The 72,089-nt window shown below is 33.7% G+C and overlaps 1 non-coding gene across 1 annotated transcript; it reads left to right on the top strand.

Moving 5' to 3' along the window:
- Positions 1 to 35,492: 35,492 nt before the first annotated feature.
- On the top strand, positions 35,493 to 35,627 carry LOC130830662 (small nucleolar RNA SNORA1). Its single transcript, XR_009047834.1, has one exon. It is a non-coding gene; the product is annotated as a small nucleolar RNA SNORA1 (small nucleolar RNA).
- Positions 35,628 to 72,089: the final 36,462 nt, after the last annotated feature.

The raw sequence follows: 72,089 nt of genomic DNA, 5'->3' as shown, positions 1-72,089 counted from the left end.
ATAAACTGCAAGGAGAAACCAAGTCATATCTTCCACACTTCGCGTGGAACACTCCTCAGCTAAACATTGAACTTTATGGCTTACAAATTCTATTTTCCACCTGATACTAGAACACAATTTAGCCACATTTTTGCTACCTATTAACAAGGATCACTTTGCTTCAGTGTTTATGAACATGCTTCTCATTCCCATGGGAGCTCTCACCAGAGCACCTTTAACAGATATATTTCTACCAACATTCTGTCTCTGACGGTATGTGTATTCTTACAGATTAGAAGCATTCTTTACAACTCTCCTCATGTTTTTATGATCTCCCACCTGGATGACCTTTAACATCTGTGTTAAATAGTGCCTTCAAGGCAATCTACACATTTTTTGTCATGCACCTCAAAACTCTTCCCCATTACCTAATTCGAAAGTCACATATACAATTTACATATTTGTTATAACAGCACCCTAATTAGTGGCATCCAAATTTGTAGCAGGGTCCTCCAGAGAAACAGAATTAATAATATATAAATATATAGGCTTAGATCTGGACTTGGATTTAGATATGGATACGGAGGTATATATACATACACACACACACACACACACACACACACACACATACACACACACATATATACATATGCTCACAAAATTATGGCCACTGGCAAGTCTGAAACCTGTTGGGTAGGTTGGCAGTCTGAGAACACAGGCAGTAATTGATAGTATAGTTTTGAGGCAGAATGCCTTCTCTGCGAAACCTCATCACTTGATCTTAAGGCCTTCTACTGATTGGATGAAGCCTACTCACATTATGGAGCATAACCTCTTTTACTTAGAGTCAACTGATTGTAGATGTTAACCACACGTTTTGGGAAAAACTCAGTGTTCATCCTTTGTTTCTTTTTTACTCTCACACTATACCATACTCACAATACTTGTAGTACCAGATGTGTGGAGTTTTCCCCCACTAAGCCATTCTCTGCAATACCACCTGGTGTCTTACAATCTAACTCCATTGTGACACTATCTACCTGCAGATAGCATCAGGCCCCACAGGTTAAGAGCTTATTCCCACAAGGCTGCTCCCACCCCACTTCAGATGTCAATTGCTGATCTAGTTTATCATCTGTTCTTCTGCCCAATTGGCTAAAAATCTGAGCTTCCAATGAACTCCTCCTGAGGTTAGATTAGTTTGATAGAGAGGCTCATAGAACTCAGGTAAACACTTGTATTTGACTGCTGTTTAAAGCAAATGACAAAGGATAGAGATGAAGAGCCTGATGAAGTGATACGTGGGGTAAGGTCTGGGAGGATTCTGAGCTCAGAAGCTTCTGTCCCAGTGGAATTGGAGTGCATCACCCTGCTGGTATGTGGATGTGTTTACCAATCTGGAAGCTCCCAAACCCCATACTTTGGGGATTTTTATGGAGGCTTCATCACATAGGTGTGATTGATTATTAACTCCATTTCTACCCCTTCTTCTTTCTCAAGAGAATAGGGATAGAGTTTGAAGATTCCAAGCTCCAATCATGGTTTGGTCTTTCTGATGACCAGCCCTCATCCAGAAGGCCATCCAGAATCATCTCATTAGAATGAAGACACTCCTATCACCCAGGAAACTACAAGGATTTGGGAAGCCCTCTGTCAGGAACTGGGGTCAAAGGCCACCTATTAGAACAAGAGATGTTCTTTCCACTTTGGAAATTATAAGGATTTCAGGAGCTCTGTGCCAGAAGCAGGGGACAGAGCTCAATATATATTTTCTGTTATCTCACAGCACACCTACAAAATATCATTACAGCAATACTTAGGTCAGTAACTGAGTATTATAGTCTAGCTAGGTTGACACATAAAAGTAGCCATTCCACACAATTTAAAACTTTTGTTGTTTTTTAATATATAGATTCAGAATGGCCATTGTCAAAAATCTAGAAACAATAAATGCTGGAGAGACTGTGGAGAAAAGGGAACTCTCCTGCACTGTTGGTGGGAATGTGAATTCATACAGCCACTATGGAAGACAACATGGAGGTTCCTTAAAAAATTAAACATAGAACTCCCATATGATCCAGCAATCCCACTCCTGGGCATATATCCAGAGAAAATCACAACCCAAATAGAAACGTACCACAATGTTCATTGCAGCACTGTTTACAATAACCAGGACATGGAAGCAACCTAAATGTCCATCAACAGATGAATGGATAAAGAAGATATGGCACATACATACAATGGAGCATTACTCAGTCACATAACAGAACATAACTGAGTTATTTGTAGTGAGGTAGATGGACCTAGAGTCTGTCATACAGAGTGAAGTAAGTCAGATAGAGAAAAACAAATGGTGTATGCTAACACATATATATGAAATCTAGAAAAATAGTACAGATGAAGCTAGCTATAGGGCAGAAATAAAGATGCAGACATAGAGGACATGGGAGGGGGGAAGGGAAGGCTAGGGCATACTGAAAGAGTATATATGCTACCAAATGTAAACTAGATAGCGAGTGGGAAGCTGCTGCATAGCACAGGGAGATCAGCTTGGTGCTTTGTGAGAACTAGAGGGGGTGGGATGGGGAGGGTGAGAAGGAGGCTCAAGAGGCAGGGGATATATGTATAAATATAGCTGATTCACTTTGCTGTACAACAGAAACTAACATAACATTGTAAAGCAATTATACTACAATAAAAGTGTTAAAAACAAACAAAAAAAAACCTAAAAAAAATGTATGGTAAAACTGTTCCATGTTCAAATAAGTTTTTTAGAAAAATACGTTCTCACATGCCAATTATATTGAGACAAGTAAACATGTTATAAACTTAAAACCAACTACACAGAACATATTTCTTCACTATTATGTCTACGATTAAAGTAGTTTATAACACCACTTTTTTTAACCACCTAAACTACAACTTTGTGTATGTATATATATATATAGCTTTAAAAGTTAAACTAAGTATTTTATAAAGTGCATTTTGTATTTAACTTTTATATGGTTAACGGTCCCATTTTTTGTTTTTCTAATATAATCTTTTCTTTGTTTTAGGATTCTAGCAAGCCTTAAGTTATTTCAATTATTCTGGTTACAAAACAGGTTCATGATAGGCTTACATTCCATGACAAACATTGAAAGGCAGATGATGAGTTTTATAGTTACTTACTCTATAAACTTATTCTAACTATTCTCTATACATGCTCTGTGGGTAAAATAGAACAATATTTTCTGCATCTATCTAAAATTATGGAAGTTTTAATTTATAATTGAATTAGTTGACTACAAAAACATTTGGTAATAGGGAGATATTCTCTAACTATAGCCTCTCATTTCACAGATTTAAGCAAGCTCATTATTTTGTTTAATATATGTTCATTTGCAGATATATCTTACAAAAATAAACAGTTTAGCGTGACCAAGTTTATGAATGTATCCCAAAGGATATATTGTTTGAATCATTTTACAAAGTGCAAATGAGCACAGAGTAAATGGATTTTCTTTTGACCTTGCTGCTTTTCTAATTACTGTACCTGAATCTGTCAGCCAGGAAGTAAATGATAATAGTTTTGTAGGCCAGGTGCCTCCATGCATTACATGATCTGCTTACTGCTTGGCAAGTAAAAGAGATAGAGTGTGCAGGGAGAGTTTCTAGCAGCATAACTGGACAGGGCCATTACAATAGCACTATTGTTGTATTTTAAATCACATAATTGAAAAATAAACATAAACATAATAAATAAGCATAAGGAATCACTAGACCTCTGGACAAATATGAAAGAAGTCTCATTATTATTTTTGTTTCTTGTGAGTGGCTCTGATGGTATTATAATGCTTATATCAATATTTTTCTGTTAGTAACTTCCATATATTTATGTGATCTCCTCTTCGGAGGAACTAAAACACTCATAAACAGCAAGCATTTATGAAATCCTTTCTCATGTCTTTAAGATGCTGTTAACACTGATTACAGATATAGAAAAAAGCTCTTTTGTTAAGTGAGGTGGCAATACATCATAGAGGTTGTCTAGGTAGTCTCTAAGGAAAAAGAAACCGTAAAATGTCTGCTTCCACTGATAAGACCACTCTTACAATACTTTTCCTTTTGAGCAAGTTAATTCATTCTCCCAACTCAGTTTCCATGCTATACTCTGGGAATAATAATATTTACTTCTTAAGGCATAATATCAAAATAATTAATTCAGATAATATACATGAAACACTCATAATATAGCCTGGCATAAAATACTTATTAGATATTAGCTTCTAAATTTCAACATTCAGAAAGGTTTATATATAAATTTCAACATCCTTAAAGGTTTAAGGATGATGGAGTAATAGGTCTATTCCATCATCCTCAAACTTTTTCTTTAAAACACATCTTCCCATTCTTTTTCTCCTTGCCTATACTTTCCACAGTGCTTGCTAAGCTCTCTTTCTTTGTAAGCCAGAACCTCCAACACTCAACACTCAAAATGTTTCAGAGAACACCTAATAGCCTTAAATGAAACCTACTTACTGTCTAATGATACTGCTTCTATCTTAGTTATTATCCCCATTACCAAGGGGCCCATTGAGTTATTTTCCCTCAGAGTTAGATGAGTCTTTCCAGAGGGGGACAGGGGCTTTGTTTAGGCACTTTTTCTCCACTGTCATGGCTGAACCTTATTTTTCTACCATGCTCTAAGACAATTTGTTCCCTTTCTACTTACATCTAATACTGGACTGGTATTGGTGACATCAAATGATTTGACTACATTGGAGTCTTTGACTTACTCTTATTCCAAAAATCATCCTAAGTCACTTTAATATAATAAGCCAATCAATCCTGTAACTCATAAGTTTTTGTAGCTATCAAGTTGTAAGGACAAAAAGAGCAAGTAGAATTATCACAGCCCAAAGACTAAGTTTACTCAATGTATTCATTTCCTGACTTGGATATAACAGATTACTAAAAAATTTAGTGGCTTAAAATAATGTAAATTTATTCTTTTTACAGTTTTGGAACAAGAATTCTGAAATTGGTTTCATTAGGCCTAAATCAAGGTTATGGCAGTGACACGCTCTCTCCAGAGGCCTAGGGCAAAATTTATTTCTTTGTCTTTTCTAGCTTCTGATGCTGTATTCCTTGTATTTTATGCCTGGCAACCCCTTTCTTCATCTTAAAAGCTTCAGATAGCATCTTGCTTTCTTATCATGTTGTCTTCTTCTATAATGAAGTCTCCCTCTACTTTCCTCTTATAAGAACACTTATGATTACATTTATGGTCCATCCAAATATTCCAGGATAATCTCATCTCAAGATTATTTACTTAATTACATGTGAAAAGTCCTTATTTTTTTTGGACATGTAGCTAACAATCACAGATTCCAAGAATTAGAAATTCTTGGAAATTTTAATATTTCAGGTGGCTATTTTTCATCCTACAACAGTCTTCTCTTTGGCTCCCAAAGACTCACATGTAAAAAACACTCACTCTCTACTTCCCAAACACATCAACTCACTATAGCATCTTTTAAACCAAAATCTTATCTAAATACAATGAGTTCAAAAGTCCTAAATCTTGTATCTAAAGTCTTCTAAATTAGACATGGGAGATATTTTGAGTGTGATCTATCCTAGAGCAAAAGTTCTCTCCAGCTGTGAACTTATGAAACTAGAAAACAAATTCTCTGTTCCCCAAGTATAACAATGGCACAGACATAAGATAATAGTTATTGATATTTGCAATTTAAAATAGAGAAAATTAAAGGAAGAAAAAGTCACAGGTCCCACGCAATTTTGAAATCCAATTGAGCAGATTCCATTTGGTTTCAAGGCCTGGGAATAATCCTCTGTGGATCTTGACTCCATCCTCTAGGTCTGTAGCTCCAGTCACTGAGTCCAAATCTCTACCCCTTGGACCTGAGGCTCTGCTCTTGAGTCATCCCTCCTCTTTCTTAAGGAGTGAATATGTTTGTTGCAGCTGAGTTTTATAGTCTGTTTCTGGCCTGTAGAATTTTGAGAGTCTGATATTTTAGCCTAATTTTTGTCCTTTTCTTGTCACTTTTACAAGCATGAGCATTTCGGCTGATATAACATTCTCAAACAATGGCCCTCCTGTATATGTCATGGAAATTCACTCTATTAGACAGGAGTGTCTGCCCAGATATTTCTTGAATAATCCCATCTCTATTCCTGGTTTCTTCTGAGATGGTTGAAGTGATCCATGAATTATATGCTTAATATCTTCAAAAAGACCTCTGTGTGAATCACTATTCTAATCTTTGAGTCCTTGTGAAACACTAGCTAAAGGTTAAGCCACATTTTTGGATCTGTTTGGAGTATGCTTTTCTCATAGTGGATCTCCTAGTTTTAGTTCTTTTAAAATTTGGATAGGATCGTACTTTATCAAATCATTAAGTTCTGGTTTATTTTTGCTTAACAGTTATTCTTTCAATTTCTCTCTTTCCTCACATTTTTCTGTAAGTAGCAGAAGGAATTCAGGCCATACTTTCAATACTTTGCTTGGAAATATCAACTAAATATACAAATTCATCATTTACAAATTCTGCTTTTGATAGAATTTTAGGATGTAATTCTGCCAAACTTTCTACCAGTCAGATCTTTACCTTGATCATACCAACAGAATCTTTTCTGGCATGTGAGGTAAAATTTGTAGATTCCAAGTTATTGTTGGAGTCACTATGTATCCTTCACATCCAATGAAAGCTGAGTCCATGGTTGGGTTTAGGTAATAGCCACATAAAAGAGGTAATGTCTGACAGAGAAAACCACTATGATGGGAAAGAGAAACAAATAACCTAGTTTCTCTCTTCCTTCTAGCTTCCAAAGCCCCATTGGTTCCCCTCATGGAACAAACCCAGATGAAGCCAACTGGACTGGGAATCTGGAAAACAGAGCCTTCAGCGATTAGATCCCCAGTGATAAACTACAAAATAAAATAACATCAGATGAATTGATCTGAGGGTAAAAAGTTCTAGGACTGAGTCAGGGTGTAGAGTGAAGAGGTGAGTGTTGTCATTTTGAGTGGTCAGGAAAACGGCACTATTATAAGATAGCATTTAGGCAAAGGCATGAAGGAAGCAAAGAGGAAAGTCACATAATTATCTCAGGAAAGAGCATTCCAAGTAGCAGGGACAAAATGTAAAACACCTGAGGAAGAAGGTCAGATACTTTTGAGGAAAGTCAAGGGTCATGCATGGTTTGACTTTGAAGAGAGTATGGGAAAAAAATGAAGGGATACAAGATTGCCATGAATGGTTAAGAAGATTGTATCTGGCATCTCTTATGTTGCACATTACATAATTTATACAATGTCCATGAGAGCCTCGAGGCCAGAGTATGAAGCATGTGTATGACTATGTAAGTTATATAAGATTTTATAGATTTTTTAAAAATAATATGGATTTTCCTTTTAATAAATGGAAAGTTCTTGCTAGGTCTTGACCAGAGAAATGACAAAATATGACATTCATTATGAAAGAATTACTCTGATACCTTTTTGGAGAATAAACTCTAGTGTGGAAGCATAAAAAGACCAGTAAGGACATTAATGCAATAATTCAAGGGTGGGATTATAGTGATTTCAGCTAGAGAAGGAATAAGTACCAATTATACTATAGCTATATGTTGAGGGTAGGGCCAGGAGGATTTGCTGATGAGGTGTATAAACAATGTCAAAATAGCAGCAGGGTTAAAGATGACTTCAAAGTTTTAAGACGGCTACTTGGAAAATACTTTTTTTTCATTTGATGAGAAGGAGAAACTGTAGGGCAAGCAAGCTTTGGAAGAAATTTCAGAAGTTGAAATGGTTGATTTCTGAAGTAGAACATGTCAGCAAGTGATATTCAATATTCAATGGATATTCAATATTCATTGAGAGAGTGATTACATTGGATGTTGAATTTACTTACAAGGATGCTATAAGTAGTGTTAGACATTGTGTTATTAATAATGTATTAGACATTATTGTTAGAAGACAAAATAATTAATTATTGAGAGATTTTAGTGAGCAGGTAAAGAATAAAGTGAGGTGAGGGCAAATTGAGATGTAGCTAGATTCATGAATCTTGAAGGATATAGTTTTTTTTTCTTAAAATTATGGGGTCAATGGGGACATTTTAAGATATAGAAGTTGAAATGCCTCTAATTCTTGATTATCATAGGATATGAAATAAAAAGCAGTTTCAGTAGAAAGGGAGTGGGGAAAATTATATTAGTTGATTATGATAAGATTTCAATTAAGAAAGGGGAAGAAATTTTGTGAGATAGACCTGAGCCCATTGACAAATTTTCTAGTTTGGGGAAAGAGTAGAGGAGTGGGAAGTTGGGTTCAGGTGTGAAGGGTAATGAATCAGCAAGAGATAGAATAAAACTGCGATGTATCAGCTGTTAAGTTTAATTCTGAAATCTCCATTAGCAGGGCAGTTATTTCAAATAAAAAGAATTTAGTATGGCTTGGAATGATGGACTGGTAGATTAAGACAGGCATTCTATTTTCCCAAATTTTATATTCCCCAAATTCTGATAGCTGCCTTATTTGTAGTAGTGGCTGACTACCAAGATAATTGGAGAATGGGTCATAGAGTTCTTCATACCTAAATCTGTAACTGAGCCCTTATTATCAATGACAGAGAAATCTAATTGGGGGCCAATTAAGGCAAATGGCTAGTTGATACTGTATCTTTTCTGACAAAATGCTCTCTACACCTCTAACCTTTGTTTGGGGTAGTAATGTTCAGTGCTCTCTCCCTAGAAAGGACACTGTCTGAGGTTAAAGCTGAAAATGGGACTCCTTTTTCAGAGTTTCATATACTTATTTTGATATACTTTAATACTCTCCTGGTAGAGACATTTTAGATCATTTCTGCTTATTAACCTTGCTATAATATCATGTGAAGTATCTCTGTTGATTTCATATCAGAGAAATGTACCACTAATGACAATGCTAATGATTATAGTGATCTGGCCAGAAGTATCTATAGGCTGTCTGAGCCTATTTGATGGTTCCTGTAACAGGAGATTTTAGAAAATAACTATAAAACTCATGAAGTGGCTTCCTTCACCCCACCTCATTTATATCATCATTTCTGATCTTAACTTAAAGGTATGAATAGGGCTCAGGCAGATACACGCAGATATTTTCTGCTTTCCTATGTAGTTCATTTTAGAGCAGAAGTAAATTACCCCAGAGGGTATTGTTGACAGAAATGAATGCAATAATCCCCCTCCTTATATCTATACTGATGGATATTGTCCCCACCCACAATGCTCTGATGCATAGTCACGTGACTCGTTTTGGCCAATGGGGCATGCAAGTGTCATGCAAGCAGAGAGTTGAAAAGAACTAGCACATTGGTGTCTGCCCTCACTCACTGCTCTTTGCAACCATTAGGCCATGATATGAAAAAAATCCAAGGCTATTCTACTGTATGATAAGGGAGCACATAGTTCCAAAATGAGCCATCCCAGCTGAGATTCTTAGACCAACCCACCTACCAACTACTTGGCATGTGAGGACAATTACTCACATCATGCAACCACCAGCCAACATGGCAGCTGATCACAGGCACATGAGAGAAGCCAGTAAGACAAGACCCAGACCACTGCCCAGGCAACCCACAGAATCATAAGCTAAATAAAATGGTTGGTTTTTTAAGCCACTAAATTTGGATGGTTGGTTGTACAGCAAAATCCAGCTCATAAATAATACAGTATAGAACATTATGAAAATGGATATATTATATAGGTATAATTAACTGCTATTTATCTTTCCACATTCTCCATATCTTAAAAGTAAAATGTATTAAAAATCATTTAATTTATAATAAAAAAGACCTTTTAAAAAGGCACTTTAGTATAGGCCTTTTAGTACTATGAGTATTATTTCTTAAATGGACTGGAACATATGCCTTCTGTAGTAGTAAGAAAATGATAAAAACCAGATCTTACACTATTTTGTTTTTATTGCATTTGTTATAATGACATGTTGAAGTAAAAACAAAGCAATGCTTTGGATACTGTTCATCTTTCTAATATTAATTATGGGCAAAAATATTTATAACATTATTAGATACCAATGCAGCCATACTTGAAAGTAATCAATAATACAATTTGTTAAAAAAATTTTTTAAGTGATAATTTCTTCCATTTTACCCCCAGACTAAACAGTAAAAATGAGAGCTACCTTAGAGTCAAATAAATAAGAACGGTAAATAATTTATTTCTATTTGTCTTTTTTTCCCTGTGTTTAGCATCCCACATCTTTAGCGCTCATATACACAATTCATAACCAGATAACTTTGAGACAAGATAATTTAGTTTATTCCATGAAGAACAATGGTTCAGAGCTACCTCGAAGCAAACTACTGATACTATCATGCTTCTATTTTGTACCGGAACTTTTTGATCATTGAGTAATTATAAATATCTAAATCTTTTGGGAGTGAATGCAAAGAACACCTGCACCCATGCATAGAACAATCTGAAATTTTGTATTTTGGAGACAGAGTTTGCAAATGAATTGTCAGTCACTGGGAATATATTGTTCTTTGTATTCTGTTCTTCCTGGGAATTTGCCTAGACAGTTGTCTTATGAAGCTAGTCTACCACTAGCCTAAATTTGTGTTTTTGCTACTATTTCTTTCATTAATAATTAAAAGTAAAGTGGCAATCACATAGCAGACAATATTTTATTAAAAATAAAATCTGATTATGTCTATGCCTATAATACTTAAATGGTTTGCTATTGCTTTTAGGAAAAGGATAACTAAAAATGACACACTCATATATGGGTCATATACAATCCTGGTTCTTGCCCATTTCTCATGTTCTTTTGGACTCCTTCCCCTTCCATTTACAAGTAGATCTTAAGTGTGTATTTTTGTTTACATAGTTGCTTTCATCCTTTCTGTCTGAACTACAACTTCAATGGAGGTATTGCATTTAATCTAAGTCACTGCACTCTTTCCTGACTCATTCTGTGCCACAAATCCTTTCCCATTTCACTCCAGAAATCCTATTTCTCTAAGAAAATTTCTACTTCAATTATCACCTTTAATTTACCACAACTTATAGGATATTTGCTATGAATCAGATACATTTCTAAATGCTTTACTAATAATCTACCATTTAATCCTCATAGCTAGGTACTATTATCTCTATTTTCAGAAGTAGAAGCTGAGGTGATAGAGAGATTTAATGATCCCCCCAAACTCCCAGTCTCAAAATGATAGACCTGCAATTCAAAACAATCTTTTGATTCCAGTGTCTATGTGTTAATCACTGTGCTATTCTGCCTCTCAATGGCCTAGGAAATCCTTCTTTAAACATCCTTTCATGGATTGTATATGCTCCTTCTATATATTTTAAAAGCCTTCTGCATATTACCTTCATAAATATTATCATAATTTGAATCAAATTTTATCTGTGGTTATGTCCACCAATCATCCGTGAATTCCATGAATGAAGTTAATGTCATCACTACAAACAGGAGTTAAATTATTTTTTGAAAAATAATTTTTTAGTTTTTGATAATTTTAATGTTTATCCATTTTTCTATTATTAACAATTGATCTATTTTTCATCAAATCCCAAATTATATACTTCTTAAAATGCATACACTTGTCCTGGTATATCATTCTTCTCCGTGATACTTCTATTCCTAGGGCCACCTTTTATATTTATTTAAAAAATAACTTTAATATATGTTTGGTTGATTTACTGTACTATCCTTTTATAAAGTTTTGAGAAAGAGAATTGTCATGTACTGTGACATTGATGGGATACTAGTCTCAACCACAAATATTAACAATAGAATACTGCTCATCTAGAGAAACTATACTTGAAATAATAAGATAAAAAATATATTACACCATAAATTTTATTTACTATCTACCATTGATGCATAGGAAAAATGAGAAAGTTATGCTTACCTTTAGTACATGTACACAGAGATTAATCTAATCTTAGAACAAGGTTTTTCAGATTGAGTTATTTAAAAACATGGCAGATAAAACTTACCTATTAGGATAAATTGCAACTTTATGTTCAAAATGTGCTAACAGAATTTTTTTACATTGGGTCCTTCCTTACAATAATAACAAAATAACAAATCTAGAAAAGTTGCATGTAAAGTAAAAATAGTTCTTGAGTAAAATTTTCTCATTTTTTTCCTTCTGCAGTTGAATTGATGTAATGATGTTCTTTAAAATCTCCACACACCCACTCCTTTGTAATGATTCCAAAATCAAATATCGTCCATGCTTAACCTGTGTGTGCATGTGTGTCTGTATGTGTATGTATATGAGTCATTGGTAGCAATTTTTGTGGACTATATTTTTTGGTCAAAATACAGTCACTAGAAGCAAAAGAAATATTTCATTTCTTACTAAAATATGGATAATATAATAAATAATCAATATTAGAGAAGAAAAACTATGTAAACATTATAAGAATTAAAAATTATATTTAGACTAGTAGCTGTCCAACATTGGCAAGGAGAAGGGACAAAATAATGTGTAGAAGCAAGTGTACATTGTAATTATTACTTATGACTTACATGTCACATTCACTGAACTGTGCAAAGCATAAGTAAAACATAACTATAAACCTTCAGTAAAAAAGGGAGAAAAAAGTATAACAGGTGTGTAGAACAAAAGAGAAGACTGGTTCTTTGAAATTTTAAAATAAGAGAGAGATTGAGTCATTGTTCAACTCTTTGGCATATAAACAGATTTTCCCAAGGGCCAGATAAACCCAGTGTCATCAACCAGTTTTGTGTTCAAGGTACTAAGCCTCAGTTCCTCCTGATATGGAAATACATACTTTTGGAGTTAGTTGAATTTCTCTGGCATTCTTTCTCTATAAATATAGTAGTAAATTAACTTACAATGCTTTCTCTTAGACCAAGAGCTCACATTTCAACAAAATATTTTCAGAAAGCCCTAACAGTGCAGAAACACACACAAAAATTTTTATCTATACCTAACTCCAACATAGGAAGCCTGAATTTAGGTTCAAAGGAAGGTATGGGCAAAGTATGAATAGAGCAGATAACACATTGATACCTTCTTAATTTGAAAGTTTGTAAGAAGGATGATAGTGTGAAAAAGAGAAAGAAGTCACAGAAGAAAATTGAAGAGATTGTAAATAACATGGTAACAATCCCACATTATTTGATCACAGTATGCAATTGAAGTGACACATGATATAAAAGATTTTTTCTATTGTCAAAGGAGAATAATATAATTTTAAAACATTCCTAGTAAATTTTCTGATACTTTTAAATCCCATTAATATATTTTAATGATAAAATTCAGTACAAATAATTCTTGTCTTCATTTTTATAGGCAAAATAACCCTATTTAAGGAAACTTTTAAAATATATATTAAGCTTTTTTTAAGAGCTCATAATTTCAATTACAAGAATCTTTTAACATCTGATTTTGTTTAGAATTAACTTATTGAAAAATTTTCTTCTCTAAGGCAGCATAGTACATATTACCTTGCATTTCTAAGTGAAGGATTAAAAATCTTTGCACTATATATTGGAATACACTAGGGATTTGAAACAAGGTGATGATATTTCAACCAAAATATTCAGTAATTCTTATTTTAAGTCATTTTAATTCTTTAGTTCATTACATAAATAAATTTTTATTTAATTTTTCTTCTGTGGTAACAAATGTGTTCTGCATTTATATCATCAGGTTTTAATCCCCTCTGCCTTTCACTTGTTACATAAATCCTTAGAAAACAAATTATTCAGTAGGTTTGGTTAATGTAAAATTAAAATAACAGTAGGAGTAAAATAGACAATAAAAGTAATTTTTTTTCTTATCAGTCTTCTGGCGGGAAAGAGTAGTGCATATGTTTGTGTGTATGTGGTGTATACAGGTACTTTGTGAAGAGTTTTTATCACAATAATAATTTTATACATTTGTAAACCTTTTCACAAATGAAATAAATTCTATTGTAGGACTAACATGGTGTGCTGCCTGTTATCTGGTTTGATTCCTCTGTCCTGGGTATGCATTTTATATTATTCTTCCTCTGTATACCATTTCCTGTATAGACCCAAGGATGCTACCTGTTTTCATCTCCTTTGTAAGCCTGTCTCTTCCTGTACCTTTTCTTGAGGTTCCCATGTCTTCAAAATTTGCTACATTGTAGGACACAATTTCTCCCATGTCCTTAAAAAAAATGGAACAGTCCTTAAAAAAATCAAACAGAAGATTTCTCACTGATTAGTTTAAATAAATAGAGAAGTCAACAGCTAAATAAAGAATGCCTAAAAAAGTTAGATAGTGGACACCTGGTGTATGTGTGTGTGTGTTAGGGATTTTTTCTTTTGTTTTTTGGATCAAATATTTAAGTGCCTCTCCCTCATTCTTAAAACCTTGGTGGGATTGCCAGAATTGGGGCCCTAGACCCCTCTCTAATGACAGTGGAATTCAATGTAGTTGCTAAAATGAGGAGTAATTATTGAAGACACATGATTTATGTGACCATTAATATAATTATGTCTTCATTTATCTGCAATATCAATATATGAATAACTTAAAAATTAATTTGCAAACTGATTCATCTAATCTGTAATATTAAATTAAGTGATACTATTTAAAAATGTGTTTCCAATTGTGTAGACATTAAGAGCTTATTTTTGTGCCAGGAATATTTCTGCAAATTAATATAACTATAGGCATGAGAATGGTATAATGTAGGGAGAAGGAAAAGAAATGCATACACCTTTGAACTGGTCTCAGCATGAGAGTCATGTTTACTTCAAAGAAATTCCATGCTCAGATCAGCTCTTCAGGATATACAAGAACATAAGAGCAGCTGGTCACCCCCAAGGGCTGAAACTGATAACCAACTGTGCAACATACAACTCTGGCAAAAATCTAGGTGATATGCAAAGGAAATCCTGATTAAAATTCACTTTATAGTTTCAGAATGATTGCCAATATTGCTCCACAGGAAGGAAAAGAAATTCTAATTTTTCCAACTAGACTTTCAAAATAATTTCATAATTATACAGTTACTTACTGTACTAACATGATGGAAGTGTCATCGATAAAACATCAAAATATTTATACATTACCTAACAAATACAAAAATGCATTAAAAAAACAACAAGTTAGATACTTAGACATTTTGTCAAATTCTGGAGAGAAATTTTACCTTTTGATTCTTTATGTGGCTCTGGGGTTCTGGAGGTTTTCCAAAAGTTCTAACTTCAGCCATAAAAATCATTAAAATTTCTATCTTTTATCACTCAATAGATAACTAGCTGCATTTTTCTATCTTTATTACTCAAATTGTGATAAAACATCTTTTTGTCATATAGTTTTTCCATTCAAGTGAATGTGTTGATGTTGTAATACTTTTGCTAGCAAAGTGTATTGATCAAGGAACATGAGGACCTCTTTGAGCCTCCAATTCCTAACCAAGAGCCTTGTATAAAAGGTACTCTCAGTACCCATTTATTGGTGCAAGTGTGGTTGATCAAATCTGCATTTTCATGACATCAAAACAGCTCTATGCAAAGTATGAAATTGAATCAATTACATATGAATGATTTCCTGTAAATACCCATCATTTTAGAACTGAAGGTATACAGTAGAAGCTTAACTTTGTGCTTTGTAACCACCAAAAACTTTCAAGCACTCTTTGTACATTTGCAGAATCAACCACTTGAGTCTATGTCTTTCCAAGCAGAGGCCAAAAATGACTTTCTAGCCTTCCCTTGTAAGGAGATGATAGACATGTGACCTGACTCCTCTTATCAGGTCAGTAGGTGAATTTAGGTCAGAAATAAGAGTAGAATTCCTTATGGCAATGGTGAGGTCAGAGACATCCCTCGTTCAGGCAGCAGTGGCAGAGGCAGAAGTGGTGCCTTTTGATGCTTTCAGTAGCTGCAGCAAAGATGTCTTCATGGTTGCGATGGAGTATTATTCCTGGCTGGCCAGGCTTTAAGCCTGGTTTTCATGTCTTCATGAAGACAAGTCATGCTGCATAATACCCTTCAACAGGTTTATTTTTCTGTTCAACTAAATTAGGTCTTGTTTCTTGTAATGAAGGTCTTGACAGAGTAAACAGACTTGGGGGCATCTAATAAACTTCTCTCATTATACCTGGCAAAATAAGGTGTTTAGAGATTGAATTTATTTTCCAAGATTCACAGCCAGGTAGGAATAAAATCAGGATTAGAGCTCATGTCTTTCACGTGCAAATCCTCTGTATTGGGTTGGCCAAACATTTGTTCTGGTTTTCTGTAACATTTTACGGAAAAAACCCGAACAAACATTTTGGCCGATAAAATATTCACATGGAAAAAAACTGCACATATTTTTTTTTTAATTCAGATGCTTTTAAATACCTAAATATCTGGATATCTTATTCCACCCCTAAATTTACAACTGTGTGAATTTGCTTATTTTATCTTATTGATATAGTTAAAATTGATTTAAGTGTAAATTTCTTTTGTGGCCTTAAAATTACAGAGAAAGAAACCTACCACAACTTATCAATTGTACCAATGAAATTCCTTGGATTTCAAATCATTTGCTGCAGAAAGGACTAGGCTAGGTTTGCCTAGCTATCAATTCAGTAGATGTTGGAAGGGAGGCTATCTACTTTCCATTGCTCACTGGGCCTTTTAAAAACTGTTATAGTAAAACGATTCAAAAAATGTTTCCTTTGGGTCCACAGTTACTACACTTTAAAGCTATTATTTCTTTAAAAAGAAATGATAAACTGCAGGAAATTATTTATAGGCTCAGATCATCCTTCTCTATAATATGTGACTTGCTCCCCTGACCTGAAGGTCGGTTGTCTTGGGTCTTCTTAAAGATGTGGATCAATGAACTTTTGAGCTAAGAATCATATTATGGTAAGCATCTTTCTCTTTGAATACTTTTCATTCTGCTCTCAGCTCTCTAATTTGGGAAATATTAGATTAGAAACACTAGAAATTCTCAAAGGTTATAGCTGCATATATGAAGAAAAATGATCTTAAAGATAGCTAAGGACTAAGTCACATATCAAAACTAACACTTGCACTGCTCTGAGAAGCAAGATGGCTGCCCACACACTCTATAGAGCAAGTAATATAACTCACAGGGGAGATGTGATTAAAGGAACTACATATATCATGGACATAGCACTCTAATATGTCCTTTCAGGATTGTCCTGGAAATATGTATTGTAGGAATTTGTTCTTGAGAGTTAAGTCATAGAAAATGTAGATTTTACCTCAAATTTAAAAAGCATAATTCATAATATTCACACATTTAGAATGTGTGTTTATTTCCTGTTCATCTTTTTCTTTTTCTTTTAGTTATTTCCTTTACAAATATTTATCACAGCTCTAATGCTCAAATTGCTCTGTTAGCAGCTTGGGCATCTAAATGAAATGGTATATACAAAGATCTATCACTTATGGAATATATATTCCAGTGAGAAGGAGAAAACATTGGAAAGGAATTATAATTACTATGATAAATGCCCAGAGAAATGTAACAGAAATACACATGCATGGGCATCTAATGTAGGCTATTGTATTCAAAAAAAGCTTCAAATTAGATATAATGTTTCAACTAACACTTGAATCATGAATGGTATTTAGTTAGATTAAGAAGCAAAAAAAAAATGGTTCAGGAAAAGGATACAGTCAAACTGGACATGACTTTAGGCACAACTTTGAAATTTGGTAGTTGATTTGATAACATGTCAAGTCATAGCTTTCATCTTTCCTGCTTTCTTTCCTAATGCTTATTTATTTTATTATAGCAATGCTGTTGTGCATTCTACCTTTCATATATCCCGAAAAACCCTATCACCCTTCTCTTCCCAAAGCCATTGCTTTAGTCAGGATCAAATGATTTCTTGTTGTAATTACCAAATCAGCCTTCTAACGGGTGTCTCTCTCCTGGGCTATTAGTTCCCAGTTCCTCCTCCCTCTTCATCTTGGATTCACCCTTCACACTGAAGCTAGTAAAAGTATTTAAAAAATATATTTAGTGACTAATGTTCTTCAGTAGTTAAAGTGCCTCAGTGTCACCTCGTTAAAGTATTTAGTTAAAATTTGAAGATCTTAGTACAAAGATCTTGGCCATGTTTTGTGACAACCAGAAAACTATGAGCACCTCTTTTACTTTTTGGGAATTAGCAAGGCTCTTTATAACGTGGCCTTTTTCTACCTTCTTATCTAGTACTATGTTATAAACTCTCTCTTTGTTCCAACCATAAAAATACAAGTTTTGTAACCCTAATTATACTATTCTTTTCATGGAGGGGCCTATTTATACTTAGTTGTTGTCACCTACTCTACCAACTGCAGATATATTTGTTTGCCCTGCATCTGTACTATACCCTGATTCTCTTCATTTAATTTTTTCATATTTTATGTGTCTGTGCCAGTTCAAACTGTGTTCACTGACCACAGGACCATTCTCATCTTCATATTTCTGTCCTAGCACAAAGAATTCTGCATATCTATAAGCATTCAATAAATAAAGGTAAAATGAATAAATACCTTTAATATTTTACATTATCTCAATTTTTTTAAAAAAAAGATGGTATAGATTTTAAAGAATATATGAATTTTTCTTTGTGTAGATGACCATAATGATTTATAATTATAAACTATAAATACTATAAATTATGTAACATTTTACTCTTAAAAAGGAATAGTGAGTTTAAATGATGTCATCAAATATTTGTACACTTTCCTAGTAAGTATAAGAGTTTATTTTTAATGTGTATATTGGACTTTTGAAATATCATTTTGAGACAAACTTCAGTACATGGAATACTCCTCAGAAATGTGATTCCAACGTACTGGTTTAAAAGCCATGCTCAGCATGCACACAACTTATTGTTAACTTATTTATACCAACACAAGGTGGTAAAAATAACTGGGAAATGAAAACTGTTTTCTACTCAGATTGCATCTACTGAGGTGGAAGAAAGAACTTTTGAGGCCAGGTTCTGGTAATATTTCTTTTTCTACCCACAATTTTCTATTCCTTTATTAGTTCTAAATGCAAGGCAAATTTAGCTTCAAAACAGTAGCTAGATCATTATAATTTTTGTAATATATAAAACCAAATCTATCAATGTGGCTATATCTATAATATATATGAAAATATATATTTCATATATGTAAATATATATATATATATATTTACATGAAATCAGAAAGTTTTTCAGTTATAATTGCCCATCCTCTCTAGTTATAGTATTTCTGGCACAAAGACTATAATCAATATTTGTTAATTGAATGTTAGGCTTATAAACACTGTTTATACTAAATAAGAACTATTTTTAATACCTGTTTGAAGGATGTTAACCCTACTTAGCCCTTTCCCAAGTTCTGTTCAGAAAATATTGTCCACTTGATATTTGGACAATCTTCTCTAGAGAAATGGATCTATCTTCAGTTAGTAACTCAGTGTGAAGGATACTGCAGGAAGTACTCCGGGAAAAATTAAAAATAATTGGCCAATTTCTGCTTCTGACTACAATAGACAGGGAATTGACTTAAACTCACTCTACTAAAAAGCAAACAAATAAACCAAAACACCAGAACAGAATATTTAAAACAATAGTTTTCAGACATTGAATAACAGGTAATATAGGTCTGTGATCCCCAACAGAAGGAAAATGAGTTAGAGGCCCTACAACATCCTTGTATGTCTGCCTGCTGACACATTTTGGATCTCAGGCCATGAACAATCACCCCAAACAAACCTAGCACTCTTTTTAGTTGAAATAATGTGGATTCAAGAAAGCTTAAGTGTTTGAATGTTGAGGAGAAGTTCTGGAAGGGAGTCATACAGAAAATGAGCTTCAGATATCTGCATATAGATCACCTCATGTCTTTGTTGAACACTAAGTTTTGTGTGTATGGTGAAGCTCCACAAGAGCAGGCAAAAATGACAGAAGAATTCTAAGATGAACAATGCCCAGATGTCTTAGAGAGTGTGATGATGTTTCATCTCCATCCTCACTGATTATCCAGGGGATCCAGTAGAGATACCTTGGTAGAAATGCAAAACTATATTCAGAGTAAAGTCTACTTGGGACCAACATAAACAAAGCACAAAGCAAAGCCTTTAAAGAAGTCAACTGGTAAGCAAATAATTTCATTGTCCACAAAGAGAAAGTCCAAAGCTCTTTCAAATAATAAAACAATGCAGACACTTTACAATGTGTTCTGTGTTTGCACCACACAGACAGAACCTATTGCTCCCAGCCAAAATTTATTTAGATGTTGAGCACCACACATGCTCCAGGAGAGTATGTGAGTACTTATTGAGTGTGATAATTTCAGCCTCAGTATTGATTAAGGCCTTGTTTCTTGCTTGATAGTAGGACAATGGTCTATCTCTTTTTTGTGAAATCCTTTGTTTCTCCTATATAAGTGTGTCAAATGAATCTTCTTGGAAAAAGATGTCATCAATGTAACATCATACCTATGTTCGTGTTGAAAGTTGGATGCCGTAATTTGAGCACCACTATTGATCAAGGCCTCAAAGCTGTGCTTATTGGTACATTTTGGCATCTGTTAGGCTTAATTTAGATAATCTACATTTTAGAGGCACAAAAGTCAATTGCCACTCTTTTTATTGTCCTATGGTGTATTTTTAGTAAAGGTTGGATTTCCATTGTGTCTTTGTATCTTTTCTCCTTGAATCAAGGTCTTTTTTTGTTGTTGCTTTGTTTTCTTTTTGTTTGTTTTTTGTGTGTGTGTGTGATTACTGGATAAACTTTGGGGGAGGCAGGTGCTTTTCTCCATTCTGTTCATATGTTATACTTTCCTTTTTTTTTCTTTTTAAAATTTATTTATTTATTTTTTGGCTGAGTTGGGTCTTCGTTGCTGTGCACAGGCTTTCTCTAGTTGTGGCAAGTGGTGGCTACTCTTCATTGTGGTGCATGGGCTTCTCAGGGCCGTGGCTTCTCTTGTTGCCCAACACAGGCTCTAGGTATGTGGGCTCCCACAGTTGCAGCACATGGGCTCTGTTGTTGTAGCACCAGGGCTCTGTTGCTCTGTAGCATGTGGGATCTTCCCAGATCAGCGCTCAAACCCATGTCCCCTGCACTGGCAGGTGGATTCTTAACCACTGTACCACCAGGAAAGTCCCATGTTACACTTTTTTCTCTGTAGTCCCAAGTCAGTATCATCAGTATTAGGAGCCTCGTCCATGGCAATTGCTACTTTGTGGAGTTTAGGAACTCAGACAAGTTGGGTTAGAATTAACTCCTTAGCATGTTAAAATGCCTTGGTACTCAAATCCAGTCTTTAATGATTCTTCTTAGAGTTGTCCAATAGGTCGATGGTTTTGTCTGTCCATTTAAGAGGGATGAGTGCAAAGTATTTGGGGCCTCTTTTTATCCAGATGTGTGCCAAAATGTGCCGCATATGTCTTTTCCTTATAACCCTGAGAATTAAGGCTCATATACACATACGTGAAATCCTTAATAAACATTAACCATTCAAGTCCAACCTTTTAAAAAGAATAACCATTATAATAATGTGGATTTTATCCCACGAATGCAAGATTAACATTTATAATTCAATCAAATTTTTGATACCTCTTATGAACAGATAAAAGTAAAGTAAAATGTAAGATCATTTTAACAGATGCACAAATGATAAAAGTTCTTTCATATACTGAAATTTTTGGTTATGTCAGTGTACATATTTATCTCAGCTAACTGAACTATAAAATGTGTACATATTATTGTACATAAAATTAGTTTTCCATAAGATGAGTTAAAAATGTTCATACAAGGAATAAAAAAAAAAGTCCCTGGACTTGTTATAACAAAAACTTGTTATTTGACATGACAAAATGTTTACAGTGGATTTGCCTTACACATTTGTTACCATTTTAAATGGAGTCATTTGGACATATATACCACAGGAAATGAGAAAGCAAGAAGAAAAAAGGAAAAGGTTGAAATAACCTGAAGTGGAGAGAATAAATCACAGAGATTATATTTTAAGCAGAGAGATTAGTGAGGGGAAATGAAATAAAGATACATTTTACTAAGTGAGGGAAATAATCTTTTTGAGGACTTAAAGTGAAAAAAATTATGAACTGGTAATTGCAAGCAGATTTCTTTATCTTAAATGGAGTGGCTGGTTCAATATAATATAAAAGATGTCTTTTTAACATACCAAACTGAGCATGGCATTATAGGTTTTAAAAATATTTCAGTAGGTGTGTGTGTGTATTGCTTATTTTACGTACATTGTGTGTTTACTACAATCATGGAAACATTCAATTACAATATTTCATCCTAGTGAGATGTTCATATAATTTCCTCTTTCAAAGAGTATAGTTTATTCAGCTTAAGGTGACAAATCATATTTCCAATAATGAACATAAACCATATTTTGAAGACAGGTGTTATTTTTCACAAAATAATCAAAATTAGTAAAAATAAGAAATTAAAATGATTCATTTAAATTTACTGATTTGAGTCAGAGAAGGCTGACTGCACTTTCATTTTAGTCATTTTAAGGTACATTATTATATCTTTGTGGACAAAGAATACATCAATATTTTGATCTCTTACCAGAGAAGGTAACTGCAAACTTTTTGTACAGCTTTAGCAAAATTCACATTGCTTCACAGGCTACTCAAGATTGCATCTTTGAATTAGATCATATCATCAATGAGTTGCAGTTTATGAAATCTGACTCTTAGTTCCAATACAAATACTTATTTTCTCCAATTTGTAATGTATGGATCAAGCAGAGAATCTATGAAAGTACCATTCAACTTTATGCCAACAAATAATTCTGATTTTTCTTTGGAAATTTTTTTTCATAGCACATCTTCTGTGGCTTTTGTTCTAAGCTGCATTTTTCACGAGAAAGTGCTCACTGCACCAAGTTGCAGCTTGTTTACAAGTGAAAAAGTTAATAAAGATGCATTTGTAATTTTTTTCAAGTCTTAATTTGGAGAATAGGATTGTTACATTTTCAAACTTCTGAGAAGCTTAAAAGGAGTGCAAAAAGGAAGATAGAATTTTTAAAAATCATATTACAATCAGGTAATCAGTTTTAATTTAGAAGCTACCTGTTTTAGGGAAGTTTTTGCCCTAGATGAAGTATACAAATGCCATGGGTGCTTTCCTGCTTCCTTATTTTGTCTATCATAATGTTTGCAGCAATTGATGATGATTATTTGCTTGTAATCTGCATAAGAAGTTATGTGTTATAAACTTTGTAAGAATCCAAATATTCTGTCTTTTTAAATCTCCTATGTCCAGAGTGGTTAGTAACTATCAGACACTTTACGACCTGAATGTATGCTGGATGTATGGATCATGAACATAAAGAAAATGATGGCAGATGTGTGAATCCACACATGCACACGGATGAACATGGCATGACTGCACATTTCTATTCTGTAGCTGCCCTTCAACAACTGGCGCTCTTGAAGAAGTGTATCACTATCATGGCTACCTTTTACATTTGCCACTATGGCTTCGATTTTTCTTTATCAACATTCCCTCACTTTGAGCAAACACATAGTCTCATATGTTAAAAAAATACAAATAAAAGCTGGAGATACATATACATATGTATATAACGTCCTGATATCCAGGCTCCAATATCCCAAACCAACTTAATTTCTGACTTCTACCCTTCCTCCCTCCCTGTTCTGCTCACAATTTGATAAAACATAGCAAAATGCTTATGTGACATTTGTACTTGAATATATAATAAACATCTCAAACTTAGGGATAAAAAAGAATACAGTGGTGATCTATACCACTGCCCTTACATTTATTCCTTTTTCTTTCTCAGTTAATGGAAACTTCATCTTCCAATTTTTCTGACCCAGAACCATGACTCATCTTTTTCCTTTGTCTCCCACAGCTCACACACAATTTATCAGCAACTATCCTCTGTTTTATTTTTAAAATATGTCTAGAGTCCAACTTATTTCCACCATCTCCATCACTACTACCCTGGCTCAAACACAACAATTTCTCAACTGGATTATTGCAGTAGTCAGCTGGATGGTCTTCCTTCTTTCCCCTTTGCCCTCATAAATCCTAATCGGCAGAGAGCAGGTAGAAAGATCCTACCAAACTGTCAGTCAGAACACATCACTCCTCTGCTCAAAACCACTTAACAACTTCCATCTCACTCAGTATAAAACCTGAACTTCCGGCCACGACTTACAAGGTCTTGCACAATCGGATTCCCTGTTAAGTCTGTGATCTTATATCTTAGTACTCTCCCCTTTGCTTGCTCTGTACAAGCCTTACAGGCTCTAGGGCTCTGTCACTATTTCTTGAATGTGTCAAACGTCCTTTCACCTCACACAATTTTATTTGTTATTCCCTCTGTCTGGAAATCTTTCCTTGGATATCTGCTCTCTTGAGAACTTGAGTTCTCTGTTCAAGCGACATTTTATCAGTAATGCTTTTTGATGACCCCTTATAAAATGATCTCCTATCCCAGTTACTCTCTATTGGGCTCAGAATGCTGTATTTTTCCATATATATTTAAAAAATGTATTTTCTGTAACTCTCCTATGATATAATCTTGAGAACGGAGAATTTGTCTATTTACTGCTATAAACAGAGTAATTATAAAAATAACAGTCACATAGTTGGTAGTTTATAATGATAAATAAGGTCTCCACACACCATGTGTACTATACATTTATAATGTCTGTTTACCCAATTGTTTGACTCCCAAGTTTATTATTAAATCTGCTTAAAGTCCCTACTCTTCATAGAAGGAAATGGGAAGAAAACATCCTGGATACTTTGGACCTCTATTGCTCTCCTCCCTTTGTTTCTCCTATTTTTCCTTTCCTGCAAATGTCACCAATTTTGGGATAAGTTTAAGTTTTTTCTTCCAATCAGCATGCTCTGTTGTATCTTCCATATTGGGTTATCTCTATAAACAATAACAAGCCATGGACTTGATGGATAATATATTTTAGCTATGTATACCCATTTCCTGATGCCTTTACACAAACTGCAATGCTTATACAGCCTGAATATAAAGGTAATAATATCAATATAATCATTGGAATTTGGTTAAAATGAACAGGTAATAGAAAAAGTAAAATTTGTGTTGGCTTATTCATTTTGTCATTCATCAAATACTTACGGGGCCGTCCTGTGTGCCAGATGCTGTGTTGGGTAGCATAAAACAAAAGAGATAGGTTCCTTGCATGGAATCTAGAGTTTTCTAAAGATTACAGATATTAGATCAACGCATATAAGAAAAAAATGTTAAAATCATTATGCAGAAAAATGCAGAGGGTCTGTTGGAAATACATCAGTGAACTAGAATAAATGCAAAATATGTGATATTCTCAGAAGTGTGGTAAAGACACAACCGTGTCAAAATCACACACTTAAACTGTATGACTTGGTACATGACAAAGCTAAAGAGGTTAAAATTGTGCTTCCAAAATAAAATAATTTATCTGTGAGTAACCATCAATGGATCAATCACAACACTGTCATCAAATTATGTAAAATAGCTGTAACAGAAATTTATATTTTTATAAGTAACCACAGGAAACACAACTGATAGTCAATTATGTTAACATATTTTTTCCACTAGAAAATATACTATGAAAGTATTTTGAAAGTTCAATATCAAGTTGATAGTTTGTCAGGTGTATTCACGCCACACAGAATAAATCTTATCTTTGCCAGACAAGAATAAATGTGCTAGTTCTTTTGTATTTTGACTTTTAAGTTTGTGCCAGAAGTGCCGCTGAATTCAACTTCTGACTAGAGGAGATAAAATAAACTCTCCAAAGAGCTGAGCCTGTCAAAGTAAATGAAAAAAATATCTCTCTCGGATGCGCAAGTAATAGATGCTGAATACATAAGTAAAATTCAAGAGAAACTTCAGTTCTTCTCACATTTAAATTAAGTTTTTTTGTTCAAGCCTGTGCTAGATTTCAGCATCTTTACTTAGTCACCCTAGACAGAAAAATGTATTTGGGATCTATAAATATTAGAGTTTTCATTGATGTGACACTGAATTTCTTTTCACCATAATGAGGCAGATTCTGGCGGAAAAGAGATGAATGAAGTATTCTCAGGACTTGGTTGCTATGGAAACAAGCAATATCTTTTCCTCATGATTAGACATTGAAGTAACAGACTTTTTTCTTTTAGTGCAGAGGAATTTATTCTATGTTTTTTTTAAACTTCTAAACTAATCTACAGTGTTTTCCTTTTGCACTAAACTCTATGGGCTTTATACCAGGAGTCTCTGAATAACTATCAGTTACACATTAAATAAACTGGAAACCCTTTTGTTAGTTGTATGAAAAATGCTGGGGTGTCATTTAACCCCGAAGTTGTTCTGAAATTGCTGTTGTATAAAAGAGATGACACCAAAATCTTTACCTTCAAGGAAGTAGCTTCTGCTTATTGTATCTAATCATTGTGTGTCTATGTGTGGACTTGCACATGTATATTTATAATATATGTGACAAGATTCACTTCTGGAAATATGCACTTTTACAAAGAATTAAACTATGTCAGTAATTTCAAGATCTCTGAATATCAATATAATAAAAAACAAAAACTTGGCTATTAAGGCACTGTTACCTGAAAACATACAAAGTTACGTCCCTACACATAAGATAATCTGTACTGTGCTTTTGCACAGATATTAATGTAAAATAATTTACATCAGTTAAAGTTTTCATATGTTAAGAAACATTTAGTGTTTAACCTTTGAAATGTGGAAGGTCAATGGAGTAGGCTTTTGTAAACTACAACTTTGGTCAACAGATTTGAAAGGTTTATCTTTTTTCCCTCCATAAATATTTCTCTCTAGGTTCAGCACATCTTACTGCACAAAAAATAGCAAATTTACTTTGTCTCATTTAATATTCCTTCTTTACGTGGTCATCTATCTTCAAGTTTATCCCAAAGTATGTGCTACAAAATTGCCTTGGCTATAATTTTTTATGCAAATCTGGACATGTTGAAAGTAATTTCCAGGCATAAATATTCTTCTAGTTAATATATTATTTATTTACTACCTACAAATATAATACATATGTATTTGGATTACAATAATGTTAAATGGATTAACAGTGGAATAAAATTTAAAAAATTGTCCTTATTTTGTTCTCTCTATGTATTTTACATTAAATTTTTCATGTGAACACTCATATGAAACTGACTGATATGATTTTAAAAAATGCTTTCTCTACTTACCAACACTATGCTTAATCCTACTCCCAAGAGATAAACTCTGGTTGGTTTCTACTTTCAGTCTGAATGCCAATTCTGGTTGAGCAAAAACTAAAACTCATTTCAAATGTCACTGAAGTCTAAGAATTAGTACAAACAGCTGTGTAGTGTACAAAAGAGAATTAAGGGTGTTCCTGTTCTTTATCTCAGTGACAAGACCAAACACACAATTTGAAAGCTTAAGAGTCATTCAAAATCTTACTCTACCTCACTCTTTGCATGTAATCCATGAGTAAGTTATACCTTACTCAAGTCCATTCTTTCTTTCTCCATCCCTGACACCAGTGTCGGAGATTGAAAATTCATTTTCTCTCTCCTGGGTTATTACAACAGTCACCTATTTTTCAGCATAACTGTCTGACTCAATGTTATCTTTTATCCAGTCTAATTCTAGGGAAATCTATCTGAAGGAGAATTTAGTCTCACCTAGATCTGCTTTAGAAACATCACTTTCCCTAAAGAAAGACTTTTTCAGAAAATGTGTCCCCATATACATTTTCCAGTCACTGCCACCTGAGAACTGTCTCTATCCTCTTTACACAGTTTTCTTGGTGGTTGATAAACTTCCATTCTGATAATTTTCTCAGAACACTCATGTTCAGATCTGCGGTTCTAGATTTAACATTCCTGCATTTGAACTCAGACCCTTGGTTATAAGACAAGAAGTCTGAATTTGAGATTGTCAAGGTCATTCATATTTCATACCGTATTTTATTTGTCATATCTATCAATGAAATATCTACACATCATTAAAAATTGAAGCTTCCCAATTAAGTTTGAATGACATCTCCAGCCCCTAGACCAAATTTTCTCTTCTGATTCTACTCCTAAAGAAAATGACCTTCAAGATTTTAAGTCTCTCTTCTGAGATTTAGCTACACATTTCTAAGTAACATACATATATCCTAGTTTTCAGTTTTAGACATTTCATATTGACTTATCTCACTGGAAGATGAACATTCTGTTCTCTTACATTATACTCTCATCTTCCATCTCACGCACCATTAGATGTAACACTTTCCATGTTATCATCCAGTGTAATTTTTTTGTTGATTTGTTAAATCAATATTGTGATTATATTATAAACTCAAAATAAATATAGCTGAAATATGTACTGTAGTATGATTGCATTGACTGTCATAATTATTTTGTTTTCCTTGGAATTAATAGTTGTCTGTTTTATGTACTTAATGTTTAATTTCATTCATAGCTGTCATCATATTCTTCATGATTTATTCATCACCAACTTCTGCTAGGAAGAAAGTCAAACACATCAGTTATTCTATCAACTTCATTTGCATCTCTGTTTGGAAACAAATTTCCTGAAGTCCTTTGTCATCCTGCTTCCATCTGGGCTGGTTGTCCTCTAAATCAGTTGCAGATGGTCATCCTGGGTATTTCCTAATATAATTCTTGGGAATTTCCATCCATTTCACCTCTTTCTTTCCTAATGTCTTTCTTTTCTACAGCTCACTACCTCACTTTGGAGGTTATTCATGTCCCTTGGCTGTAAGGAATTTTCTAGTGTTAATTCTTTAATATATTTCTTCCCTTTAAGTCACCTCTTTCATTTTTATTTTAACCCCTATTATTTGGATATTGAAATTCCAAGATAGATAATGTAGACATTTCCCTTTTTATCTTTCATAAAAATTTCTACTTGTAAGAGTAGTTTCCTATAGATATCCTCTTCTGTTTTTCTTCAAAAAGTTCTCTTGAATATTACATTGCCAGCACTTTTCTTCCCCCAGATAATTTTCTGTGCCCCCTCCCCTCATCAAATATCCTTTATTTTTTCTCTACTGGTGTCTTTTAAGGAAACAATCTCTCTCTTTTCAAAATTCAATGATTCTTCTTTATTTGATGCTATCAATATTTTCAGATATCAAGAATGGTAAAGAACTAAGAATTTGATTGAAAACTTTGTATTCATATCTCAGGCTTATCTACTGCTGGGCTCTACTTTAAGTGGATCAGGTAAGAACCCAGTGGTCCCAATGCAGTAAATGGGGTAGGAAAGAAATGTCAGTGTTTCTATGTCTTTTTCTTCCATTGGTTAATTTCACACACAGGAAGCATTCAGTCTTCTGGGTAGGAGTGAGAAATATGGTCTACAAGCATTCTGTAATGTTTGTAAGATATTATAGGGTCTTAACATTTATTACATTTACTATTATGTACTCTCTTAGGTTGTAGTTGTGGTACATGTTCTCTGCCCCCAGAAATACTTTTTGACTTCAAGGCTAGAAAATGTTAGTTTCAATCATATAGGCTCAAGATGGAAACTTCTCAAACTTGAGAAAGAAACCAGGAGATTTAACTGTTTTTGTATACAGCAGGATACCTACTACCCTCATTTTCTGATCTTCCTCAACTTGCTTTCTTTTTTAGTTCTTCAACACCATTACCACTCAAATTTAATATCCAGCTTCCTTCAGGCTGCTTAGTTGTTGCTTGTTCATCAGTGTTCCATGTACCAAGATTTACTAACATTTCTTACAGACTTTTATCTTTTCTTACTCTCCTTGTCATTGTGGAAACTTACGTTTGTTGTGAGATATGGTGTGGTTAACTTTTCAGTGACATTTTAGTGGAAATTCAGAATGGATTGAAGATAAATGCATGTGTACTACCTAAATGTTTATAAGTCCTTTATTTCATAATGCAAAATTAAGAATCAGATATGAAAAATGACCTGCCCAAAATCTTACGAATTTGGGCTGAGATTAAGCCCAAATATAGTCTGTTTATCCTGTGCTCCTCAAACTGTAAAAAATGCTTTGTTTATTAGAACTGTATACATTTTTTCAATTACAGTACACAAGAGATAGGGGCAACACCTCTTGGTCTCCTTTTCTTGAAAACTCCTAGGATTTGAAAAACCCTCTCTGGGATCACTATATATATATATATATATATATATATATATATATATATATATATATAAAACAGTTCCACTAATTTTCATGTTGTATTCTTTCTAAGTGATACTTCCTGGGTTTGTAAAATATGGCAGCCATGACCCACATGTAACTGCAGAAACATAAACTCAGACTGAAACTACTGGATCCCTTCTTCATGCTTAAGTTTGTTTATCTCTCTATCAGCCCTGACTCATATCTACTCCAGGCCCATTCTGGAAATCATGGAAATAGTGAATTCCTTGTAAACAAGTTTAATTTCAGGATTCAGAGTTCCAGAGTGGAGCTTGGAGAGATGAAATGCCACTAGTGGAGTTTGTTGTAAACCTACTGCCTTCATGATGGATTCATATGTACCAGGATAGAGCTCTAGTTTCCTGATTACTTTAGTCTCCCTTTTCTATCATTAAGAAACAAATCCTAAGTTTTTAGAAAAATTTTCTTTTTACTTACATGTTGTTTATATTCATGCTTTAAAAGTTAATCTTTTTTTTTGAGGCACACCAAGGTCAATCATCTGTATTTATACACATATCCCTGTATCCCCTCCCTCCCTCAATTCCCCCCCACCCTCCCCATCCCAGTCCTCCAAGGCATCATCCATCATCGAGCTGAACTCCCTTTGTTATACAGCAACTTCCCACTGGCTATCTATTTTACAGTTGGTAGTATATATATGTCTATGCTATAAAAGTTAATTTTATATAATATTTCATGATGTGCTATTTGTTTTATACTGTGAGTGGTGGCCAGAGACAAAGAAAATAAACTGTGTATGTAAAGAAGTTTAAAAATGATCTTCTTAGAATATTAGGTGTTTTTAAAATATTCAATGTGGATATGTGATTGGGCTTTTATAAATAAAAAATAAGATGTGAAAAGGAGCACAATAATGTTGACCCTGAGCTAGATATATTTCAGTGATCACAATGGAGTAACAGTGTTGACCATTGCTGACTCAGATTGGATTTACTAAAGCAGAACCTGAGATAAGAATTTTTGTTCAAGTGCCTTACTGATGGAGTACTCTCAGCAGAAAGGCTGTGCGGGACATCAAGTTTGGACAAGGAAAGAGTGCTAAGCAGCAGTGCAGTCCCAGGAACCAATAGCACCTTAGAGATAGTCCCACCTGGGATAAGGGGTCAGTATCCTCATGCAAACCAGGTCTACAAGAAGGTTGGGATGAGAGTGGGGTGGGCAGTAATTTCCTGGGCAAGTGTGTCTCATTTGGCCAAGGGCTATTCTCTCAAGAAGGGAGAAGCTGTGAGTTGGTCTCAGCCAACTGGGAGATGGGAAGTAGGACATAATACCAGCAGCATCCTTTATACTTGCCACAAAGGATGTGTACTACACCTTCTGGGTTTTAGTATAATTCCATGAGTCTGTTGTGTCTGAATATTCATTGGGCAAGAGTAACTGTGACTAAATAGATCCCAAAAGTTAGCCATATAAATATTACTTCTCATATATAGTCTAGAGACTGTAGAATTACATTTATTGCCTAGAAAAATTTTAACAAAACCAAAGCACTAGTAAGAAAATAGGCAGTAGGCCTGTTATTTCAAAATAATGAAAGAAACATGAAAGAAAAAGAAAGAAGAAAGAAAGAAAGAAAGAAAGAAAGAAAGAAAGAAAGAAAGAAAGAAAGAAAGAAAAAGAAACAGTAAGGAAGGAAGAAAAGGGAAGGGAAGAGAAGGGAAGGGAAGGGAAAAGAAGGAAAGAGAAGAAAAAGAAAGACCTCCAAGATTGTCATCAAGGAAACAAGACAATTAGCATGGCTACAAACTCAAGTACATTGATATATCCTGTTCAAGTATATTTCCTTCTAACTGTATTTATTGATCCTATACTGGGGGAAGCAATGTCTATTCAATGGGGAAACTATTCCTCATATTCCTGTTACTTTAGATGTGAGAAAAGGATTTAAAAGCTGGAAACAACAAGGCAGCTTTGAAAATTTCTCACTAAATGACTGCAGTCTAACTCACTTGTCACCAGTCCAGTGTACATTCCAGTAGCATGGTCAAGAAGACTGTGGAGGCCAGTCCCATACCACAACCACCTTGTTTTCACAGTTGACAGAAGCTTTTTGTCTAGGTGATGCTAAGCTCATGTATTTGATAATGTATAAAGGAGTGAGAGGGGAGGACTAGAGTACATATAATTGATAATTTTAGTGGAGTTAGCACATATTTTCTCCAATTGAAATCCAAATTAGTTATCATTTTAAGTAGGCCATCCATCACCACAATGAATGTGCATTTGCAGAAAGTGAAATGTTAATAGATGCTTTTTTCAATCAGAGTACATCCTGGTTCCATTTAAAAATATTTAAAGCTTCACTTTGTAAATTAAATATAAGTGCTGATATGTTCTCCTTATAAAACACAGAACCCTTTCCTCTTCCTTCAAAGACAAATTGATGCATGACTGATCAAAGTTGTTGAGAAGATGGGGAGGTTATATAAGAATAACTGTGGACACTAAGCCCTCCCTTAATTTCTCTGACCTGGAAATTACAAATATCCCTTACAGTATGCAATGCTAGTTTCAATAACTTTATGGAGTATTCAAAAGAATTTATTTTTTAAAAATTGCTAGTTAAAATTTTACTGAAACTTCTCCTTCAATATTAAGCTACAATGATAGTAAGAAGAAAATAATATAGATGAATATTTGAAAGCCATACAAAGCATGTTAAATGTATAATATTAATTAATAATTATACATATTATAGTAATGATAACTAACATTCATTTAGTGCTTACTAAGCACTATTATAAACACTTTGACAGTTTTGAATCATTTATTCATGACAAGAACTCTAAGTGGGAGGTAATTTTATTACCCTAATATCATATACGACTAATATTAAAATCCAGAGGTCTAAGTATAGCACTAATCATAATGCTTACATAATATGTAGTTCCATTTTATAATAATATCAAGAATAAAGGTAATCATAACCTAAAACTTCACTTTGAGCCATTTAAGAAAATACCTTCTTTACATCCTTGAGTTGCTTTTAGATGTTCACTTCTTCTAAGTTATCTTCATACACAATTTAGTATGAGATGTTACTCCCACTGAGTGATAGGTTGTCTCCATAAGAAAAGGTCAGATGGTAGTCACATTACCTTAACACCTAATAGTAAGAGATGAATTAGGCTTTGTTGATGGAGTTATTAATAATGATCACTTAGGATGGGAATGATCAAAAGTGAACATAGCCTACATCATAACCAGGGGTTAACTCTGGTCAAACCCACGCACAGATCTCACATATCAATTAACTTTCAGTGATAAAAGTAGTTTGTCTAGTGTGTTACTATATATGCTTCTGTAAGATTTTCTTTGCAATGATCTCAACAAGCAACAGGTAGAGTAGAGATGAGAGAAGGCTGTGAGAAAAAAAAAAAGGACTTGGTAGTTTTAATTGAGCTCTAATTCAGTATGAAACTGCAATGCATTGTAGCTGCTAAATGTGGCATGAAAATTGCACTAGGAAATAGATACAGTTAAGATCAGTACAAGTCATGGCAATGCCAGGCAGCCTCTAAAAGACTGTATTAAAGTCTTGTAATTGTATTTTACAGTGATAATGGAAAGGTGTAAACTACGCTGGTGAAGAATCTAGAAATGTTCTTCGGGAGCATACATTCAGCTGCCTGAGATTGAAAAGATTTTACTGAACAGTTTTAACAGCCCAAGTCCTTTTTCAGAACTTTTCCATCCATTATCAATGTAATCTTTACTCTGAGTTTTGGAGGTGAGCCTTATTCTCTCATTCCCAAAAATGAGCATTATTTTCTCATTTTATTGGTGATGAAACTGGATTTCAAAGAAGTGAAATAATTTGCACTGAAATGCATGAATAATAAAAGCAGTAAAAATAATAGCAATGAGAATTATTATAGTATCTGCTATCATTTATCACTGCGAGCTAGGTAAGGCACTCTTTAATAGCTTTATGGAGTTTAAATTATTGCATTCTCACTATGATCCCCAGAGAAAATCACAAATGAAGGCTGGAGTCTGAACAGCAAACCATGTTCTTTAACACCAAAGCTTATGGTCACTTATGTAGGTTTAAAGGATACTTAGCCTGAGAAGGATGCTTTGGTGAGAAGCAGGGCTCTGTGACTATTTGCTGTTCAATCCAGGGTATGTTGCTTTTCCTGTTTGGACCTTGGTTTCTTCCTCTGAGTGAAAATGATGGCTATGTCATGATGCATTTATAAAAAATATCTTCTGCTTGTCACCGACTACTTTCCTTTCCTGATAATTCTGCTTGTTCTTGTCCGAATGATATTTTTTCTAAAGGTGTTTCTTCAAGATTCACAAGTTCTCCTTAAATCTCACTATATTATTATAATAGTTTGCTGATGTCTTGTTTCATAGACCTCCGTGATCTGTAATTTCCTTCAGAAAGTGAAATTGTTATCAGGCTTTTATTCTATTTCCTGTTTTCCTTTTAAAGCTACTCTTTTCAAGCAGCATTTGTATATTGTCTTCCATATTAATCTCAAAGGTTTTGCATAAAGTTCCCCTTTTTCTATTTATTTAATCTGATGGGTCTTTATTTTGTATGTCAGCTATTCCTTTTAAAAAGAGTGTTTATTTAGCCTACATAGTCATCTCCTACTTGTTTGACTTTCTCATTCCATTGGTGTTTTCCTCACTCTGATTTTTCAACTCCACTTCAGCCACATTACCATTACAGAGCCAAATCCTGGATATTATCATCACTTGAAGTAATCAGTCACTGAAGTCATTGGTTCAGACATTCCATTCTCTGTTAATAATCTCTATTCTGCCCTTTTATACACTTATATCTTTGTCACAAATAGTTTATCTTTTTAAGGTCAAAGATTTCATTGTTTAATTGAACTTTACATCCCAGATAGATAGATAGATACAGTAGATAGATAAACAAAAGAAACAGATCCTTTGTCTTTGCTCCCTCTCTATGAGATTTACTTCATTTACTCTATGAAGTAAATCTCATGACTTATCATTTCAGTTACTCCCTTGCTAATATTCCAAACTTTATCCTCCTTCCATTGGCTTCTAATAATATTTAAAAGTTCCAAATCTTGAGAAGATCTACAAGTTTTTGCATTACTTAGTCTTTCCCAATACCTCAAGCTTCAAGTCATGATACCTTTTCAATTTATTCTAAGTTGCAGCTATTCTGCAATTTAAAATATATATATCCTCATGGACTATTTCCAACTCATAGTCTTTACCTGCAGTTTTCTTTATCTGCATTGACCATTTTTCCTTCTTTCCTTTGGAAATAGTAACTGAAGCCTCATTCTATTGAAAATGGTCACTGTTGTTCATAGTGTCCATTAACTGTTAATGTGGCTACATTGAGAACACAGGTGTTGCTTCCATCACTGTAATTTTATTGCAATGGTGACAATGAGAGCTGCACCATTTTTTTTTTTTTTGCTAGGCTCATGAGTAAAATTGGATATAACAAGCCTTTTCAATGTTAGAAAAGATGAAGGAATAAGTAGCAACCTGCTTGCTATATTTAACTTCTAGGGTCCTAAAGTAAATTGCTTGAGGAAATTGGATCCCAAAGATTACAGGTGGGGAATTTTGAAGTGTGTTCATATTCCATTGGAGATCAGAGAAGGCTAAAAGAATTGTGGCAAGGCTGACCCACATGACAGATGTGGATTGAGCAAAACTTTTTGAAAGGGCTATCTTACCCTGAAGATTATGACTTTGAAGGAACTAAGGTGATTGGCAGTAGAAAGAATCAGAACATGCGAAGTCCGTTAAAAATTTATTAACTTAAATAATTTTGCCTATGTTATACATAATAAAAAAAAACCCTTCACACTTTGTGCAGAAAGTCAGCAAAAAGAAAAAAGGAGAGAAAAGAAATAGTGATTGAAGTTTATATCTCATACCCTGTGTTGGGGATGTGTAACACATCAGTGACAGGAGAAATAAAGATCTCTTACCTCTTGGAACTTACATCTTAGTGGAGTAGGTACACTAATTATGATACATTAATATATTACATAATGTGTTAGAGAATAATAAGTACAATGGGAGAGAAAGAATAGGGCAAATTAAAGGAATTGGGAGTACCAGAGAAAACAGTTTTGGATTAAATTTTAAAATAGGTAAAGGAGGTAGCTATGAGAATATTTGGGGGAAAAAAGCATTAGAGCAGAGATAACAGGTAGGGCATGTGCTATTAAGCTGATATTTGTTTTTCTATTCTTGGCTCAAACAACTTATTTGACTAAGATCAATGAGCTCCTAGAAGAGACAAAATAACTTTGCTCTTTTTTTTCCCTATTTCTAGTAAACACATCACACAGTTAATTACCATGTGACTCTCAACCTCAAAGTCCTTGTTGACAGCTCTCATACCAGTCTTTCTATAACCAAGAAGAGGAAATGAAAAGGACTGGGAAGAATGTATATCATCTTGCCACCTGATGGCCAGGTGACCATTTATATATCATCAGCTGGAGCATAGTTATGTGGTTATTCTTGAGTGCAAGGAAGGTTGGGAAAATAATATTTATCATGTATGGCTGTATGCCTTGCTAAAAATTCTATAACAATGAAAGAAGGTGAGTATAGCTAATAAAAGACAAAGAGAAGTTTCTGCCCCTAGAATTTCATTGAAGAATTAGTTGACTGAGGATTCTAACAACCTACAGATGATTTTAAAAGTTCAGTAACAAGAAAAGATTTCCCAACCAGTAGAATAGAGGACAACAGTGACAAGGAGGAGCAAGTAGTAGCAAAACTTATTCTGAAAACTCAGATAGGCAGGAAATGTGTATAATAAAGTCATTAGTTTCTGCTCATAAGCTGATTGAACTCAATGATTCCTTGGCCTTACGGAAAGCAAGACAAGGTCCATTATTTGAAAGATGAGGATTATAGGTGGGTTATGAGGAAGTGCATCATGTTTTCAGAAGAAAAGTAGAAGACAGAAATCTGTTTTCAAGGATTAGGCAAAAGTTCATACTACAAACAAAACTGACTTAATGTTGAATCACCCAAATAACAACCTAGATAGAGTCCCACAAATCCATCTGACGTGGAATGAAAGTGGGGAAATCAGCCCACTAACACCATCCCTGTTTGATTTTTTATCTTTCATTCATAAAAAGTAAACCATCAGGACCAAAGCATTACTTACTCTAATATCCATGGACCCCCATCAATTTTTGCAAGTCCTGTGTTGAACTGGTGCACCATGCCCCTTTTCTATGTTCAGAGGTCTCTGGGAGATTTTGAGAGCTTGTGCTATTTAAATAATACAAATACCACTGACATTCAAATTACCAATAAAATATATATTTATAATATTACATATATAGAATCTATAATTGTACATATAATCTGTTTTGTAATACACAATGACATCCTCAATATTTTAATTTTGATTATGGTCAACTTCAGACACAGAAACTATTTAGGACATGAGAGTTTTATTCAATAATTTAAGGCAGAACTTCTCATGGTGTCTTGGCATATTTTTCTCTCAATATCTGAAATAAAGGCTTCAGAATTTCAGATCTAAAGAAAGTATTCCTTTTTCACTTCCCTGCCCCCCTGGGGCATGATGGTTTGTCTAACCACAGTGAAATACATACAATATAATAGCCAATATTGATTAAGTGCTCATTGTAAACTAGACATTCTCCTAATTATTTTCATATATTTATTCACCTAATTCTCAAGATAACTTTTCCAGGTAGGAATCAGTATTATTTACTATTTTAATATAACAGAAATGAGGCCAAAGAGTGAAAGCAACTTTTATAAAAATCACAACGATAGTAAAATGAAGTCAGGATTTGAATCTCAGTGGTTTAGCTCCAGTATTATGTATTGAATACAAACACTCACAGAAACAAACATTCACACACACATCCATATAAATACACATATATTCTTATTCACATGTAGATAAGCTCCTGTGCATGATTTTCCCTTGATTTTCTTGATAATTTATAAACAAGTATAGGATATATTTTAAATTTGTAGGTACTAATAACATCTGCCATCTGAAGATAAATGTATTTCCTTGTTTTCAGTGACTTAGAAAAGTTCTTGTAATAATTTCAGCAAGTGGGACACATGTTCGAGTTTTATTTAGAAGTTCAGGCAATTAGGGATTTTTAAAGTTATATCTAACCCTATTCCAAATAATTTGTGTCTGTCAACGCAGTTATATTTGGATAATTTGTTTCTGCAGTAAACACATATTACTGAAGTTTTGAAAATGTGAGAAAAATTTAAGACATATTTAAAAAATATTTCAGACCAAATCCAAATCTATAATGTCAGCAGAAATCTTGATCTAGCCATGATTCACAGTTGATAATCAATCAATATTGTATGAAGGGATAACAGAGTGTAATAATAAATGAATGAATAAACTATGAATATTTCAAAATTGCAATGAAAACAACTGACAGATATCTTCTACTTTACTTTGAGAAAATGTTATTAACAAATAATTTTATAAAATACATTTCCCATCACATCAATTTTAAAATAGTACATTTTAAAATAAATGTGTTGATATTAAAATGATCCTCATCTTTGCACTTAGTTCCCTTTATTCTGGAGATGTCAGAAGAGTCACCTTGAAAGTTTTACATGAAACACGATGGTCTGTACTTGGAGCTATGAGATTATCTCCTTTCTCACCATTATTTATCCTAATTATCTTTTAATTGGGTGTTTCAATAGGGTGTCACTGGAAAGCACAGTTCTAAAAACTTAACTCATTAAAGACTTCATTAATTATATTGTCCTTCAAGACATTTTGGAGAACTTTCTCTTTTATTTAAATATCTTAAAATATCTGAAAAGAAGAAAATAAATGAGCACAGAAAGATACCAAATGCCAGAAGAGAAGACATATGATTTCATGTTTTGCTGCTGAGTGTGAAATTACATTCATCACAAGAACTGTGGAAGTAAGGCAGGAATTTTTATAAGACCCAGACTTTGTTCCCCTTAGGACTTCTGTGTTGCGAAGGGACTCCCATTTATTTTTTCTCTTTTTAAAAAAATGCTTTGGGTTTGAAAAGAACATAGTATGATTTAAAGAACATTGCTCATGAAGACACATAAACACCAGCATAAATCTGAGCCCTGAGGTTTTCTAGTGTATGAATCCTGTGGGAATTATGCAGACTCTCTTAGGTTCAATTTCTTCTTGTAGAAAAGGTGCAAGGAAATGAAATAAATATGTTAAAAGACCTATTGTTTTTCTTATATAAATTATTAATAACTATTAGTTTGCTTGAGCCCAGAAAATTTTATACTTCAGTTGCTTCAAAAGTTTAGGAGAAAATATCCGTGACATTCTGATATGACATGTTGACAAAGAAAACAAATGAGAAAAGTTTTTTATTTAAATAAGAAAATATAATAAAGTATTTGAAAAAAGCTGTACTTTAAAGAACAATTCATCAAGATGATGCAAAAGACATCAGATCTATTAGTATATTTTTACCTCATTACATAAGAAAAAATTTATACATAAACAATCACTTCAATAGATGACAAAAGGCCTATATTAGACATACTATTTAATCAAGAGACCAAATTCTATTCTAAACAAATAACAAATATTTTCTTTAAATATTTTTCTTTAACACAAAACATGCCAATGAAAATCATAATTAAGTCAAAAATGAATTCTATCAGCATTACATTTAAATAATTTTAAAATAATTTATTAAACTGCAAAAGAAATAATTATAATTTTTTCATCTACACACTTTCTAATGAGAAAATTGGCACTTACTAGCATTAGTGCATTTTATAGAAAGGCTGTACAGAAATGTATGTAAAAAATATTCACTATGTATCTTGACTAATCAAGATAAATATATATATATTTCATGATAACAAAATTATAAATTGCTTTAATAATTTTATTCCTCTTATTTTATTAACTTTTATTTCCTTTAGTTAAAAATGACCAAACCCATAGCCATAATAAGGAAAATGGTTGCATAGTAACATAAAAGAAAATAAGTAAATGAAGAAACATATTACAATTTGGAATGTGAAAAACAGATGATGTTCTGAGGATTTTCCCAAGATGGCACACTTACCTGTAGGTAAGTACATTTATATTTCATATAATTAGCAATAATTTAATATACATTTTATTGTAATGTAAAAAGTTATTCAAACTCTTCTAAAATATTTGAAACACAAAAATAAGAACATTTATTAAAATGTAATAAGTAGGCAAAGAGATTAGGCATACCATGTTTCAAATGTATTACAAAGCTATGATGGAAAAACAAAACACGTGCCATTGTTACCAAAAGTGGGGGTCCAGATGTTTGCTCCTCTGAAGCCAAAAAAGAGGCAAGGTTGGTGGAAAGTTTGCTTTATTTTGGAGGCTGGCAACCAGGGGTAGGGGGGCAGATTTCTGTGCAAAGGCTGACTCCTCCCCCACCGGACAATCAGTGGGCAAAGGCTTTTAAAAGCGAGTTTCAGGGGTGTACAGGTGGAGGGAAGGGGCTACATGCAGAGGCAGCACAGTCAGCTCTGACAGTCATCTTGAAATTGGTCAGGAGGTGGTCTGATCAGCACCATCTTGATTGCTTTAAGCACAGTTAATCTTCAGTTCGAAGGTTGTTTGTTTCATTTCTTTGAGGCCAATTCTCAAAATTGTGGCAGCTTATGTCATGGCTATTGCCTGGTCATCATGTAGTCAACTTCTTCCACCTGGTGGGGGTTTTAATGTCATCTATAAGACAGCTCAAAGGATCAAAGTATATGGCTCAGAATATTATCCATAGCCCTTGAAGAGGAACTTAAGGTCCTTGACTATGCTTAATGACTTATTATTTAGTCTTGTTGAACTCTTTTCCTTTGTTTCTGCAGTTTCTTACTTCTCTGATTAAACTTATTCTTTGGCTAGTTTTTCCAGTGATAAAACGCAGGCTGAGGACATGGGGTGCAAGGACTTTAGGGTCCTACTCCATTTCACTATGAACGTAGCAGATATGTCCATAGAGTAACTTAACTAGAAGCAGACTCTATGTATTATAGGAATACTAAGGCATCACAAGTGAGTGTACATAGGAGCTGACTTTTCAATAATTTGCCTATTGACATTTGCCTGAGGAATAACCATACTTGCTTTAAACAGTACCAAAAGTATTTAAGTGAAGCCATCACTTTGATATTGAGATATTCTCGGTAGATGATTTTTTTTTCCTGACCTGTTCTTCTCTTATGATGTATTCTTTCAGAGGCTCACTAGCTCTCTTGCAAACTGACCCTTGACTTAGCATGCCATGGAGTTTTTTGTTTTTTAACCTGCTTGGATTCTAGAGCAAAGTCATCTTTAACATAATCTGGAAGCTTTTCTTTTAAACTTTTAACACTTCTGACAATATTGCCTTCTTATCCTGCCTTTAATAAAACATGCCTATCCTCTGAGACTTTTCTACATAACTTCTCTTTTCCTACAGTGACTGTTTCTCTGATTTTCCATCTGAGTACAAACCTTCTTCCCTTTAGATTCTCATACTATCTAAATATTCCAGCATCTACCACTCTTTCTAGAAACTACCTACGTTCTTTTAATTCTCAGCATTCTTCAAGGACATTTACAAACAGCATAGTATATTACAGATTGCCTTAATTTTAACCCCCAGTTCTGCTGGTGACTACTTAGGTAATAATAAGCAGTTTACTTAAGTTATTTTTCCTTCAGTTTCCTTATCTGTAGCGTGTGGATATTTATTACATCTATTTCACTGCATTGTTATAATTATTAACTGACACATTACTATCATTATGATATCATTATTATGACTTAAAATTTTATAGTTGAATTTCTGATTTACTCTGATATGCATATGGATGAACTCATTAACACACTCTCTGAAATATTTCCAATTAAAAAATATTATTACTCTTCAAGCACAGTCTATCAACAAACCTTACAAAGATTAGAGTACTTCAGGAAGAAGTCTGACATTAAAGACTACACCATCACCAAATTGTTCGATGGGGGTTCTGAAAGGAATATACAGTGTCCTGTGAGAAACTATACCAGTTAAACCAAGTTACTCCAGCTTCCAGGGGAGATCTCTATGAAGGTAATTAGATATTGGAAGGTTGACAGAAAGCATATTATTAAAAAAAATCTATACACAGGAAACAACATGTGAACAAGTCAGGAGGTAAGTGAGAGTATGGTATATTTAAGAAATCAGATTTATAGTCCAGTAGAGAATGTGACAAGGATAATAGTTGGGAATAAGATGGGGAAACAAGCTGGGTATAGAAAGCCTTGAAAATCCCTGTGGATGAGTGTGTGCTTATAATAAATAAGAAAGGTTTTAAAGCAGTGATGTGTTATGTCAAATTTGTTCCTTCATTTCTTTTTTTTTCTTTTTTTTTCTTTGACTCACTCACTGCATTTGAAATAAGTAAATGGAAGAAGAAAAGATTAAAAACAAGTAAACAAGACTGAAAGGGACTTGTCTAAGTGAGAGATGATGGTGGTTGCCTCAGAAGTGGAGAGAAGTGAAATGAATAATTTCAAAAATGTTTAGAGCTTAGAATATAGAAAAATTGGCACTTGATTAAATGAAGTTGGGATTTCCATCTTAGACTAACTGGGTAGTGGATGGTGTTGCAAATTAGCAATTTCAGTTTCTTACCAACCTAACTCCCAATTTCACACAAATGCTATTTTCACATAGCTTTCACAAACTTAGAATGCACCAACTGCAATGAAGACGCATACACCTGTACACCTCCCGCCAACCGCCAACAAACAATCAAAACAAAACCCAAAGAAAGAAAAAAGAAAAAAGAAAACACCAACTGTGGTTGGGATACTGAGGGTGGGAAGGAAGCTCAAGAGGGAGGGGATATGGGGATATATGTATACATATAGTTGACTCACTTTGTTGTACAGCAGAAACTAACAAGACATTGTAAAGCAATTATACTCCAATAATGATGTTGGAAAAAAAAAAACAAAACACCACCAAGTGTAATTTTTCTCATAGCATGGAGCAAAATGATTGCTACGCTCTGAAGAATAGGTGTGCCCAGAATCAAAGAGTGATCATTTCTGAAACTTCAAGATCAATATCCCATTATTTGCCAGCAATCATGTACCCTTCTAGTTTTCTCTTTCTGTTATTTTCACTATAGCTGCTTTATAATCTCATTGGGATTTCCAAGCCTTCTATCTCTCCTTACTTCTTGATATCAATTTCTTTTCCATCTGGCCTAAAACATGGCCCATCACTTCAAACATTGCTCCAATTTGGAAGGTGCTGGAGTGACAGATACTGGCTACCTCAGAAGCCTTTTCTTCCAACTGCTATAGATAAGGTACCTTATACATTTGTCACCTCAGGGTCTAAAAAGACTCACCTGGGACCTGCATAATAAGCACGGTTAAGTGCTTTGGTGATGCAAACAGAGTAAAAGTGCCCTCTGCGTTCATGGATACACCAGTCAGATCCTTAATAACAGTGAATTAAACAGATGATGAGAAAGAGAAGTGCAAGCCGCTTTTGTGCTGTGGAATCTGGTTTCCCATCTCTAGCTTGGCCCTTAACATATATTTACATCTCCTAAACTGACATCTGGTCTCCTTTGTAAAATGAAGAGAATACATTTCTACTTCGGTTATATCACAGACATGAGAACTGTAGAAAATAAATGTAAATGTTTTATAAATAATCTAAAAACTTTACAACTATAGCTTTATCAGTATAGATATTCAGTATATTACTATGTCAAAATGTAGATATTTAGTCTAATAGTTATTTTTTCTTCTTCCTGGAATTTTCCAAGATGCCTAAAATGTGGTCATTGTCCTCATCTTTGGCAGTTTTTCCATGCATCCTCCCTGCCCTTTCCCCATCATTCAATGTATGAAGACAGTTGGGGATGGAAAATTTAATCACTTTTTCTAAACCATACAGTCAGTCAGTGGTTGAAGCTAATCTATAAAAACAAAATTAAAAACAACCCAATCTTTGTTTCTGAAGTCTAGTACAATTTTCCTGCAAGTTATGAGAATATTAGAAATTATATGTATGCTGCTTATAATTTATACACGCAATAGTGTTATGAGTAGAAGACTGTATAATAGGGAGATCCAGTACAATATAAATGGTGGACATTTATGGATAACTTAATAGTGCAGCTTATTTAGATATCTGCTATACAAGATAGAGTTACTTTACAGCTGGATAGGTAATGTGAGTTTTCTTACATATTCAAGCTTATTCCAAGTAAAAATGAAAATAAATATTAAGCAGGATAAAAACATCTGCACTAGTTTACATTTCTAAAAATTGGGGAAAGATTAAAGAAGAGTTTCAAAGTCTTGACATGTGTAGTATTTTTTAAGCCTATCAATTATTTTATCATCACTCGATACATTATAGAGCAAGATCTACAGGTTCCATCCCATCACATTTAATAATTTCTTAACTCTGAAGCAAAGATGTATCTTCATAGTCCATTTGAAATTGAAGAAAATACATCATCTTTAACATTTTAAAAAATTTCTCAACTTTTAAAATGCATCTATGCATTTAAGTATTCATCTATATAATATAATCATAACTCAGGGAAGTTAATAATTATAAATTAATTTGTTTAGTATTAAGGAAATACATTTTAATTTAACTAAAACTTCTCACATTGTCAGCATTTATTTTATTTGGCAGAATGGAATACTTTATTACAAAGTGAGATCGGAAAATATTTCAAATGTGGTAAGCTCTGTTGCATTCTGATGCCAGCTTCCATAACTGCAATATACATTACTCTGGGGGTTCTACCACCAGTTACTTTAATTTGATCCATTTAATTAAATCAAATAGTGTTATAATCCTCAAGAGGGAAACTACTCTACTTATGATAACTTCATTAGAAATACTTGAAATATGAGTGTTTTTATAGTGTACGTTAAGAGCCTGGTTAAAAATGCAGTGTAAAAAAGAAGTGAACCTCCAAGGATCAGTAGATATGCCATATTATATGCTTTTGTTAATCAGGAAAGTGACAAGAAAGTAAAGCCAGTAAATAACCATATGAAAAGATAATAAATGTTATATTAGAAAGCCACATAAAGTGCTGTAGAGTGATTTTATGCAGATCAAAATCAAATTGTGCCTACATGGAATACATTTGCCATTGAGTGCTATTATATGTCATGAAACACACTGGCATCCCTATTATTTAGGCTAATACTTCCTCAATTTCATTTAGTGCTTCCAATTCAGCCCTTTATTCATCCTATGAGCATTTACTGACCACCTGCTGTTTGTCCATCACTGTGTTACCACATGCTTTTTCTTACCTGACATCTTTATTCATCTTACCATGTCTATGTGATGTTTAATCTTCTCGAGTAAACTATTCCCCTAATTGGGTGGTAGGCTCTGTGAGAGAGACTTGAGGTGAGGGTTGGGTTTGGATATGAAGGAGTTGATGGAAGCCTCAAGAATAACTTAAGGGAGTGACGAATCAATCAGTCACAGATCAATTTTATGGACAGCTGTTAATTTATTTTAGTTGAAATGGCAGGAGTTAAGACCAGACAAATCACCAGTACAGTTTAGGTTAAAGTCTGACATGTTTAAATATTTGGATTTTAACCCACTGAAAGACAGAGTTAAATACAAACAAGCCCCAAGCCTGGCAATCGATAATAAAAAGGGAATACACAAAAAAAAAACATAGTAAAACCAGCATTTATAACAACATTCTGCTATTTTTAAATGGATTACCTTGTTATTTATCATCCCAATCAGGAGTGACATAAAGAAAGTTTTATTTTTATATTTACTATCAGCATTATTATAAGAAAGGTAATTTCCTATGTTTATACATAAAAAGGAAACATACATACACACATACAGATAATCTTTTAAACTTGTCAACCATGGTCTCTATTTCAATTGGTGGAGTATCACAGCTTCTTTAGACGCAACAGAGAATTATGTGAATACCATACCAAACCCAAATTCATTTTTTCCCTCCCAAATACACTGAGTTAACAAGGATATGCTTTCATAATTTTTAACCTATACCCCTGTGGAAAAGATTACCTACAGAGTTCAGGGCTTATATATGTTCCTTTTGCCTTTAGTTTTACAGACGTCACTCATTTTCAAAGTTGCCTAAGCTGGTACCTTTTCCTTCATGCTCTTCAATGAGATTATTTCATATATTTATAATATAATAAGAATCATTTATGACAATGGTACAATTTAGAAGACAATTGGCAGTTTGTTAAACATAGTCTTACCATACTATCCAGCAATTATGCTCTTATTTGCCCAACTGATTTGAATGCTGATATCCACACATACACAAAAGTCTGCACAGAAATATTTATCAGAGCTTAATTCACAACTGCCACAAACTGGAAGCAAGCAGCTTCTGTCTAGAGTACTTTCACTTGACAATGTGCATTTGAAAATGTCAAACTTGAAAATGTTTATTCGTTTCTGTAATTGAAATTTTCTCCTGTATTTTGTCTATATGTTGATCTTATGTGTTGAAAGTCAAGAGACAGTGTTTAACTTAAAAAAAATGCTACCGAAGAGTGAAATACATCAAATATAGCTTTATACCAAACAATGACAACTTGACTGTAGCGAGTACATTCAGACAGCTTTTACACTCTACAGCAGATTTGCTCAGCCTCTGTTCTCTGGATATATTTTTCTAATATACCCCATCTATAATTTTCCACTTTTTCCACTGACTCCCAGACTGGTGGCCTGATGGTTGTCTGCTAATCACAGCATGGACTGTGAGGCCACGGCTGGTACATCCAGTGGCTGGCGGAATCAGCAGCACTGAATATTTTTCCTGCCATCACTGAAAACAGTACATAGTTGGCAGTCCCTTGACAGATACATTCTGAGTGCAGTTCTTTTTATCTGTAGGCAAAGGCATGCTATCCTTGAAAAGGAGGTGCAGTTACTTAGTGTATTGGAAGAGTGTCAAAGGAGTGATTGTCTTTGAGATTTAGCTGAGAGCTAAAGTGAGAAGTCCATTCAGCACCCATGCATCTTACATATGACTAGGTGATAACAAGGCAGAAGCTAGAAGTACTAAGTAAAATCCCAGTAAAGCAAAACTGGTATGTTTTGATACAATTATTAGTAATAATTTGTTAGAAATTAGGAAATTTTTTTAAAAAACAGAAAAATCCATAGGGACAGAATGGTTGCACAAGTGTATACTGGAACTGTCTCATACAAATCTGTACATCTGATCACCTTATGTAAATACAATGACTTTCTAAACAGTGTTGTTCATACTGGAGTGGAGTCATTTTCATCCTCTGATCACCTTGGTGGGTTTGGTTCCTCACTTTCAGGAAGAGGTGTTTCATGCTCAACACAAACATGCAAGGTTAGATATCTTGAGACAGTCAGGGTAAAGACAAAATAAAGAGGGAAAAAAGAAGAGAGGAACCAGTATGGTGAGGCTTAACTGAAAAGAGGTGTGGTCAGTCAAATTCATGGGGTCATGGTGGCCAGAAATCAATGTTGGAAAACAAAGTTTCTCAAATGTACTTCTAATATTTGTGTGTTGCCACACCATATAACTTCAGTGTTAGAACTGCCCCTCCACACAAACAAAACTGGTAATTCTCTTATTTTCAAGAAAGTTTTATGTGGATAATTTTTCCCATTTTATATATGATTTGCCTTTTTGGAACTAAACTATTCTTGAGTTTGTATAATACACAGAGCAATATCATCTGTATTTTCACAAAGAACTTGGAAACAGAGTAGACCATGAAAGTGCGGGTTTTAAATAACTTAAAAGACAGCTCTTGATATATAGGTTTGTAATGGTAAAAGTACACCATACTAGCTGTGTGGCTTGAGAAAAGCGAAGGGAGTGGGGGGAGTGTTGAGAAGAATGGGCTGCTTGCTTAAAGGGTGCTCTGAGCCTATTGATGTGAGGGTTCCCCCTTCCAGCTCTTCCTATATACCAGTGGGACTTAATTCCAAGAGACCCCTTTGCTATGTCAAAAGAGTACAGCTAATTCCATTTCTTTATTGGGGATATCGTGAGTTACTCTGTTAATGTGATAGGTCCTTTGTTGGGACCTCACTGACCTCATCCTTAGATGAGTCTTTATCTTTATGAGATATCTCCATCTTCACAGCATAGATGGAGTTATTGTGAAAATCAGTAATTCTCAATATTGGGAGCAAATGACTATCACTATGGAAGGTTATGAAGAGTACTCATGACCAACACCTTTTCCATCCTTTTATCCACATTTTTATTTACTTGATTTGAGCACAAGACATGGACAATAATATTAAAAAAAAAAAAAAAAGAACCTCCAGATAACTTGATGTAAATCAATTGTTGAACAGTAATTCCCAAACTTTAGCTTGCATCAGAATTTTCTGGAAAGACATTTTAAAGCACAGGTCACTAGGTTCAGCCTCTGCAGTTTTGGACTCAGTAGGCCTGGGTTAGGGCCTAAGAATTTGCATTTCTAACAGGTTTCCAGACAATGCTGATGCTACTAGTCTAAGAACAATACTCTGAGAACTACCTTAGTGCTTCAAGCTTTAATATGCTTACAAATCACCTGCAAATTTTTAATTCATAAGTCTGAGCTATTACCTGATAAATTACATTCCAACAAATGCAATGAAATAATATAGCTTGTGTGGATGTTATTCTTCTATTTTTAATATAGACATTGAAGTAGATAAAATGATATCTCTAAAAGTCAATGGTCAGAAGAGTTCCAGAAACCATTTCCACCACTTCATCTATCTCAGTGCTTCTATTAGTCTATAGAAGAATAGTACCCACATTATATTACTGTCAGTTTTCTGTAAAGAAAATGATTTTATGTTTGAGGAAATTTAGAAATAATAAAGTCAAATTATTTGTTGCAGTATTTCTGAGAAGTTTAATCCTTATTGTGAAAATTATTGATAAGTTTATAAATATAGTATGGACTATTTATAAAACTTCTCACCAGGGAAATACTTTTATCAAAACCTCTATTAATATTGTACCAAACTCTGAATTACAGGGGACCCAATTTGAGAAATCTTACTCTAGTGCTTCACCTCCCCTCAGTCATCCAAGTTTGACTCAAGTAGAACAGATTTCTGAAAACTGTATTTTATTTTCTCCACATTTAAAGAGGATTAGCTTTGGAATCTCGATAGAATTAAGAAACTGTGAAGAAGAAGAATACTTTAAAAAAGAAATAACCCTTGCTAACTTACTCATTAGGCAGTGGGCTTTTTTGTCTTTATTTTCATATTCCCAGAATGTTTTACAATGCCTAAAGTAACTAGAATAGTGTAGAGTGAATGATTTAATCACTGTATATATGAATTACAGGGTTTGGAAGAAACAAAGAGATAATTAATGAGCAAATCATAACCTCAAAAACTCTAAAATATTGGTTGTTAATTGGTGTCCCAATAATGTAAATGATACCATCAGCATAAGAAAAGCAGTAGAGAAAAGGGGCAAAGAGACTCATCCCATGTGTATAGCTTCACAATTAGAGATGTGAACTTAAACCAAACAAGGTTGAATCTATTGGCTTTTAAGAGTGACTAAGAGTTGCTACATTCTCTCCATCATTAGATCTACCTCTTATTAATTAACAGAAATTAAAAAAGCATTACATAGAGTGGATCCCCAATTCTATACATTTTATCTGCCATAACCAATTGTTTAGAAACCATATGACATAAAATGTGATGCAAAAATATGAATCCAGGAAATTCTGTAAAGTTACTAGTATTTCATCTCCTCTGGGGAATGAGTTATATTGTATCATATTGGGCATAGAGCATGGAATTTTTGGTGTTGCATGTTATATATTCATGTCTTTGCTAATAAAAGTCAACTGTCCTTTTACTTACAATTTGCATTAACAGCTCATCAATACAAATGAAAATGATTTATTAAAATATCACTGAGTAGAGACCAAATGGCTCAGGGGATTGATTGGTAATGGGATATGTAGTCTTTTATTTCTAGGTCACTGATTTGAATTACATTTTGGCAGAGAGTGGAGGCTATTCAGTGACATATGGTGTGTGGAATGGGGAGGTGATGTCAGTCTTATTTTCAGTAAGTGCCGTCCATTTAGGTTTCAATATTTCAAGGAAACAGCACTTGACTCTAAAGTCTGTCTCCATGGATTCAAAACTTTAATATATATATATATATATTATGTGTGTATGTGTGTAAATTTTGTTCATGAGAGATAAATGTTATCAAGAATAGAAAAAATATTATCCTTTGAAAATATTTTGCATGACTTATGTGGGTAGGTCTGATAAGTCTGAAAATCAATCTTTCAGGATAATTTAAGTTATCATGCTCTTTTTAGTTTTTTTAATTCTTAATGACTTCAGGAAATAGAGCTTTTTTGAAGTTAGACTTTGTTTATTTTACTATTAAGACATTAAGATATTTTATAGAAGTAAAATTTAAAATCTTATGACAATGAGTCATCAATAAAAATTGTAGAATAATTGAGAAATCTCTTTAACATTATTTTATGGATGCAGAAAGTAAGGATAAAGCTAAAATGACTTCCCCAGTATCATCCAGCTGCCCTGAGCTTTAGCACAACTATAAGTTGAAGATCAAATCTCTTCTCACTGCTTGTGCCATCTCTCGTTTAAGCTGGAGTCCTAATTCATAGGAGAAATACCATTTCCCATTCTTTTCAGGCCAAGATAAATTGAGAAAAAATCAGGTAAGAAGATTTAAGAGGAGTATTTGAAGATCTAACCATTATATGTGAAGCAAATCTATAATGTGCAGTCATACTGTTTGAATTAATAAGGGAATTTAGCAAGATGAGTCAATACAACTTCAATCAACAAATAATCAATTTTATTTCTATATATCAACAACAGAAAGTTAGAAAATGCTACTTTTAAAGACAACGGTTCAATAATGACAGAAATAAATACTTAGAAATAAATCAACTGAAAGATCTCTACACGGAAATGTATAACTCATTGTAGAATACCTAGAGAAGTGGCAGAATATGCCATGTTCCTGGATTGGAAGCCTAAACTTTGTCCAATTGTCATTTCTCCTCAAATAAAGTCTTTTGATTCAATGCAGTGTCAATCAAACTCCAGTGTATTTGGCAGGGGGTGGTGGCATGGAAGAGGGACACATTTCTTCTAAGATTTTATGGAAATGTAATGAGCCAAAACTAGGGAACATAGAAAATCAAACACTGACTCTTTAAGACATTGTCTGACAATAACAAACAGCACTTGCTTTAAAGTGAGGCCTGGTCAGGTGATTTGCTTTGACCAAGAAAAGTGAGCAGAAGTACATCTTTTGTTTGCCAAGAAGAGGTAAAGAGTGGTAAGGTCTGCCACAAACAATTCTAGGTTTGAGTTTGGATGACTGGGAGAGGAATGAAAATGCTTTCATATCATGGCTATCCACAGATAGGTGGACAGAATGAAGTATGTTTTTTCTATCTTCTTAGCAGAGCAAATATGTTGACATGCTTTCAGCTTAAAAGCTGTGCTAAGGTAACATGGCCTCGAAATAAGCTTCAGGAATGAAACATAAACATTTATGGAGAAGAATGACTTACATCTGTGAAAAAGACTAAATTATTATTGTATTGCCCTGTTTGATAAGGTAATCATTTAAAATTCAGTTGTTATGTATTTTTAAAAATGTAGTAACTTCAAAACTGTATGTTTTCATTATTTCTAAATGCTATTATTTATTTTCTGTACAAAAAGTTACATCAGACTTAGTTTTCCATTAATATATCTGTGAGCAAGAATAACCCTTATTATTATAGTACCAAAATGCCTAATGAATACATCTTTCCATCTTTGTATTAATTACATGCTCTGTGTGTGCTTACAGTGTCCAATTTACAGAAAGCAATTTTCTCCTTTATTTAGGTTTCTGAATGGTGTACGTATTAATATAACGGACAACATACTGAGATGCTAATTGCCTGCATGCAGGGCTTTTCTTATGTCCCCCTTCATGAAATTTTACAGATATAATTTAAATCATTCCGATTCTGTTAAAACTATTTTTCCCCTTTGAAGATAATATTCACATGGAGGGGGAAAAACCTTAAAATATATCCTGATTAAAAATTTAGACACAGAAAACAGATTAGTGATTTTCTAGGATTGGCAGGGGGGGTGGGGAGGTGATTGCAAGAGGGTTTCTTTGAGGGTGATGAAAATGTCCTAAATTTGATTGTGGTGATGATTGCACAACACTATGAATATATGAAAACAACTGAATTGCATCCTTTAAATGGTTGAATTATCTGGTATGTCAATTACATCTTAATAAAGTTGTTAATATATACATACACATATGTACATATATACAATAAATTCAAATATATTTTACATATATTGATGTATATATCTTTTTCTAGATCCTGCATTAGTTGCCACTGGTAAGGACTTAGATAATATATCATCTTCCAAGGCCATAGTTATTCAGTGGTGGTATAAATTAACACCATTTTACTTAAAATTTTATGGATATATTTTTGTTTATTCATACATAAACTATAGGATGTCAACTTGGAGATAACATTTTGTACAAAACAACAAAATTCATATTTATTTTTAATTTTTGTAAATAAAAAGGATTAATGCTTCAGTTCATAAATTTGAAAGAATAATTTATTTCATCCATTATTTGTTTCCTCAATCTTTATAATTTTCTCACAATTGTACTCAGTATATTTACCAAGCTCCAAAATTTCATCTTTAGGATGAACTTCACCTTCTATTCACTCTTCTTCTATACTTAATTAGTTTACCTTCAGATCAAATACAGCAGTACAAAAATGTACTTTTAGGTTAGCCATTTTATAATTGAATTTAAATTTATTTTTATTTTTGACATTAACAGTTTATACACAAAGAAAATCAAGGGTTATAGAGTTAATCAATGATAACAGCAACAACAAATTGCTCAACCACACATGTGTAAACGTGTATCATAAATCCCCTGAAAGCAGGTCTTTATTGAAAATGTTCTGGGATCTTCTTCCTTTGGATTTTAGAAGTAATTATTTTGGTTACTAGAGATTTGTATTGTTTTAAATGTTTGTTTTATTTACACATCAATAATAAATTTTTTGTTAGAATCTGTTATTATTTAATTGCCATGTTCTAGGAAGATTTCCAAAGGGAGAGTGAAATTTTGACAAAACATCTTCATTTATATCAATAGTTTTATATCATGTATGCCAACATTTAGATAATATTTAAAAGTTTAGAACAACAAATTTACTTTTGGAGTGTGAGAAATAATTCAAGGTGTCAAGAAGAGTAAGAACAGCATTTTAACATGTCTCTGTTCCAGAAAACATTCTACCTAAACACATTCCTGGGCTCTTTCTCTGGCTCCTCTGAGGTATGGAAGCTCAAGAGGAGATGCTGGTGTTTTTTCCAACATATACTATTAAATGGGAAGGCACACAAACTAAAGATTATTTTATGTTAACTAGATAAAGTTGGAAGAGCAATTAAACTACCCAAGATTTCTATACACACACACACACACATACACACACACACACACACACACACACACACACACCACCACCACCACCACCAGGAGCTAAGTATTAGAATTGAGGGAATCACAAAATTTGGGAGGACTTTGTAAAAATCAAGATGGCAATAAGACTGGCAAAGGCTGCATCACAAACTATCGTACTTCCTTAAGTTTAAGAAGCTATCAGTTGTTGCAAAATGCCACATTGTTTTGTGACCATCAAGAAAGAAAAAGAAATGCTTGCTGTTAAAATCAATGCAATCAACACTTTTGATTATAGGAACCAACCCACTTTCAAACACGGGAATATGTGAAAATGTATGTGGCTTAAAACTTATGAATGTGATAATAAACCAAAAGATGAGGAACACAAAACAAAGAGAATTTATTCTCATCACACAACTATGAGATATGAAAACTGAAGCAGTATGGAAAAGGGAACTAAGAAGATACTCGAGTGAAAATGCTCCCTGAAATGTGTAATAGCTACAAACGATCACCTAACATTAGATTCCAGCTGATGGTTTAAATAAACCTCTGACCTCAGCCTTAATATAGCCATCAGTGAACCAAGCACAGACAATATAAAATAAAACCATTTGTCAGCAGATTGATCCCATCAGCATGGTGGATTACAGGAAAGAAACAAAGAACTGAGCAAGAAGTCAGTGTCCTAAACTACTCCAGCTCCTCAAGTTTCCATTTGCCTGTGCACCAGAATAATTAGGATTCTTCCAGTAACTTTAAACATATTATGAAAAAGCTTTGTCCTTCTTTATAACCTCACTTCAGCAGATGTGTCCTCAGGACATTGGTCTAGGCATCAGGCACCCCAGTATTTAGAAGACTGGAATGGGTTTTACACCCTGCGGAGAAATAATGTTTGTTGAGTTCCTGAAAAGACAAAACATTTAAAGACCATACATGTCAACATGGCCTCTGATTATTCATCTGAAATGAAATTCTGCTGGCACCCTCACCCTTGTAGGGAATTTTAAAAACTGCCAGGGTTTCTATCATTATTCACAACTGCCGTTGAGAGGCCCGCAGAGAGGCTAACTTCGCAGCCTGCTGAAAGATGGTAAGTCCACTGTGTGGGTGCAGCTGTCTTCAGTGCAACAGAGAGGAAAATGAAAACTTCATTTGACCTTAGGCCTGTGCAACAGGCCTCTGATTCAGTTTTTCAGAAACATTTCAAAGCACATGGTAATTTATAAACTTCATACCTGTATCCCCAGTGGAGCCCTTCTTAACTTGTTAGAACCCAAGGTAGGAAGGAGTAATTAGCACCACATTAACACATATGGAAATCAACTAGCACTTCATTTAAATAACTTTAATATGATTATGTTATCATTGTGATGGCTCTGAACTCAAACTGAATCACTAAATGAAGCAATTTAATATTTGCTAGCGGATAAAATGAATTTTTAGAAATAATTTTGCTAGTAGATAATTAATCGTTTTTCATTTCTCCAAGAGATGAAATTAATGTCAAATTAAAAAAAAATCAAATTAGTCTTCCTTATTCAAGACATGTTTTTTCAATTAAATTTTGCAGAAGCATTTTAATTGTATTTTTTTCATTTGCCATTAATTTCCACTAAAAAAAAAAGTTAAAATGAAGAGCATGAGGCAAAAATTATCTGCACTCTGGCTGTAGAATTTATTTTAATTACCTTTTAGAAAAGAAAAATATATCATTTTTTGACATATTCTCCTTGCTTTTCAATACACTTTGTTCATCTGTCAACAAGCTTTCATATTCCCTCATTAAAAAATGTTTTAGGCTGAGCTGCGAGTCATAAATGCAGCAATGTCTTCGTTTCTTCATCAGACGTGAATATTTCATCCTTGTAGGGCTGCTTTCACGGGACCAAACAGGTGAAAGTCCGATGAAGCAAGATCAGGACTATAGGGAGGATGCTTTAACACCTCAAAACGAAGTTTTTGCAGAGTGTCGACAGTATGGGCAGAAGTGTGTGGATGTGCATTTTCATGTAAGATCACAATGCCCTTGGATAGCAGTCCTCTGCGTTTAATCCAAAGTTTATGATTCATCTCTTCAATAAGCATCTCACTGTAAAGAGCACTGTTGATTGTTGAACATTTTTCCTGATAATGTTCTAATACTGGCCCTTGAGAATCCCAGAAAACTGTAAGCATCAATTTTCCAGGTAATGGTTGACTTTTGAACTTTTTTTGGTCAGAGATTGAGGATGTTTCCATTCCATACTCTGCCATTTACTCTCAGGCTCATAGTGAAGAATCCATGTCTCATAACCAGTAATGATTCTCTTTAAGAAACTTTTGCCTTCCTTAGAGTATTGGCCCAAATTTTGTTTGCAGATATCCAAATGCTTCTGTTTATGCTCTTCCATGAGTTGTTTAGGTATGCATCTTGCACAAACTTTTTGAAACCTAAGTCTGTCGTGGATTACTTCATTTTGAGGTCTTAAAGCATCTTCCCTACAGTCCTGATCTTGCTCCACCAGGGAAGTCCATACAGCAGGGTCTTATAAGTTATCTATTTTATATATAGTAGTATGTATATGTCAATCCCAATCTCCCAGTTTCCCCCCTCCCCCTCCTCATATACCATGGCAACCATGTTTGTTTTTTACATCCATGACTCTACTGTTTTGTAAATAAGTTCATTTGTACCCTCTTATTTTAGATTTCACATATAAGGACTATCATATGATATTTGTCTTTGTCTAACTTACTTCACTCACTATGACAATCTCTAGGTCCATCCATGTTGCTACAAATGACATTATTTTGTTCTTTTGTTGCTTCCACATCCTGGCTATTGTAAACAGTGTTGCGATGAATGTTGGGGTGCGTGTATCTTTTACCTTGTTATTTTGAGGGTTTTTGTTTGCTTTGTTTTGATAACTAACAATCTTGACTCTGAAATATGTGTGGTAAATGAGAGTCACATTTCTGGATTTAACAAATCCCTGTTATGGCTTAGATTTGACACTCCAGATTGTTATCTTCAGAATATGACCTCATATTCTTTCCCCCATTTCAGTCTCCCTTCTGACTCTGCTTGCCTCCTGCAAGGGAGACAGCTCACTTACCACCCTACAGCACCTCTTCCATGTCCTCTTCTCTGTCATCATTATGTTAGTGAATAGAGCGGTTCTACCAATGTAATGCCTCCCAAAGATCCTCCTTTCTATAGTCCCTGCTCTCTTCTCCCACCCAAGGACAGCCTCTGAGGTCCATTGTAGCAGATTCCAGTCAACTTTGCATTTTAAACTTCTCCACTTTAGTTCATATGCTATTTTAATTAAAATTTCTAAAAGACAATTTCTGTGCTATTCTTCAGCCCATAAGCACCACTATGGTGCTCAGAGTCAGTTCAGATTGGTTAGTGGCTTTGCCCTAAAGGTCATTAAACATTTTGAATTACCACCATTTCTAATGCAACCTAATATGGTGCATCTTAGGCGAACATTTTTCTAGAACATCTTTCTGTTGGTAACGATTATTAGCATATTCATCTCCATTATTTCAAATTGTTAATTAAGGAATTACATAACAAAATCACTTATCATTTGAGAAATTCAGTGCAGTATTCTTTAAAATATGTGTGGCTGTTTCACGTATTTTCATAAGGGGTGGGGTTTTTAATCCATAAACAATTTTATTGATCAGTGTAGCACTAGAAGCACTCATTTAGCTGTAAGTTTGTGGGGAAACCACTCTTCTGAATGTTCAATACTATTTGTTAGGTTTTATTACATTCATGATAAATTTCAAATGTCATAAGAGATTCTGATAATGAAAGACATAAAATTACTTTAGGTAGAGGAAGGAATAAATTGCACTTTAAACTGAATGCATATAGCAACATAGAAGAACTTAATTTTTTGAAAATTTTATGAGAAACTTTAGAATCTAAGATGTTATAATGAAGAAGGACTACTAAGGTATGAGTTAGTAAATATGATTTCTGATGTTAATATTTTACTGACTAGCTCTAGTACTCAGTAGTTCACCTAACTGTTTAAATATTGCTTTCCTTGAACATAAAATGAGGGGAAATTTGATTAGATAATCTCTCTTTTAGCTCTACTCTCTCTCTCTCTTTCTCTCTCACACACACACAGACACACACACACACTCTCTCTTTCAGTTAGTGAGATCTAAAGGAAAGAGAGTAGAGCAGAATATTTGATACCATGATGGGCTTTGGATTTTAGAATTTGATTTACTTTTTGACCCAGTCATGGTAAGAAACAGAATCAATGGGGAAAATATGTATATGATGTTGTAAGTGTTAGGGTAGGAGATTAATTAGAGATTATAGAAAACCACCTGGAAGAGATGTTACCTTTCATAATATTTCAAAAACATGAAATTTAGTTTTCATGTAAACAAATATGTAAAAACTTGGAATATATTTCATGTTTAGTCAATGGCTAAACTGCCTGTAAACCAATTTTGGAAAATTATCATATGTAAAAGGATGAGGTCATAGTAGGCACTCAATATGCATTGAAAGTTCATATAAATAGTATTATTTAGAATTATTAGAACCATGTAAAAATTAACTCTAAAAGATTCTTAAAAGATGAATTTAGTCCCTTTATTTTAATTTATAATCAAATTACTGAATGCCTTTTTATTCTTTAATAAATATTCTATCATAACTTTACAACTTTTGACCAAATTCATTCCAATACATTTTCTTCATCATAAATTTTTTCTCAAACTTAATTTAGAATATTTCTCTTCACTCTAAATTTCCATGAAAATTTTTAATTACTACCAGGTTATTTTAATTTTCTCATGTAAAATGAAGTGAAATTGTAAAAGAAATCATAGTATTTGACATTGCAAAGCAATCCAGGGACAAAGTTCATTCATTCATTCATGTATTTATTAATTTTAAAAGTTCTTTTTATGAAGCTTATATTCCAGGGAGGTAAACACAGTAAGTAAAGTGCTTAATACATAAATTTCATAGAAAATATGCATTTTGGAAAAGTCTGAACAGAGTAAATTAGATTAGGAGCTCTGGCAGCTGGGCAATTGTTCTTTAAATTTTATTTTAAAAATGTAACTAAAATGATATATTTTTCTTCAGAAATATTAGTTCTCTGAGAACAGATATTTTAATTGTCATTTAATTTATTCCAGTCTTAGTCATAATGCTTTTTATTGAGGAATCCCAAAAAAATCTGTTTATCCTGTTCAGCGATTAAGTAGGGAAACAGAATGAAACAGCCTAAAAACCTTTTTCCAACACACATGCACTAGACAAATAAAATATCTATTTGCTGACTTAGACAATAACTTACTAAAATGGACAGGTATAAAATAAACTCATTATTTTGACAAACATGTTTGATCTTAAAGAACTTAGTTTGAACAAAAGAATTTTTTAGTGAAAGAAATGCATTTTTCTATGAGAATTTCTTTATGAATATTAGTCTTTTGTAAAATATATCACCAAATGTAAAAGTTTTAAATTATCTGGATCCTTTACTTGGAACATAATCAAATATATGCTTTCCAGTAAATCCAGCAATGGTATCCTGGCTTATGGAGCCTGATGGGAAGACTAACTGATGGGGGGGAGGTGGAGGGTAGGTGGGGGAGGGAGGATTAGGAGAAAAGAAAGGATTAGGAATCTTACATGAAATTTAACTGTTAGAAAGTCTATACTTTCTTACTTTATCTGTTTTAAACATAAATAAAAATTTAAGATTTTACAATTACTAGAAGTATTTCAGACATTAACATTCTGGCCAAAGAACCCCAAATAGCAAATGAATCATTGCTCCAAAAGGCAGCGCATTCAATCATAGAAAAAAAAACATTCACTTCCCGTAAGTGATGAAATAAGAGCTTAGTCTCCTCAGACATTTCTATCTAGCTTTATTCAGAAAATTTGATGCTCTTACAAAAGAGGTAAGACTCAAGATCATTAAAAAGAATATTTAATGGAAGTTGAAGTATCTTCTATAAATCAAGTGAGGCTCATGGAGAATTATAAGTCATATAAGTAGAAGCAGTTATAATATCAATATCTTGGTTGTCAACTAAAAGTTATTGGACGTGGTTAGTGTCACTATTAAAAAAATTGTTTAAGAAACTGTTTTGAAACCATGTGCTCTCTTTTAAAGGAACTGATGGAAGAAGAATCTGTTACAATTAAGAATAGAAAGATGAAATTTTACTTATTTAAAAATATATGTTATAACAGGGACTTAATTCTGGAAAGTTAAGATTGCTTGAGTAGTAATTTTGTAGGAAAATCAGTTTGCTTTTGGAATAATTTCTGGAACATTGAACATTCAATAAATAAACATTACAAGTGAAAATTTTACTGTCCAAAGTTGAATTCTCCAGAGTAGTGATTAAATAAATAACATGAAACAAGTTTTCAGAATGATTCTGGGGCTTAGTCTTGAGCTGTGCAGGAAAGGTGATGAAATAAAAAATACATTGAGAACATAAAATTTCTCAGAGAATGAGATCTTTGGGTAAAAGCTGCATTTTTCAAATATTACTAATTTCTGATTATTTATGGTTTATGCTTGTTCTAAAATGTTCAAAGAGCTAGAATTTATGTTAAAACCCTGTTTTTTAAGGCACAGTCTGTGTGTTGGCCAGAAGCATACCTCACTTTGTATTCATTTCACTCATTACATTGTTACACACCCACAAGGATGTATATGTATATATTTAATTAGCTTATATTTCTTGTGTATAGAAATGTGATCTGTTAAAAATACAAAACTCAAACCTTTTAAAATATGCAAACTAGCAGGAAATTGCAACAGGGCTTTTCATGATACTTACCTTGTATTTAGCTTCTTTAATAGGTGTAAAATCCATTTCAATTCTTTACAAAATGTTTCACTGAAAACTTTAATTCAAACATGTATTCTCTTCTAGGTACCTTGGTACTTGGTGTTTATTGAGCAGTCAGATAATACACAGGTAAAAACATTGCACCACATTTGCCTTTATCTTACCTATTAGTACACACACATACATAACAACTGTGTTCTAGTTTATATGTAAAAATGTTATCCACAATTAAGGTTTTGTATTTGCATTCTAAGGAAATAATTTTTGTCACCCCAAAATATGAAGAGTTTTGGGAAGAAGAAATGATGCAAAGGTGAATAAGTTAGAAACAAAATAACAATGGATAAAATTTCTTGGTATAAAAATAAGCAACATTCAAGAGATGTTCATAAAAAGTTACTAGCAAATATATCCATCGAGCATTTTAAATTATTAGAATTTAATATAATGTTATTCCTTAACTTTGAAGCAAGAATTGAAGAGCAACATTTTTATCTATGTATGTTTCTCCACAGATATTTTGGAAAGTATGAACTGAGCTTTTTCCGTATATTTGTTTAGGAAAATACACTAATTAGAGTTATTATTCCCAGAAGAAGCACATAGGGAGATTCAAAATAGTTATACTGGATTAAGTATTAGAATGGAAGTATTTTTAGCTCAGACATGGCAGAAAACATCAATATTTCCTGTGTTAGAGGCATGGATTGGTGTCTTCCTTCGTGGAACAAAACTAGATTGAAAGTGAACTGCTGCCGGGACTTCCTAGGTGTCACAGTGGTAAAGAATCCACCTGCCAATGCAGGGGACACGGGTTCAATCCCTGCCCTGGGAAGATACCACATGCCGTGGAGCAGCTAAGCCCATGAGCCACAACTATTGAGCTCATGTGCTGCAACTACTGAAGCCCACAGCCTAGAGCCTGTGCTCTGCAACAAGAGAGGCCACCAAAATGAGAAGCCAGCGTACCACAACGAAAAGTAGCCCCTGCTCGCTGCAACTAGAGAAAGCCCGTGTGCAGCAACGAAGACCCAACACAGCCAATTGCTTTAGATGAGGAGAGAATATCTAAAATAAAAAATGAAACTTGAGAGAAAGCCAAGCATGAGGTTAGCTGTGAGTGAAAGACTCCAGGCAGAGGAACAGTAAATACAAGCAAATCCTCTCAATCCTGGTTACTCACCTTTTAAAACATTCCTTATCAATATGTGAGGACTAGAAATAAAGACAGGATTTTAGGAAGAATTTAATCAGCCTGCTCTTCTTGTTTTTCTTCCCATTACTATATTTTTTATCAATGCACTTCAAAATAATTAGTTTTAGTTTTGGTGTTAGCCTAACCATTTTTCTATCATACTTGGTCACAATGAACACATAGTATAATGGATATAGCATGTGAGAAGTATAAAATATATATGTTTTTAGAAAGAAGGTATAGCAAAATGATTAGGATCATGGATTCTAGTTACAAAAATGGGTATAGTTACAAAAATAGTAAGTATTTAAATAAAATTAAAAAAATAAATTAATATTTAAATTTTAATTTAATTTTAGTAATTTTCATTAATTTTTATTAAAATAATTAACTTTAAATGTGTTTAATTTTTAATTAAAATGTGTCCAAGACATTTTCCATTTGTAGTGATTTGGGGGAGAATAATCCTTTCTTTTAATTTTTCCCAGTCTCTACAGTGTCAGTCCTGGCTATAGGTAGGCCAAAAAGGAGACAGAGACACAAAGTAGTAATAGCTGAGAGGCAATGGACGGACACAAATCTTATGAAGAACAACAACTTTTTTTTTACTCAATAGCTGAAGGGAATAAACCAGTGAGATATAGCAAAATTCACTGAGGTTCATAGAGCTGGAAACTAGACAAAGTAAAAAGTGAATATCGAAAGTCAATCTGTATGCAAACTAATTTGGGGAATGTGGATGCAGCAAGTGGAAGAGTAGCTTGGAGCCAGATCAGTATCAGAGAAATCCTGTGAAGTTCAAGTCCAAATGACTGTGCTTTCTAAGATTTCCATGTCAGCTCCCAGGAAACACATGCTGTGGCTGACTGTTGACCACGTGACACAATTCACATGATCTCAACTACTGTGTCACATGGTCTTTCTTTCCCTTTCTTCCTCCCTCTCTTCCTTCCTTCCTTCTTTCCTCCCTTCCTCCCTCCTTCCTTTTCTCCCTCTCTCTCTCTTTCTTTCAATAGACTTTTTTTTTTACAGTAATTTTAATTAGGTTTACAGAAAAATTGAATGGAAGACACAAAGATTTCCCATGCACCTCCGACCCACACATATGTATTATCTATTCCATTATCAACCTCCCCCACCAAATGTACCACAAGAGTGGTACATTTATTATAGGTGGTGAACCTACATTGACACATCATTATCATCCAAAGTACATAGTTTCCATTAAGTTTTACTCTTGGTGTTGCACATTCTATGAGGTTTAACAAATTTATAATATGTATCCACCATTATAGTGTCACACAGAGTAGTTGTACTGCTCTAAAAATCCTGTGTTCTGCCTGTTTATCTCTTACCCCCACCCCACCCCCTCCCACCCCTGACAACCACTGATCTTCTCACTGTCTCCATAGTTTTGCCTTTTCTAGAATGTCATAGTTGGTATTATATAGTATATAGCATTTTCAGATTGACTTCTTTCACTTAGTAATATGCATTTAAGATTTCTCCATCACTTTTCATGATTTAACAGCTCATTTCTATGGTGTTGAATAATATTTCATTGTCTAGATGTGCCACAGTTTATCCATTCATCTACTGAAGGGCATCTTTGCTGCTTCCAAGTTTTGGCAATTATGAATAAGGCTGCTAAAAACATCTGTGTGCAGGTTTTTGTGTGGATGTAAGTTTTTGGTTCCTTTGGGCAAGTACCAAGGATCATGATTGCTGAAACTTGTGGTAAGAGTAGGACAAGAGCCAGCTGTCTTCAAAGTTGCTGTACCATTTTGCATCCCCATCAGCATGAATGAGAGTTCTTGGTGCTCTACATCCTCACTAGCATTTAGTGTTGTCAGTGTTCTGTATTTTGGCCATTTTAATAGCCATGTAGTGGTATCATTTTCTTTTGAAATCAGAGTAATATATGTGTTATCTTTCTGTGAAATTTAGCATGTAGACCTAAGAATTTTTTTATTCAACTACCATTATACTCAACCCTATGCAGTGTCTTTCTTGTTACGCTGACTGCTTTTCCTAAATAATTTTTTTATGTGCTCATCTACTACTTTTTTAGACGTAAGAGACTTAAAACATAACTAAACTAGTTACATTTCCCTCTTCCAGATTAGTTAATCACCCACTTTGTCAATACTAGCAGAGACTTTCACATAAGGTTTCCTAAATGTTTTTATTAACCAATAAAAAGAAAACCCCCTTTGTATATTTTTACCTCCTATCCTCTTATGATCAGTAGCACTCTACATTGTTTATTCTTAGATAGAAGAACTCTATGTTAATCATACTCTCTCCCTATTTTCACAAAACATTTTAACAGCTATTTTAAAAATTCCAAGGTTGGTATCCCATTAATAATTTTTATAAAGATAAAACATTTTTATAGACAGTAGATATTCATGCATGCATAACAGGTATGTTTTTAACATATTTTATTACCTTTCCATTTTTATTCTCATAATGGCCTCGGTTCTTCTAATGGATTCTGTTGTTTATAATTGACTCATTAAAATCCTAAATAATTTTAATGCTTTAAATTGCCACACCTTAGCTAGTGGGAGTGCCTTTTAGTTAGCATATCATACATCTTTGAGATAACACTTACTTTCATCAAAAACAAAAGTATGTTAGACTATCTTCATTTTCTTTGTTCCAAATGCATGACATGATCCCCAATATTTCTGCATACTTCCCTTTCATTTCCCAAGCACCCTTTGAAGCCATGTGATAGTTCTTTACAATATATTGTGAGTGAAATTGATGTGGATGCCCATGCAGTGATGATTATATTGATAGAAGCTATATGCCGATAAGGTAACATTATATACAAAGGATGTATCCTCCACTCCTAGTCACCAAGAAGAGCCCAAACCAATCTTGCATGAAAAAAAAAAGGTGCGTTCACACCTGAGTTTAAGGGTTTACACTCAATTAAAATTGCATTGCTAAAACAGAAATAATTTGAGTTCATCAGTGAATGCAGAAAAAAAAGACATTGAAGCAATGAAGCAATTAAGAAATAAACAATTACAGAGATTATTATAGAATTGGATACACAGACTAACAGAAGACTACCAGTGTTTGTTAAGTACAGAATACAACAAATGGAATAGAAAGCTATTCAAAGATGCAGCACAGACCATTTCCCAGAATGAAAGAAGAAGCAAATCTGCAAAATGAAAACAAACCACATCCCCTGAAAAATGAAACAGCAAGACTGAGACAGGTCATTACTGACTGTTTAATATGTAGAATTTCAAAGATACAGAAAATATTCTTCAAGCATACAGGCAGAAAAAGCAAGCCTACTCCAGTCAAGACAGTAATATAAATTCACATTTTAAGTATTTCTTCTCTTTGAAAAAATAACTATAAAAAAATCATAGCTGTCCTCAGGAAGAAGATAAAGATCTCTTGGGCCATGAAATGGAATATAATCACAGCAGTAAGAAGTGGAAGCCATCAGCCTGCTCTGACTCAGGCAATAGGCATAGAATATCATGAGTGGGACTCCTGTAGAATATTGGGGTCTAGAAATACCCTGAGTTTGGCAGGGTATCAGTCTAAGTGCACTTCATTGAAATTGGATTTGGGATTGCATTCTCTTCCCGTAGGAAGCCATAGATTCCTCTGATCACTGTCCAAGATCATGACTTTATATCTTAAGTATCTACTTTGGTCAAGAGAAGCAGAAAATGTCATGAAGAGAGCACTCTGACCATACTGCAATATCACAACCTGACATGAAAGTTAAGTGCAAATAATTTGGTTCTCTTCCTGGGGGCCAAAGTGTGAGTGAATGCAACAACACAATAGAATGGTGAAGGTAGGTAAGCATAGGGAGAGAAAATGGTTAAATGATAAAACGAATCTACTGCATTAGAACAAAAGCATTAAGAAAAACAATCCCCAAAATTAAAAAATTAAAATAAGTGATAGTGAGAGAAATTAATTTAGAACATCAAATGCAAAGGACGGAAAAATGTCAAGCTGATTTTTAAAGGAAGTGGGGTTAAGAAACTGAAAATTTAAGCCAAAGAATATAGCCCAATCAGGAAATCTTGTAACAAAAATAAGCTGATCTAATGTTAACTTGGATTTTGAACTCATTAAAGATACACAGTAAGTAGCAAAAATAGAACCAAGAGCTCTCATCCTTCTCTATGGAAGGATCCTACCCATCACCTGGATTCTTCCAATGGTGATATGTTACAAAGCTATGATACATTATGGAAACTAGGAAATCTTAATGGGCACAGTAAAATTTACTAGACTACAGGATTTAGTCAAATTTCACCAGGTTTTGCATGCATTTATTTTTGTGTGTTGCATGGTATATATATGTATAATCTTATGAATTTTAATCACATGTATAAATTTTATAATCACCACATATTCGGCACAAAATTATTCTTTCAGTGCAAGAGAGCTTCTTAATGCTATGCTCTTCTAGCTTCACCCTCCTCACTGTCTCCTAAACTCTGGCACTTCTGATCTGTTCTCTAGCTCTATAATTGTTTTCATTTTAAGAATGTTGAGAATATAAGTGGAATGATACAGTATGTAATTATTTGGTAGTTTACTGTTTTCTCTCAGCATAATGCCCTTGAGATCTATCAAAGTCCTGTGTATTAGGGTTTGTTTCTTTTTACTGATGGGTAGTATTCAAAGTATAGATGTACCACAGAATGTTTAATTCACTTATTGAAGAACCTTTTGGTTCTTCCCAGTTTGAGTTATTACAAATAAAGCTACTGTGAGCATCTGTGTACAAGTTCTTGTGTGAGCCTAAATTTTCATGTCTCTAGGATTAATGTTCAGGACCGTGATTGCTGGCTAAGTTTAATATTTTAAGAAGGTGAGAGGCTGATTTTGAGAATGGTTGTAACATTTTAAATTTTCACCAGCAATCCAGTTTCTCCACATCCTCACTGGCATTTGATGCTATCAATGTTTGTTTGTTTTTTATTTTAGTCATCCTAACATGTATATAGTGGTATTAGTAACCGTTTTCATTTGAATTTCCTAACGGTTAGTAATACTGAGTATTGTTTCATGTTTATTTGCCATCCATATGTCTTTTTTGATGAAGTGTCTGTTGAATTTATTTGTATATTTTAAAATTGGATTGTTTGTTGTCTGATCACAGACTAAAGATTATTGACCATCAGGAATATTGTCCCTACTTCAAAGATAAAGATATTCTGGGGTATTATAGTGCAGATTTTATTAGTTTAGGCAAAATATTGCTGTGAGAGATAAGCCTTAAATCTCACTGGCTTCACATGTTACAATTCATTTCTCATTTGTATAAAATGAGTGTCTCTGATTGGCGTGTAACTGTCTTTGAAGCTATGATTTAAGGAACTGGGCTCCAGTGGTCTTATTTTTTTACCAGTTTTTATAGATAGCTTCCAAAGTTGTCATGCTTTTCTGTATTAATCATATGAAGGGGAAAGAACATGAGGGATGTTTCATGGCCATTGTTATGGTCTAGGCCTGGAGTTGGCATATACCCATCGGCAAATATCCTAATACTGAAAACTCAGCCACATAGCTACAACCAACTTCAAAGGAGTGAAAGGCATAGTATGCCCAAGAAGATATTTCCTGAATCTTCTCCTCATACATAGAGTAATTCAACATCTTTCAAGCATAATCTCAAATCTTATCAAATTGGAAGGCCATCATCCTAGGTGTTGCACTGTCCTCTACATTAAGACTTGATGTTCATGAATTATTATCCCATGAAGTCAAAAATCAAGTTTTCTATTCTCTAAGAAAATACATAAGGTTAATTCAAGGATGAGACAACTATACTCTGGAAAGGGAAGAGAGAGCCGCATAGTAATCACTGATCTGTAGAAGTTGTGAAATCCTGACAAGCCAACTCAGTCCTGCAAATGGAGAAAGTCCTGTGATTAACCCTATTAGTGCTTTCTGGAAAATAATCCTTGGTGCCTTGTTCTCAGATACCCCAGCACAGTTTGTTTTTGGCCAGTAATCTCACGTTTACATCTGAGTTTAGTGATGCAGAGATGCCCTCTTCAGGCCATTGTACCTTTCTTATGCCGTTTTACTCTTGGCAAATTTGGAAAGAACAAGAGATGTTTTTAGCCTTACAGAGTAACATATTCATTATCTAGGGTTAATTGTTTTGATGAGAATATTATTCCCTAAACATTTAGCATGGCTCTGATCTATTTTCTTCTATTCCATGCCCCGTGCCAATAAATGTAGCTAAAGTTCTTTAAACATTTACTGCATTTTTTAAAATCTAAAATGCCATCTGTTTAAAGACACTATTATTTTATGTATCACTCAGGGGAAAAATGCCTGACAATGTTTTCTTATCACTTACAATTTTATATTTTTGTAAAATTTTATATTTCTTGAAATAGCTACATTTGACTCACTTAGATATCAATTTTTATGATGTATCATTCTTGTGCATAATAAAAAGGAACATACACAACATGAAATAAATTGAATTAGGTATGCCTGCAACTTTAGAGTATGACTTCTGAATTCCAACTCAGTTTTCCATCTCCTTGTTTTTTCATACAATATTGGACTCTGTGCCATCAGAAGTGTTGGTGACATGGTGTATCTTAAGAGTACTCAAATAGTGTCTCCTGGAGATTCAAACCACAGAACCCGTTGTCCACAGTTGTGTATGCATGTACAGACATTGATAGCCTTATCACCATTGCCATATGGCTCCTAGCAATTATTAAATATGTTCTGATTCAGAAATACTAAAATATGAGTGAATCATCATTTTGGTATTGATAAAAAAGGAAATCTTCCCACAAGAAATAAATTATTATCCCTTGTCTGCACATTTCTCTCTATGACCTTAAGAGGCGATTACTTGTAGTCATCTGAAACCACAGGATCAGGTGGAAAGAATATCTTCTAAATTTTACATTTATTGTACGTCTGACATATTTTCTCCTGAAAAATTTTGAGACTTTTTTTTTCTAAAAAAATGTTTGAGGTCTGGAAATAGTTGACTCTTTCTACCTGTAAAGATTGTTAATTTCCAAATTCTCTGTTCCTCTTTCTTCCCTCCTCAAACTAGTCAGTTATATCCTGAAGATCTTTTTCTTGTAATATCTTCCACATTGCAACAAATAAACACCAACACACACAGACAATTCCTTTTGTCCACTTGCCCTTATCCATAGGCTCGGTAGGCATGAGACTTATTGCTACTACATAACGTGGGTGTACATCTGTTTAGCATCTAATATCAGTTTGCATTCAATCACTAGTTGAATGAGTTTCTTATTTTCTTGTCATTTAGGTGCAAAGAACTAATTTTTAACTTAGTTAAGGATGAAAATAGACTAGCTGCCATATGAGACAGACCCCAGAATCTCAGTGGTTATGGGCTGATTTAGACATAGAATTTGATATGTATGTTCCTGAATTGATAGGCAAGTCTCCCCTGAGTGGTGATTCAGGGACCATCTTGTGTCTTCACTATCTTTACCATCCAACTTGCAAATTCATCATTTTAAAATGCATTAATCTTGTAAAAAAGAAAAGAATATTAAGAATCAAATGGGGAATATTTTTATGACACAGACCTGTGTCTTCACAACCTCAGAAGTTCCACAGTGTAACCTGAAAATGGCCCCCATATGCATATTTTTATTTTATGGAAGTTATTTGTTTTAAATTATTTCAATAATATTTTCATTCCTTTATCCCATATCTTTCAAACTCTAACCAGTTGGAGAGTATTTTGCAATAGTTTTAATGTTATGTTTAATAAAATACATATAACCACACATACATGTACACATAATTTTCACTGTACAAATTTTACACTACGTAAACATATAGATTCAAATGCATATATTTCTTCTACCAAAGAAACTGTTAGAAGTTTCTGCAGAAGGGGTTGGGGAATAAAAGTGGGAAGGTGAAAATATTCCTGGCAGTAAAAAAAAAAAAGTTTGCATTGCAATAAATTACCTTTAGCTCTATTTTGATATCACTTTATTCTATAACCCACTCATTTTGTTGCTAAGAACATACCAATGCCATTTTATTTGGGGAATAGAAATAAATAATCAGATGAGGGTAATTATTTGGAAGATTAATTCTGGACAGAAGGAAGAAAATTAAGTTACTAATTGTAATGTTCTACCACAGGGGCTTAAATAAGTACAACACTTGACAAGTTTCTGTAAAAGAAGTGATGAGAGTTGAATTTTCTATTCTTTCACCATTCTGCTGACTGTTGAGTGTCTTGGGATTAGTGTAAATAGTTCTAGAATACATGGCTTTTTCATTTTCACATTAATCAAGACACCTTATGCAGGGAGGCAATAAAACATAACAGACAAGAGTATTGGCTCAAAGTTCCAACTAAAATTCTAGAGTAATCATAATATTATAAGCTTTATTATCTAAAAAATGTGTATTTTTATAGGGTTGTCATGAAAATGAAATAAAATAACACAAAAAGCTTAGAAATGCCAAATTACCGTTAATAACTGGTAACTACAATAAACAAACAAGACAAATAAAATCAGGGTCCTATATCTAAGAAAAAGACTTTCATCATTCATGTGCAATGATCTGGGAACCCTTTAGAATTCTATGAGTCTAGAAACATAGCTTTAATTACAGAACTGTAAATTCACACTGGTGCAGTTGAATAGTTCTTAGAACTATTCTGTATTAATAATAAACAGAAAATAAGAAATAAATTTAGACAAAATTATATCATGAATATGTTTGTATCTGTCATGTATAAATTATCTGTTTGAATAATAATGGGAGAACAGAAAATACAGTATCGGCCCCTGTTTGTTAGTATCTATTAGAGTACAAATAGTGGGATATTTAGTAAAGAAGCCTAGTAATGCATTTGCAGTCTGATCTAAATTCTAACTTTGAACAATTTTAGACATCTACATTATTACTTATTGAGATGATTAAAGACCAAGTACCTTGCTAATATATATAAAATATGTAATATGTTTATATAGAGTGCTAATTGATATGCATGTAATGATTTAATTTAATACTCACAATTGTATGATTTCACTATTGGCACCTTACACATGTAGACACAGAAGTATTTTCACCAAAGCCTCACGGTGGCAAAGACAAAGTTAGGATAAAAGTTTACAAATACTGGAATCTGAATCTGGTGTTTATGAGAGTAGGATAATTTGCTTAAATGGATTAAGTCAAAATGGGGAAAACTCAGATACCCTCTTATTAAGAAACCACGTAAAGGCCAAATGACAAATTGTGCATGCATAGTAAATATGCTGCTATAACAAACAACAAAATTAAAACTAAAAGCAATTTGAACTATTAAGAAAAGATATTTGTCACAATCCAGTTCTTTTATCTTTGAAAATGACCTGAAAAAAGAGAGTGGTAACTTGAAGAGTCTGGAATTCAGGCTCCTGAATCACTGTAATCTGCTACACAACTAAATCCTTCCCACAACACTCATGTCCCATTTCATTTAATAACATTAATTGCTGATTGCCAAATTTAACAAATATATTATGGTCACTCTCTTAATAGGCATTTTGTAGAATGTGGCACTGTAAATTACCTTTCCTTCTGGAAACCTTCTTCTCCCCATTGATTTACATGATACCTCTTGCTTTATTTAAGAGAGAGGTTAAGCTTCTGTAATAGAGAAATCAAAGAAAAAAAAACAGGAAATAAAGAGTGTCTTTTTATTTCTCTCCCTCTTGAAAGTCCAAGAGACAGTCAGGAAAGTTGCACAATGAGCAAATAGCTTTGCCCCATTAGATGATCCATAGACTTACATTTCTCCCTCTTTATCATTTCATATTTCCTAAATGTTGCCTTACCCAAATTCCCAAAATCAGATTGCCATGCATATGTTCATGCTCCAGCCCATGGGAAGGTGAAGAGAGTGGAGGGCAAAAACCGCCTTTCAGTAAAGTTCTATTTCTCTACCAGTGGACAAAATGTAGTCCTAAAGCCACATTTTCTTTAAAGGGAGGCTGGAAAATGTAGTGTCTACCAAGATGGCCATGGAACCATCTAAAACTCACAGTTTAATAATATCAAGAAGATGAAGAAGGGTCAGTGGGTACTGGGAAAAAAATGTACAGTCTCCAGTACATTACATTTTCCATCTTTCTACTTAGAATTCTATCATTTGAATTCCTTGGGCATCTTGTTTTTCTCTATTCACTCACAAAATAAGACTATTCCTTCTCTTGATCCTCATGACT

Source organism: Hippopotamus amphibius, chromosome 10 (genome assembly GCF_030028045.1).
Source record: "Hippopotamus amphibius kiboko isolate mHipAmp2 chromosome 10, mHipAmp2.hap2, whole genome shotgun sequence".
In the NCBI taxonomy this organism is placed as follows: domain Eukaryota; kingdom Metazoa; phylum Chordata; class Mammalia; order Artiodactyla; family Hippopotamidae; genus Hippopotamus; species Hippopotamus amphibius.
This window is presented reverse-complemented; position numbering and strand designations above follow the sequence as displayed.